The 58,482-nt window shown below is 41.3% G+C and overlaps 3 protein-coding genes and 2 long non-coding RNA genes across 8 annotated transcripts; all 5 read right to left on the bottom strand.

Moving 5' to 3' along the window:
* Positions 1-8,842: 8,842 nt before the first annotated feature.
* LOC309703774 lies at positions 8,843-11,970 on the bottom strand. The gene is made up of 3 exons (XR_014276030.1): positions 9,626-11,970; positions 9,169-9,231; positions 8,843-9,084 (listed from the first exon to the last, which is right to left on the bottom strand). It is a non-coding gene; the product is annotated as an uncharacterized lncRNA (long non-coding RNA).
* A 4,367-nt stretch (positions 11,971-16,337) lies between these two features.
* On the bottom strand, positions 16,338-23,136 carry LOC309703594 (H-2 class II histocompatibility antigen, E-S beta chain-like). The gene is made up of 8 exons (XM_082528511.1): positions 22,991-23,136; positions 21,608-21,880; positions 21,155-21,368; positions 20,173-20,240; positions 19,981-20,091; positions 18,812-18,964; positions 17,430-17,595; positions 16,338-16,815 (listed from the first exon to the last, which is right to left on the bottom strand). Exons 1-8 carry the CDS (start codon positions 23,043-23,045, stop codon positions 16,794-16,796), a joined length of 1,062 nt encoding a protein of 353 aa, XP_082384637.1. The 5' UTR covers positions 23,046-23,136; the 3' UTR covers positions 16,338-16,793.
* A 1,391-nt stretch (positions 23,137-24,527) lies between these two features.
* On the bottom strand, positions 24,528-32,567 carry LOC309703582 (H-2 class II histocompatibility antigen, A-K alpha chain-like). The gene is made up of 5 exons (XM_082528497.1): positions 32,053-32,567; positions 27,640-27,738; positions 26,990-27,238; positions 25,215-25,499; positions 24,528-24,989 (listed from the first exon to the last, which is right to left on the bottom strand). The coding sequence occupies exons 1-5, from the start codon at positions 32,498-32,500 to the stop codon at positions 24,874-24,876; spliced, it is 1,197 nt and encodes a 398-aa protein (XP_082384623.1). The 5' UTR covers positions 32,501-32,567; the 3' UTR covers positions 24,528-24,873.
* Positions 32,568-38,484: 5,917 nt separating this feature from the next.
* On the bottom strand, positions 38,485-57,558 carry LOC309703519 (E3 ubiquitin-protein ligase TRIM21-like). Of its 4 annotated transcripts, none has more exons than XM_082528417.1 (2): positions 57,399-57,537; positions 38,485-44,793 (listed from the first exon to the last, which is right to left on the bottom strand). In XM_082528417.1, the coding sequence occupies exons 1-2, from the start codon at positions 57,519-57,521 to the stop codon at positions 43,096-43,098; spliced, it is 1,821 nt and encodes a 606-aa protein (XP_082384543.1). In that variant the 5' UTR covers positions 57,522-57,537; the 3' UTR covers positions 38,485-43,095. The 4 variants fall into 4 exon arrangements, 2 of the variants coding, with proteins under 2 accessions (XP_082384543.1, XP_082384544.1); XM_082528418.1 differs by lacking the exon at positions 57,399-57,537 and adding an exon at positions 46,370-46,592; XR_014275916.1 differs by lacking the exon at positions 38,485-44,793 and adding an exon at positions 56,576-57,035 and having other exon boundaries at positions 57,399-57,558.
* On the bottom strand, positions 49,009-51,856 carry LOC309703931. The gene is made up of 3 exons (XR_014276087.1): positions 51,295-51,856; positions 49,181-49,312; positions 49,009-49,056 (listed from the first exon to the last, which is right to left on the bottom strand). It is a non-coding gene; the product is annotated as an uncharacterized lncRNA (long non-coding RNA).
* Positions 57,559-58,482: the final 924 nt, after the last annotated feature.

Below are 58,482 nucleotides of genomic sequence, written 5' to 3'. Positions count from 1 at the left end.
AGAACTGCTTTCTCGGCGCCACCGTTGCCTTCCTCATGGCCGGCCCCCTGAACTGTCTCACCCTGGCCTTCGGTGCTCTCGGCCCCCAGGCCGAAACATAGACCTGAACTATGTTTCTGACTCTGCTCCTCTGTGCGCGTTTTGGACATTTGGTTTGCCTTCCTGGGGGGCTCTTGTTTTGCTCTGTTCCGGGCCCTCCTTCCTGGGCCCCCCGCTGCCCACCCGGATCTGGTGGTGTGTTTTGGGGCTGTCGGGAGCCAGCCCTTGGGGGGGGGGGTACTGTCATGGTCCTGGGTCGGTGACCCAGCGCTTTGAGTTTATGATTATTATTTTCTAGTTTATTCTGATTTTGTATTAGTTCTTGGGGTTTGGTTGTCATGTTTATTTTCGCCTGGTCCAGCCTCTGCTTCGTCTGGTCCAGCCTCTGCTTTAGCTTCTGCCTTGTCTGGTCCAGCCTCCGCCTCGCCTGGTGCTGCAGGGATCATGCCACCTTCAGGTTCCAAACTGCCGCCTCAACATCATCGGTCACTTGTCAGGCCGCTTGTTGGGCATCATCACCAGCGTGGCCGGCCTCCGGACTTCTGTTGCCACCCCCGCCTTCCGCGTGGACGACCTCCTAAACGCTGCCACTGCCTTCCGTGTGGCCGGCCTCCGGACTTGCATTCCCGCCGCCGTTGCTGTCCGCACGGTCGGCCCCCTTTGGCCTTGCCCCTTTTCTACAATTCCCCTGTGGGAGAGGTTGGTGTCATTTCTTTCCAGACACTGTAAAACACACATATAATGCATATTTAGTCACCCTGATATTTCTGAATGTGTGTCTTTAGTTCAGTTATTGTCATCATTGTGCCAGTTTTTATTAGATGCTATAAATGTGTAGTATATGTGTGCCACAAATGTGTTTTAGGTGCCATTAATGCTAGCATGAATATATAATTCTGGCTAGCTTGGGAGTTGTGGTGGGTTGAGCTAACCCTCTCCCCCACTGTTTGTATTTGGTTGTAGGAGCTGGAGCGAGCAAGTTATTTACTTGGATGTCATTCATACTTTGACTTTTACTCTTTGTCAGACACAACGCAGAAACACACTGGGTCCATTTTCATAACAAGTGACAGCTCAGACATCTGTTAATGAGAGAACATGTTTTTTATCATAAAGACGGTGATGTGAAGCATCAGCAGGATGTTAAAGTGTTCAACAGTCTGGACCCTGAGACATAATAAAAACAGACTTGCCAAAGTAAAAGCAGAGGCCTCTGTGTGCTCATTTAACAGCTGCTAGTACAAAAAAAAGTGACAACGTGTGTATTAGATACCCTCAGTCCAAAAGCAGAAAACATAAAGAATAGAATCCACAACAATGTCATCCTAAATAAATGGCATCCTGGGGGTTGTTACAAGGAAATATGTAACCCAGTTCCTGAAATCATCTCAAACAAAAAAAGAGAGGAAAAATTAAAACATTTAATGTTCATTGTTCTGTTCTTACTGTCCCTGTTAATGAAAGATCAAAATATTTATTTAAATATAGAAGGGACGCAGATTATATATGATATGCTTTGGTCAAACAAGGGTTAAGTTTTCTCAGAGGGTTGATGAGCTCTGATGAGAGCCTATTGTTTTACTCCACTCCTCGCATGTCAGCCAATCGGTGAAGCTCTAGGCAGCTCTTGTCCCTCCTTAGTACCAGCTCCCAAGTTTTCAGTCTCTTGCTCCTACAGCCGAACAGAGCAGACGGACTAAAACTTTGTTATCGGTAAGCTGGAGAAATTAACCTTTTAATGAGTTAAAAAAATACCATCTAAACTGATATTTTTCACAAATTATGTATTTGCACTTGTTGTTGTCAAAGGCAGAGCGAAACCGGAAGGTTTACAGAGCTGTGGCTCCACATAAACGCTGAGCATCCACTCGACGGCGGTAAGCTAAATGTGGCTAATCAGACACGTGATGGGCGGAGTGTGGGTACAGTTATTGGATGTCTCTGAAACGCACTGTTGCTATGCTAGTTAGATCATTAACTAAGTCATTAACATGTGAAAAGCTGTAAATGGTTAAAGCAGCTAAAAATAACTTTATGAGAGATAATTGTAAGCAGACTTTATCCTGCTTACTGTTTAAATTTTGATGTCAATCAGTTGTTTTACAATACTCAGTATTGAATACTTGGAGGTAATTTTTAGTGTATTTCCACTTGTACTAGTAGGCCTATGGTACAAGCGGGATTTAGCACGTCTATTTTAATACTCCTATTTGTGGACTGAGTCCTTGTGTTTACGTGTTATTGAAATTGATTATTTGCACTTTCTTCAATTTCTGATAAGCATTTGCATATTAATCCATTTCTTAAAAGGGGTAATATACTTATTTATTTGTGATTAGATATATATGTACAGTGAGTTATTTTGATGGATGTAATCAATGTTTACAATGAAAGTGAATTATATGGTGGCTATAATTCGTGAATGTTTGCAACCTTGTAGATAATCTTTAATGTTACTGCAGGTTACAAATAAGTATTGAACCTTGATACTGTGAAATTTTGGATATTGATACTTTGACCTTTGAAACTTGATATTTTAATGTTGTACAACGTGACTGAACTGATAATGATTGAATTGATGATAACTGATCTGAATAGTTGTTACTGCACTGTGACACTACTTTAGTTTAATTTGTGAGAGTTATCCTTAAAGGGCACGTGACATATATTTGGCCATTGTTTATAGGTCAGGTTTTTATATGGGACGAATCCAAAGACCAGGTCAGCGATTCCAGGACCCAGAGTGTTCAGTGTTCACTGGATGGCGAGCCAACTCAAGATCCTAGGAGACGATATACATATACATGCACACTCACGCGCACATTGATGGACTAAAATCCTCTACTGTACAAGTAGTACGGTAGGACAGACAATCACACACACTCCTTGTCGGACGAATTCTATTGGAATACACCTGTTTGTCATGGGCCCCACCGGTACCATTTGGACTTAAAAAAGACTAATTCTTTTACTTGTGCACAATTTTATTTTATTCAATTTTTTTGCTACTTTGGGGGAAATTTTTATACTTGACATTCTGTTAAAACCTGTTGAAATACTGTGTTGTTTACAAATTTATTTTACAAGGCTTAACATCACTGAAGCACTTTTAAAGCCACACAACTGTGTTTGTCTGGTTTCTCTGCCATTCGTGTACCAGAGCTCTAAGAGTCGTTCTCAGTCTTCTGATATTACTTATTACCTTGGTAATTATCCATTGGTGCTTTATGTAACTCCACGAAAGTGCTATAAATACAAAAAGAAAAAGCTGCAAAACCTATATCAGAAAGTGTCGAATTTAGAAAAACAAAGGAGTACAGGGCTCAAGAGTGAGTATTCTTTGAGTATGGATGTTGCTGTTTTGAAAAGAGTCATGAAGAATCTGCTGTTTAGTATACGTAGAGCCCAAGCAACTGCACATGTATGAAAAGAAGTTCTTTGCATGGACTTTGAATACATCAATACCATGACGCTCATATTTTGCAAAAGAACAGCACACAGTGGCAGGTTATGCAACCACTCAAAATACAGACAGTTGAGGCAAAATGATATAATATATAATATATTATATTATATATTATATAATCAATCTTTCATTATGTCCCTAAACTTGAAAGAAGCAATCCTTTTAAAAGATTTATCTGATTAATTCCTTCCTTTTTCTGTGAATTAACAGAAGGACATGCTGACAATATCTACTGTATCCTTTCTAAGTGTGGGATAAATGTTCAAAAAGGTTCGACTATGTGTCTTTGTAAAAGGGTAGGCTAATAAACTGGATTTATCTAATTTATCTCTTTGAGATTATGATTAATAACCAATAAAGTGGGCTTCAAAGAGTACAAGTAGCTCTGGGCTACTAATAAGCAAGCACACATATGTTTGACAGGTTTTAGATCCAAAAGCTTTCAAGCATTTGAGTCTCTACTTTCAGGTTTTTAAATGTTCTTGCTTTCATACTTTTGCTTATTAATTCATTCAGTTATTAGGTTAATAAAGTATCAACAGTGGACATGGTATCTTTTCTTAACTTGGCTTCTATTATATCTGTAACATGTCCCGATTCGTGATTGAGGTGAGAGACAAACGACCGCAGGTCCAAATGCGTCAAAACAATGATTTTATTAAACACGTGTGGAGGAAATACACCATCACAATCCTCAGCATAAAACCCCCGTATTAAACACACGTGTGGGGAGATGAACACTGTCACACAGTCGGCGTCGATCTCCCCCAAACAATACACCAGCAGTTGTTTTTATAATATCAGGGTATCGTTTATGACGCCCCTCGTGCGTCAAAGCAGATAGATAACATGCATCAGTTACAGTAACCACAACCTTTGACACATTCAAAAAGAACAGTTCCTTCCTCTGTTCCTTCGCCAGATGCTTCCTGTTGACCTTCTTACTCTCGCTTACTTCTGGAACTAAACTGTCACTTATGCAGGCCCAAAATAAATGCAGTTACAAGCAACATATGTCTGAACTCTTACCCAGGAACAAGTCTATATACTGTATATGTGTGTACTAAACTGGTTCAAAACATACTTAGAAAACAGGAAATACTTTGTATCAACAGGTAACTTCACATCTGAGCAGACAAGTATCACATGTGGAGTTCCCCAAGGTTCCATCTTGGGACCCCTTCTGTTTAACATTTACATGCTCCTACTGGGACAGGTTATAAAGAACAACAAAATAAACTATCATAGCTATGCAGATGACACACAAATATATATCACAATGTCACCAGGAGACCGAGGCCCTGTACAGGCGCTTGGTAAATGCATTGAGGAAATCAATGACTGGTTGTGCCACAATTTTCTCCAGCTAAACAAAAACAAAACTGAGGTAATAGTCTTTGGCGCCAAAGAAAAACGATTACAGGTCACCAGAGAACTTCAATCTATACATCTAAAAACCACAAACCAGGCGAGAAATTTGGGTGTAGTGATGGATGCAGACCTAAACTTAGAAAAACACATTAAGACAATAACAAAGTCAGCTTACTATCACCTCAAGAATATTTCAAGGATAAAAGATCTGATGTCTCAACAGGACCTGGAAAAACTAGTCCATGCATTCATCTTTAGTAGGCTTGATTACTGTAACAGCATCTTTACAGGTCTACCTAAAAAATCAGTCAGACAACTACAGCTCATTCAGAACTCTGCTGCTCGAGTCCTCACTAAGACCAAAAAAGTGGACCACATCAGTCCAGCTCTGAGGTCTTTACACTGGCTGCCTGTCCGTCAGAGGATAGACTTTAAAGTTCTGATGCTGGTCTATAAAGCTCTGAATGGTTTAGGACCAAAATACATCAGTGACCTCCTGACCCAGTATGAACCTTCCAGATCCCTCAGGTCATCTGGATCCGGTCTTTTATCAGTTCCCAGAGTCAGAACCAGACACGGAGAAGCTGCTTTTATGCTCCTTATATCTGGAACAAACTCCCAGAAAGCCTCAGATCAGCTGAAACACTCAGTTTATTTAAATCCAGGTTGAAGACTCACCTGTTCTCAGCTGCATTTGAATAAAGCACCAAATCCACACTTTTAAGTTTAAATTTCAAAACTTGCATTTTAACTACTGATTTTATCTGTTTTGATTTTATATACTGTTTTGTTTGTTTGTTTGTTAATTAGTTTGTTTGTTTGCTTGTTTTAATCAATTTTAAATCATGCTTTTTATTTGTTTCTGTTTCTAATGTCTCTGTAAAGCACTTTGAATCACCTTGTTGTTGAATTGTGCTATACAAATTGCCTTGCCTTGCCTCGCCTCGCCTCCTGACGTATTCTGAGTCATCTGTTACCAAGCAAACTCCAATGCAGCAGGTTGCTGAATACACACAGGCCTCTATTCAGGCCTGTCTCTAGATTATATGTGGTGTATATGCATTGTAAGCGTGTTCTTTCCATAGCTCTAAGCCACTTTACTCAATAGATCGGCCGGACGTCGCGTCGACCGAAGCTTCTGACCATCAATTATCTGACCGAGCATCAACTCTTTATTAAGCACCAAAATGCAATGTGTATAACATGATTACAGTTGCACCTGCAATGAAAGATTATTATGTGATTATGCTAACCCCTGAAATACAGACTTTAATATAGCATCAACAGCTTCAATAAATGCTTGGATGAAATGATAATTAATGCAATAGTAATGATAATGATTATGAATAGTAACAGTAAAATAATTTCCTAATCTCCACAAACACTACAAACTGAGTCATAGAATTCATTCAAATTCATTGTAACTGAAAGAAAGCAAATATAGGCATATTAAAATGTTTCTTTAATACTCTTACTGTATTTATCCTGATCTATTCTAAACTGTTTAGAAAGTTTGTCCAACGGTATGTGAGGAATAACAAGAATTTTTGTTCCTTTTCATGACGTTCCCCCTAAATCCAGGCAACATTAGAGCAACCAAAAAGCAATAACACAACCTACTGAGAAAATGATGAAATGCACTCTCGATATTTTGCTCTTTATGAACAAACTAGAAAAAAAATCACTGATGGAAAAAGAGGAATTTATTTTTAAAAAGTGAAATATTACCATATTTAAAATACACCCATTTTATCTGAATTATTTGCTTAATTCAGATACTGTAATATAAATTTACTGGCCAGTTCATAAGGTACACCTTGCTAGTGTAGACCTACCTTCATTCTTCATATCTCTTTTGAGATTCAACACGTGGAAATATTCACGCATGCTGATCCAAACTGACATAACTTCATCACACAGTTGCTGTAGATTTGTCAGCTCCACGTCCATAAGGCAAATCTCCCATTCTACCACATTCAAAAGCTACTTTATTGGAGTAACATCTGGTGACTGTGGAGGCCATTTGAGTGCAAAAAACTTCTTTGTCATGATCAAGGAAGCAGTTAGAAATGATCTGAGCTTTGTGGCGCAGCACATTAACCCGTGGTTAAAACTCACAATGAGAACCATATAAAAATAAACTGTCACAGTTTGCCGGGGCGAGCCGTGTGGAGTTGTAGAAAGGACCCGAAAGGCGGCAGCTCTGGTGCAGGTGAATATTTATTTACAAGGTGGGTACAAATAGCACTGGGCCCTATTTCAGGAAGCCGGTTTAGTGGAAAAACTGAGTAAGTATACCCTGAGTTAACGAAAACTCCGGGTTTTCGGTTTCACAAAGCGAGTTTAGATTAATTCTGAGTGAGTTACTATGACGGCACACTCCGTGAAGCTAACCTGCCCCCTAGCAGGTTTACTTCAACTAACCCTGATGTTCTCCGCCTCTTTGTCGGAAACCTGACTGTAGGAAGTGTCAGACATGGCGTGCCCCTTCCTTGAAGAGCCAGTAGATGTTGAAGCCCAAATTCTCCGCAGAGCTCTCCGCCGGGAGAGAGTGATTAGAGCGCGTTCGGACATTTTATCATTTCCTGATGATTTTCTGTGCGAACGTTACCGTTTTTCAGCACAATCAATAAGTTATTTGGATAACATCCTCAGGCCATATATTACGCATGTGACACATCGTGGACATTCTCTCAGTTCTGTACATATTATTTGTATTGCACTTCGGTTTTTTGCAAACGGGAGCTTTCTGTATAATATTGGTGACGCTTAGCACGTTTCCAAGGCTACCGTCTGTCGGGCAGTCAGGAATGTTACAGTTGCACTGAAACGTCTCCTGTACTCGTTTGTGGTGTTCCCCGGTCACAGACCCACAAGATTTATCAAAGAGGGATGCCACAAAATTGCAGGTATCAGGATGAACAAAACTTAATTTATGATGTGGTGATACTTGAACTACTACTTGAACTACTACTTAAATTTTACATTTATTTTCAGTGTATAAAAGTTCCCAGGCGTGATTGGCTGTATAGATGGCACTCACATTCCAGTCATTGCTCCTTCAGTAAATGAAGGAGACTATGTGAACAGGAAGTCTTTCCACAGCATTAATGTACAGGTACATAGTTCCCTGTAGCATGTCAAACTAACAAATTATTTCATTATAGTAATGGATGCTAATTTGTGTTCTCTGCACTGTGAAGATCATATATGATGCTGCCAACATTATCACAAATGTGGAAGCCAAGTGGCCAGGCTCTGTCCATGACTCACAAATATTCCGTGAATGTACACTGAGCACAAAATTTGGACATGGTGAGTTGAGAATACTTTAAAATATATAAAGACCAATTGCTTCAGGGACATTTGAACTGAAGTGTATCCTTCTGTCTTAGGAGAGTTCACTGGCTACTTGCTTGGTGATAGGGGGTATCCATGTTTACCCTATTTGCTTACCCCTTACCCTGACCCTGAACCGGGCCCACAGCAGCGATATAATCTGGCTAATTGCAGGACAAGAGCCAGAGTTGAAATGACTATCGGAATGCTTAAGGCCCGGTTCCAGTGCCTGCAAAGACTCAGGGTCACCCCAGAAAGGGCATGTGACATTATTGTGGCATGTGTGATTCTTCACAACATTGCCACAATTAGAGGAGAACACTGTCCTTCTGAACCAAACATCAGCAGTGATCCAAACCATGAACATCCTGACCCTCCCACGGACATACAAGATGGAAGCGCAGTCAGAGACACCATATGTCACAATCATTTCCTTTGACCCATCACCTCAACATGTTGAAAGAAGAATAAACAACTGGCTGTTCAACTGGCTTTATTGGTCGCCTGTATTTCCTGTACACAAAGTATTAATAAGTATATTATTATGTTGTTCAAACACTGAAATAATTCATCCATCTCTGACCACTTCACCCACCCTTAACTGATGTTCCAGCAGTAAAATCTCAATCTTGGTCTTTTGGACCTGCTGCTTGAAGTGTTCCAAATCCAAGTCGCATTTATTTATTTTCTTGATCAAATAGGTCTTGTACAGCTGCTTTACAGGGAGCTATTGAAACACAGAAAATAGCATTGACATTCATAGTACATGCCTACTTAGGTTGGTTGTAAATCAGTGCTGAACATCTTACTGAGGAAAGGTTTGTTGGAGAAGTGGCTGGACCCTCTTCCTCTTCATTTCCATCATCACTCTGTTAGAGACATAGAAAGTCCATGGTTTTATTAAAGTACCACATTTTATTCAATTGTTATATTTTCCATTGTAAGATGTAAACCTCATAAAGTGTCTCTGTTGCTTCCTCCTCTGTAACAGCTGTCAATGTTTCTTCATTATTTTCCTGTAGTAAAGAAATAAACAACATTGCTGTTCTACTGTAAACTCATATAATCTGTGGAGTATTACTCACAACTGCATGTTGGTCTGGCTCAACAGGAGGCTGCACCAGATGCAGTACACCACCACCATCAACTGATAGAATATGAGGTTTATACAGGTCACTTATAACTTACAAGGGACCAAATGGCAATTAACAAACATACCAAGCACCTTACACTTCATTGTCATTATGCTCTCAAAGACAACCAAGGCTGAGGGAAGGCAAGATCAGTAGGAAAATAACTTCACTACAAAATAATCCATTATGGTAAAGAGTTTATCAGATGAATGAGTAGCACTGCAAAGGTGACTGTGAAGAAAGGATGTACGCACATCATGTATTATTTTGAATTTACCCCCTATGTAGGCACTTGTGTCTTGGGGGGTTATTGACTCAGAGGATGTCCCCGCAGAGATGCCTTCAGCCACAGGGCGCCCACTGTTTTGGCTGAGGGCCAACTGCTCAGCCTCTGTGAGTGGTGGTGGTGGAGGACCCCCACCTGTTTTTCGGGCCTCCGCTTTTTTTCTGTTGGCTATAACGGGCCACATTTGAGCATACAGAGTAAGCAAATATGTACTTGTAATGTGCTCAGATAATTTCAATAAGTGCTTACAGAAAGAAAATTAATGTAGCCTCTAACTGCAATTGATTTACATGGGACAAACAGACCAAGCACTATGGCTCATAATACAATTACACCTTACCTGTTTGGACTATATTTTTATATTTCATTTTTACTTGCTGCCAGGAACGTTTGGGGCCTGTTGGGTTGCACCTGCGCTCACATCACATCACAAAATAAAATGTATAAAATAACAAATAAAATAACATATGATAAAATAACGTGTTAAATGGGTGGAAATCCCTAGATCAATGTTTAAATTAACACTCACGCATTGACTCTGTCGGCTATGTTTTGCCATGCATGCTCCCTTTCTTTTGCAGCTGAGGCTGTGTTACTTTTTTTCCGCAAAATTTGCATGTTATCGGCATATGCTGCCATCAGAATTTCGGCCTCAAGCGCTGTGAAATACATTGACCGCGCCTTCTTTCCCTCCGTCTCCATGGTGACTCGCTTAATCTGTGCTCCGCTTATCAGGGCTTTATGTATCCTCGTGCGCGCGCTTCACTTGGGGTTAAAGCAACTCCGCGTTGACTGAACTAATTGTTATCAGCCTTTCTGAAACCGAATATTCTGAGTTGGACAGTTCGGGGTTACTCAACCCTGAGTATCGTTTTTCACTCTGAGTTTTCTAAACCGGCTTCCTGAAATAGGGCCCAGATCTCTAATCCCTAAACCTAACCAAGGAAAAATGGCAGCTTGGGTAAAAGACTGAAAGTTACGGCACACAATGATGTGTGCTGCTGGTAAAGTTTCTGGGCTGCCCGTCCTCAAAACAGCCATCCTTCAAGATTTCCTCCATTTAATGCAATGCATTATCAGGGATTGTAACGTCTAGTCCTTTTACTGAATGTTTTTCTTGAACTTTAATACTATAATTCAAGTATGTGGGCTAGAAAGTGGGACCAAGGAGGAATCATGTAAAATTCATACAATTCGTGTTTTCTTCAGAGACACTCATAGTACAGTCAGTGTTAGTCATTAATTTCTGACCCTAGCTCGTAGTGTATCACTCAGATCTTATAAGTGAAAGTGTAGCATCATCTCTGAGGAGACAAATAAGAAGAACTTTTATATTAATGTATCTCTGACAAACATAGAGTTTCACCCACTCCTTGATCCTCAACATAAACTCGAAGAAGGAATATGGTTAGTGAGTTGTCCTTTAAGTGCGCTTGTGATTTGATTTGATTATAATAAGATTATAACATTGGACGTAGCCTCCTGTTAAAATTGTTCTGTTGCCAGTAGGCTATCTTTGAGATCTCCAGGTGTAGATGACTCATAAATGTAGGTAAACGAAAATATCCACAGACAGTTTTACAGTATTATGTCCTCAGTATAACTCTGTATTCTATAATATTGTTTTCACTGTAGTTTACAGGCTTTAATGGGACATCTTTTTAAAATTATGACAAGAAGTTATCATGAGCTGTCAGACTGATATTTTATAACTTTCTTTGCATTTCTCTTTTTGTATTGACCAGATAATCATGAATGGGACATGGCTGAGTCGTTTAGGGGCAATGCATGAACACTGCAGATTATTACCAGAGAGCTGCCCCCAGAGCCTGTGGGTGTTTGGGGGTGCACAGCAGACTGGAAATCTCAACCGTATCCAAAATGTACCTTTAAAGTATCCACACATGGTACTGAATTTAAATCAATCACACAGTCATTTATGAGACAACCAAATGAGGCTCTATTAGCACCTCATGCTAAAAATAAGCATAAGAAAATTAGAATGTTGAATACCAGATGCAAGGTTTTAAGCCAATACTGCTGTACTACTGTTAATGAAGCACAAACAAACAGTACATACATATAATAATAACAACAACAACAATAATAATAAATGGTTATACCTGTTTGTTACCGTCTGTTTTCAAGTGCAAAGGGTATCAAACTCTGACTTTACCTTGTGCACAGTTTTGCTGTAAATACATTCCTTCACTCCACTCAAGCTCAAGACAAACGGTCTACCTGCTGATGGCAGCTGATGTGGGCGACCGTGGCTCAGGGGGATGGGAAGCGCATCTGTAATCGGAAGGTCGGGCTGTCTGTCCTGGTCGTTGTGTCCTTCGGCAAGACACTTTACCCTACCACCTACTGTTGGCCAGAGGGGCCGATGGTGCGATATGGCAGTCTCGCTTCTGTCAGTCTGCCCCAGGGCAGCTGTGGCTACAACCGTAGCTGCCTCCACCAGTGTGTGAATGTGGGAGTGAATGAATAGTGGAATTGTAAAGCGCTTTGGGTGCCTTGAAAAGCGCTATATAAATCCAATCCATTATTATTATTATAATCTAATCACATGATTCACATTCGTATATACGCAGCTAATCAACGTGGTTGACAGGCTATGACAGCGTCCTTATGTGCCGACACCGGTGTTTTAGCTAGCAAAGCGGCTGATGTGGAGTGAAGCCACGTTAATGACAACGTGTCCAACCATTGGAGATGTGAGCAGGACAGACGGAACAACTGCCGGAAAAACTGTGGACTTTATACCAGTTTTTAAATTGTGTTGATCGGCCACGTAAAACCAGAGTTATGATAAAAATACGCAATGCGTCACGGTTGTTAAAGAGTGGACTCAGGCACAGAGCTCAGAAATAAAGACAGTGCGTTTATTTACAGTGCAGCAAGGTAACAACAGTTAAAATGTGCAACTATGGTGATAGTGAGTCCTTCCTTCTGTGTAAGCCTGTGCGTGGTAGTGAAACCAAACATTGTGTTAGATCCTGACACAATAGCTGTGCCCCAAAACGCCGGCTGCATCGTCCGGAGGCCGCATGTGAAGGCCGATTAAGTCACAGCCAGGCGTCGAAGGCTGTCCTAATTCGTCGACTCCTTCAAATGCGGCCAATAAATGCGTCCTTCATTTCCATGAATTTGAAGGATGGGTCGGGTGTGTCCTGTCACTACCCGATCCGTACCGGAAACCCGATCGGTACCCTGCATGCGCGAAAGGTGTCTACTTCCGGTCGAAGCATTTTACGATAGTTACGGGTCAGAGTATCTGTTAAGATGTTAAGAATAACAAGTAAAATGTTTCCGATAATGAAACATTTAATATAATGTAGACAAAAACAAAAAAATAAAAAGATAGTTACGGATCAGGACTCACCGATCCTTACTGCGCATGTGCAAAGTCGGACCGTACAAATCGGGTCTACCCGATCCGTACGGCGCAGATGTTTTATTCCTCTTCTGTTCGTTTAATGGCAGTTTACTCCCCAGTGTACGAGGATACTGCCACCTGCTGACCGAGCGAAGGAACCCTATTGTAAACTGAATTAGCGTCATTACAAATGTGTGTTAATTTTGATTTAATGATAGTCGAGTGTATTTATGCTTGTTTGTGTGGAGAGGATTGATTGGAATACTGATGATGATGTCTGCTCTCACTGTCAGTTATCAGTAAACACTTCATCTGGCTGATGAATGTTCACGTTACATATTACAAAGTCTGCATTATTAACTCTGTAATTAGGCGCCATTCTTCTTATTTTACGGCGCTGTTCTTTGGGGAACGCTCTCTGTTGAGGAGAAAAGCGTGAATTTGTTTGTATACGGATTATCCATAGTTTAAATGTCCCGGTAGTCGAAAAGGAGGCAGAGCTGTTGAGAAATGCTAGGAGCTAACTGGGCGCTAACTGTATCATTCAAATATATTGAATGTCGCAATGTTGGCAAAGAGAGGAAGTGACGTAAGATTTGCGCATGCGGGGTACCGATTGGGTTTCCGGTACGGATCGGGTAGCGACATGTCCTTTGTAGCCCACCATATCCCAGAATTCATAGCGCGGCCCAGCCAAATTTCAGCTGCCAACAATGGCGGGTGCTACTAAGTTTTAAAATTACTCTTATTAATCTTTCTGGGCCACAAAATAAACATATTTTATGGCGAGAAAGGGTTCCTTGGGATTTTCACACATAATGAATAAACGATAAACAAAAAACTGATTAAAACAGAAGTGTGAGACGGTCGAGAACTTACGCCAGTGTCCTGTTTTATTTTAGATAGCAAGGAGCAGACGGCCGAGTTTATTCAACTCCGAGACAGCGGTGACGCAAATCAGAAGGCTAGACTGTACCACACTTCCGGCCTTCTCGATCGTAGACCGCGAAGGCTGGGTTCTCTGAAGGATGCAGCCGACATTTTGGGACACAGCTAATGTTTGGTTTTCTTCCTGAATACTATCGTTGTTTATATTTACTGCAGGAAAAAACAGTAAAAGCGGCGTTTTACGAGGAAAACGCTCGAAAGCACTCTCACTCTCAATAGTTTTGTTGTGTGTGTCAGAACAATGAGGCGACTGCTGAGTGTTACAGCAGTGACACATCTGCTGTTGTCAGGCCTGCAGGTATCAGGCTGTTGTTCTCCTTCATCTCATAGTGGACAGAAATTAGTTTTTGGAGTGGCACAAATAATTTGTGTGGCATCAGATTTGATGCAGAACAGCTGATTGTTCTGTAAATAGTTTGAAATGTTTGTTTAAACACATTGGCTGCATATTTTTGTAAACAGCTGCAAAAAACATTGATGTTTGCATAACTCAGTAACTTTTTTGAAGGAGTAAATATATAATTAATTGCCCAACGTTGATCATTATTTACTGTAGCCTATTTTGCAGACAGAGTTACAGACTCTCTTATTTTAACTTCCAATAGTGTGTTACGGATTCAAATATTGGGGATGGACACAAGAGGAAAAGCCACGATAACAACACTGGTCCGGCCGGGTTGAGTCAAACGATGATTTTAATGATCACACGCGTGGGAGATGGACACCGTACGCAGACAGCATCAGATCTCAAAATGGTGGAGCATTGCTCAAACTTTTATAGCCTCTGGTGCCCCCACCTTATCATAAAAGCCTAAACATTCACATGCTTTTCTCTCACACGGCGCCTAAGCTACGACCTTGGCTCCCTGTTTATCTGCTCCTGCTGAGATGGGGCAGAAAACTCCAGCACACTCTGTTCTCTTCTAATCAGACAAATAAGGCGATGACTTTTCTGCGAGCAGTATTTCTTATAACTCAGCAGTATAATGCATCATAAAACAATATCATTCATTCACAATAAATCAGCAGTCTAATGTAATGCAAATCAGTTTAACTAATGCAATAGTTATCAGCTTCTTCTAATTCAGGAGAATAATGCAAACTAAAACTACATAATACTTCACAATCTTTAATTAGGGGTTTAACATGGCATAAAATAATATTATAATCTCACAAGTGTTAACATCCTACACAGCTCATGAACATTGTTAGTGGGCTAAAGCAGTTAATTAAAAGTCGTCTAACATAAATGTAAATGCTGTAATGTGATTATTTTAATAAACATGTAACTTGGATGCTGGCGTGACCACAGTGCACACGTCTGCTGTCGCTCACAGTGGTCCAAGGGGCTGCTCAGGGAGTTTGTGTGTTCAGACACATGAACCATTAGAGGGAATATTGCTTTAGACCAATTGTGAAATTGGAATACAGTTGTTCATTGGAAACCCAAACAACCTCTTCCTCATGCTCTGATATCGCCAGCTCCACCCTTTGAGCCTCCTCCTCTTATTCATCAACATCAGACACTGACTGGTCGGCGGACATCGAGGAAGCCTCCAGAGATAGAAGTTTCAGTACAGAGAGTTACTATGTGCACCTGCTGAAGGCAGGTGAAGCTTCATTATCTTATTCATCATATTCAGCATGCAGATGGTTTACTGCTGAGCTGCAGGATGTCAGCAGGTGAGTAAAGAGCAACACAACAAAAGCTATTTCAAACACATCAGCACGCTAAACATGGATACCACAGCCATCACATACATGATGATCTGTGTCTGAGTGTGTTGCTGTGAATTATGGGACAGCATTATATGCTCCTATTTTATAAAGGGCACCCAGTGTGTCCTCCTAAAGGAGGTAATAAAGGAAGAGCCAGAGCTCCCTTCCTTGGTTTTAGAAGATTCTCCAGCTGTGATTGTGGCCACAGAGACTTTAAGAAGTCACAAACTGAGAAAACGGACCATCAAACTGCAACACAGCAGTCAAAAACACACCACACTGATTTTTTCTGACGCTATAAGCTGAGAAACATCTGTAGAAAGACGGCAGTGAGTGACGGCACCACAGGATCTGAACCTGATGGACACTCAGGAGATTCTCAGCTTCACCTCCGACTCTCTGTTTGACTCCGGCTGCTCTCAGTTCAGGATCCAGAGCTTCATCATGGATCCACTGACAGGGTCAGGATGAGATAAGGTTTTTTTTTTTTTTTGTCCTCGGCCTGCTGTGATTGGCTGCTCACAGAGGTGAGAGGTCAGCGTGTGCTGTCTGTTTGATCTGCTTAACTTTATTAACAGCAAAGTAAACACACGCCCACACTGCAGAGCCTAAACGGCTCTCTGTCATTACAGGGTTTGAAAGAAGAAACCGATCACATGACTGTGGAAACAGATTTATTGAGAAAAGAATGAGGAAGTAAAATCCAGCTGACAGTGTCTGAGTCTGGGTTCATCTCTATGTACGTGTGCGTTTGTTAACACTGGAAGGTCCCACACACACAAACACCCACAGAGCTCCGCCCCCTCCAGCCTGACAGCCAAACAAAGCAATAAAAGATTCAGTTTCCCAGCACACACCTGGCTTTCCTCCAGCTCAGGTCCATCAGGAAGAAGCTCACCTGGTTGGCTCCTGCTGTCAGACAGGTGTAAAGACTCTAAGAATACTCTGCACACACACACATGATGAAATCTCTAAACACATTGAGACTCCAGCAGATCCACCACAGTCCACATTCAGCCTGACTCAAAGAGCCTGGATCAAACACAGAGCTTCCAGCAGCTGCAGCTTTACTTCCAGCTGACAGACAGAAGCAGAATCCACAATCAGGATCACCTACTGGGAACCAGCATCAGTCCTGGGGCACAGAGAGGAAACATTGTTAGACCAGGTCTGACTGCTTTGAACCAGGAGCTGTACAAACCTGTACTGCTTTAACCAACGCTGGTGTGCGCCAGCAGGAGCAGGTGCTGGCTTTATCTGCTGTGTTTGTAGCATCAGATTCAAATCATATATGGTTTGGGGGGGCTGAGGGGCCCCGGCTCTCATCTTGTGTCATTAATTTGTAGATAAATAGGTGTGGTCCTGTTTCTGTCTCTTAGTCCTGTCTGCTCTCTTTCACAGTTATCACAGTTTATAAAAATCTCAGTGCACTTTTATAAACTGTGAATGTGCCCACTGCTAATATGTAGAAGCAGTTGTATTAAAAACAAACTGTTGCAATTAAAAGCCCAGAATGACTCATCCACATCACAATCCTGACACTGAGCCTGATGTAAACTGGTGTTTCCTTTCATTCATACAGGAGCTCACCATGCAGGCACACGTGTGGTTACACACACAGATCCAGCCCTCAATGTTTCTGGCAGTTTCATCTTCTGGTTTAAATAAAGCCACCCTGCAGCCTGAGTGTGTCTTTATAAACCATCTGCTCCTCATCCTTTGTTCCTTCACTCAGAGCTGTGGACTCACCTGGGCTCCAGCTCAACTGGTAAAGTCTTCTCAAGCAAATCGGCTGCTTTTATCGCTTTAGCAGAAGCGACCTTTTTGGGGTAGAAGTCGTAGACTTTGTAGAGCAGCGTGGCAGGATGATGACCACCAGGGGGCGTCATGGCATGAACACCAATCAGCGGCATCACTGAAACATAATAATGACAATTTAAACCATCACAGTTTCCTGCATCCCTCCCTCGCTGCGTGGCTCCCTCACACAGCTTTTCAACGTTTCACTCTTAATCTGGAATTATAATTTATCTTATTTAAGCTTTATTTACACAGGTTGTCCCACTGATACATGATGTCTCATTTATAAAGAGACCTGCTTCAGACAAACATATTAAAGTGACTACAATAAAAAAATAGTCTTATAACTAAAATGGTCTAATGTTTCCACTGATGAGTCATTTATACGTCTTCTAAAGTCTGTAAGTAAAGTTAACTAAGAGACCTGCAAGTCGTGCATTATGCTCTATGCAGTTCTGTATGAACTGAAGCATCCTGCATAAGGCCCATGAGGACCAGTCAACCAGAGAGTATAAAGTACAGTGGTGTGCTAGATCTGTGCTATGTGATAAACAGACTCCAACAGATGGAGAGAATGAGCAGAGACAATAATTATATCACTGAAATCCAGGAGAGCTGGATGGTGTGGTAGCAACAAGAAGAAGCCCAACTACACTACAAGACCTGAACACAGACTTTTACATTAACCCCCACACCACCGCCTTTTCTCGGACAGCAGAGTGATGAACGTTAAATCCACCAACTGCCACGTCTTTAATCACTATAAAATTAGATAACTGACTTTCAGATACGACAGTTATGTCAGCACTACTTGAACAGGCCCAGACTCTAAGTATATCCATCTTAGGCAGCGAGCTATGAGCGTTTATATGAAGGATGTGGAAACCAGGCAGTATATCACACACAGCCAGGGCCTAGCGTTAACACCAGAGAAAAAGAACAAAACATGATTATTAAGCACTTTTAAATGTTCTGGTAAACAAATAACTACAGTAACAAGTATAGCTGACAGCACGGGTCTCAACAGCAATCATAATACAGTAAGAAATGCACCAAATCCAGAGACGCCTGGCACCCTCAACCCACACTGTTGGCTGTACCCAAAGCTGCTGCTAGCTGCTGTCAGCTGTTGCTCCCCGTCTGGTGCTAAATGACGTAATGACTTCTCTAATATTTTCCCATGTGGCAAAGCTAACCAGCAGGCTCTGCTTTACTGCAACACAAAGATGAAACCGTCACAGTGTGCAGGTGTTCATTCAGGAGCTGATTAATCAGTGAGGACCTGAGCTGTCATGTGATGATCTGATGATGTCACAGAAACAGTGAGTCACCTGACTTAGGCAGAACATTTGTGAAGCAGAGCTCAGAGTCGGGTTTGAAGAACATCTCCTTCTGAGGTCTCCACAAGCTCAGAGCTGCAGCATCTTTGTTCCAGTCCTCTGGCTGCTTCTCACTGAACTTGTGAGCCAAAGGTGTATATCCATCTGTAACAGTGAGAGCAAGGGTCAAAGGTCAAAGAGTGACGACTCAGGCTGAACTGATACACGCCACAGTTCTAATGTTTCATGCTGCTCAGACTTTGGCTTTGGTAAAGTAATACTGGCAGGCACCACAGCTACTCCTCACCTTCCTGGTATATGCACCTATGGTACAAATTTGAAGATCCTAAGTGATCAGGGAAACGCTTGGATTCAAACTGGGCCGAGGTTTTTACTATAAACTCGTATTTCGCCTCCTTCTCGAGTTACCACATTTACAAACTTGGATTTGCACCCTGCTAGCCTGGTGGGGAGACGCCATACTTCTTTCATGACCGAGAGGTAGAAACTGTCATTAGAGAAAGAAACTCAACGATCTAACTGATCCAAGCAATCCAACCATCCCTTAGCTCAAGTTATCCTGACTCTGAACAAACCCTTTAGAAGGGCCATCAGCTTCTGGAAGTCATGGATCCTCTTTCCTTTTCTGCAGGCAATATTTTCCACGGGTTTGTGAGATTTCAAACATTGCAAACTTGGAAATTCTTTGCTGACGTGTTTGTGGTGTGACACAGCGGAGAGAACCACAGATTTATCTGTGGTTATATTGAGTTATTAATCAGTGTCTCCTGGCAGAATAAGACATAAATGTAAGTATCTTTAATATTTAACTGACCTTTAGCCTGATTCATGTGGAAATTTCTCACATATCAGATTTAAAAACAAAGGTCCTCTTACAGGGCCCTGTGGGGCCCCACTATTACTACAATCTCAAAGGACATCAGAGAGAGGAGAGATTCTGAACTCTGACCCTTAATAATTCTAATTTTCATGCTTTGTTTGTGATTTAAATCATCCTGCTGATGAACATCCAACTTACACGTGTCCTTTAAAGTGCTGTGAAGAAAAAATGTATGTGACATGTACATGAAACTGTATAGAAGGCCTAGAATCCACACTGGTTTCAAACTCATATGTTGTGGTACGAACTGGCTTCAGTTTGGTGTGAGTGCTGCTCTGACCTCTGCTGCACATCCTTGTGTAGATGACTCCAGCCAGGAAAAAGAGCAGACCCAGGATCAGCCCAAAGGCTCCAACGATCATCAATTTCTTGGATTCAGACATGGACGGGACTGAGGACACACAGGTGAGAGTCACACAGGTGGACAGACACACAGGTGTGTACAGGTGTGTAGATACAGACAGGTATTTACCCCAGTCAGTAACCAGAGGTCTCTCCAGGCTGGCGTGCTCCACCATACAGGAGATCTTCTCTCCAGACCTACAACACAAACCAACATCACTGACTCTCACACTGAACTACAATTCGTGACTTTTCGTTATCCAGCCTAATTCTATTTCCTGCTGTAGCACTCCGAAGTAACAAAAGGAAGGTTTAGTTGGCATGGCTGCACAATTATTTTGAACCTGGAGACTCAATGCTTTTGATGGAATCATAAGATTTGTTCATTTGATCATTTCACATCTTGTAGAAATGTGTTCCAAGCACGCGACTATCTCCGTCATCCAGGTGTAAAGGCTTAGTCTTTAGCACTGGTCCTTTAGAACAGGAGCTTCATGATGTTTTAGCTCAAGTCCATCACAGGCTCAGTTTGAGGAATTCTCTGAAATTTATTACATGACACATCAACACATGCAACGGTAATGTAGGGAAATGTTCATATTCACTAAGTGAAAACAAAGAAATTGTCATGACATGTTTATTGCTTTGTTAAAAACAATCTTGGGTACTTCCTATTTTTTGCTCTGCTGAATTCAGACAGTTCCTGCTGAAACCACTTGGCTCAGAAGAAATGGGAACTTTGGGTGAATTTAGTTGTAGCAGGAATGAGGAAGGAAAAGAGGGAAGAGGTTTCACAGGCTGAGCTGTGAACATCTGCATCTGTGGATCATTTTCATGTTATTCAAACGAAAGTCAGTGAGCTGGAGACACAGACCAGACTGAGCTAAATAAGTCGAGGGCGCCCAAGGATCAGACCAGAGCTGTTTTATTGAAAAAATGAATACGGAAGGTGATCTGTGCTGACGCTGGAACTATCCTGGAGAAAGTAGACATGAGACTGAAGAAGCTCCACAGCATCAGGGAAAAAATAAGCAGGTGACAGAAAACATTAAAAACTTACAAGAATAAATTAGAATCAGCAAGTCCTGTTAGCAGGCCCAAACTAGACTCACCTGGGTGTGTACTCCAAGTAGGAGTGGGTCTGGTAGAACCAATCAGCATCTGGAAGCTCATCAGTTGTTGTGGTGTTAGAGGTTACTTCCTGTCCGTTTCTCAACCAGCTCACTTTGATATATTTGGGGTAGAAGTCGTAGACGCTGCAAGCCAATATGGCAGGATGATGATCAATGGGAGGCTTTGTCCAGTGAAGTCTGACGAATGGTTTCGCTGGAAAATGAAAATGACTTTGGTAAATTTTGCAACAAACTAAAGCAGGACGCCGCAAACCACAGACACTCCGGTGTGAACTGCAGAGATCGTGTAGCTTTATTGAACGTGCCACATTAAACCTTCAGCAGTGTTACTGTAAACTGTGCAGAAGGTCCAGGCAGGAGTTGTGTTGATGATGCATCAGTGTGATGATGTTTATACGATGATCCGATGATGCCACAGAAACACTGACTCACCTGATTTTGTCAGAACACTTCGGTACCAGAGGTCAATGTTTGGTGTGCAGTACGTCTCCTTCTGAGCTCTCATTGAGGCGAGCTGTCCAGGATCATTGTTAAAGTACTCTGCCTCCCTGACACCGTACTCAGTGTATCCAACAAACTTCCCCACACTGCTGTCAAACCTGACATACTCTATCCTGTTGTAATAGTAAGATCTGATGTACTCTATGTCCCGCAGCTCAGTGGAGTTAAACAGGCAGCGGGATGAAGTGTAATACTCGTATCCATCTGAAACACAAAGATCAGAGAGTCACTCAGGCTGAGCTGGTCCCCCCACACACATCTCTACTGTCAGGAGTTACACACAGCTACTGTTGGAGCCCCACAACAGCAACATCATCACTGTCACATCACTTCAAATACAATATGTCACTTTTATTTATATAGTGCCATCTCACAACAGCAGTCTGCTAAGGTGCTTTACATTGTAAACACTCAATGTTAAACAATGTTAAACGTTAGACAGCAAACTCCAACAATCACATGACCCCCTATGGGGACTGCTAATGATTTAGTGCAGTTGTGCTGTATAAACACATGATATGATATAATATTGCTGAGGTTTGCACATTTGTACAGGCTGTGTCTGGTTTGAGACCAGGAGGACACACAGCTCTCTGTCAGGAAGAACATCCAGTGTAAAAGGTTGCAAATCAGTGCATCACAATATTACACATATCACTTCATACATTTCATAATGGACGTCATCCACTAAAAACAAAATAGAAATTATAAGTGATATATTGAAAAACTGTGCAAAACAAATATTATATCATAACAAATGATAAAGTTTATGTCCAGTAAACTGTACGAACACTGAGGCGAACAGTTACTTTCAGTGACTGATGATTGGTGTATTCATTATTAACCTCCTCAGACCCGAACTCTTCCACAACATGCATTTTTAATTTATATTTGGGCTGATTGGGGCCCGATGACTGTAAAAACAAAGAATTACCAGATTTTGATTTTACTTTATTTTTGTTTTTATGAAAAATCAGAGCCAACTATGAGGATATTCATTTAAAATTTTGATAGAACAGGTCCCAGGAGGTTAATGTGAAGAAGTGAAAAAGGTAAACAAAGTAGCCGGTTGATGTTTGTGTTTGATCTCATTTGACTCTGTCAGCTGATGAAAACAAGTGATCTAAACAATCACTGAAGAAATGGAACCAGCTCTGAGAGGAAGAGGAGGATCATCACAGGTTAAGGACAAAAAGCTAATCCCAGCTCATATGTCACGTTCATTTAATCAATAAAACATCTCTGATGCATTTAGACTCTTTGAACATACATGTGAGTGTATTGATTGAATGTTGATGAGTGTATGTATAATACCTGCTCTGCAGAGGATGATGAAGAAGAGGCTGAAGCAGAGAAAATATGAATCCATGTTGAGTTCTCCTGACAAACTCTGACAGTCTGACTGAGCACAGTGCTAAAAACCAGAGGGCACGTCACATGATCTGCAGCATCATCTGTTGCCAGGAAGAAATCTGTGACAGGAAACCAGGAAATTAGCTTTAATTTATTCAGCTGGAAATGCTCTAACTCGAACAGACTTCCTCTGAAATACCAAAAAAGACCAAAATCTGATCATTTATTTAACTTATAAATAATGGAATGACTGACTTCAAACATATTATGAAGTCTAGATAAAAAAAAAAAATTAAAAAAATTAAAAAATTAAAAAAATAAAAACTTTTTTCTTTCCTTTTGTGTGCGTCAGTCAGAGAGCGCCCAAACATCCCGCAGCTCACAGTTTACACCCTCAGCACATTTTTTCACTTCTCATCTCACGTGTTCATGGTTCACATATTAAAGTTGTGGAGACAATACTCAGCATCTAACTTGCTCCAAACAAGTGTAGAGAGGGTAAACATTTTTATGGCATGTAGTTTCAGATGAAACTTTTTAACAGATCAATAAATACACACACAGTGTTTATGCAGTTTCAGTTCGTCCTGTTGGCTAAAGGTACACTTACTTTATTTCCGGGGAGAGAAACTAATAATAATGTGACAAAGATGTAAGAAAGAGAGGACGGAGGAGGAAGAGCAGAGAAGATGATCAGCAAGCAGTTTCTTTTAGAAGGAAGTGACATAAGACTTTGATGGATTTAAAAAAACAATATTAACTGTGTCATGGCCTGAAGGTGACTGAAAGAAGCCAGTAGTTTGGAGTCTGGTAGCTTCATTCTGAGCCCTAAGTGAAGTCAACAATAGGACTGTTCAGTATCTCACTGACCAAATCAGGGAGTCTTTGCAGCCTGACTGGTGGTTGTGGAAGCTGAGAACATCTTACACTAACGCCTGTGCATGTTATCAATATATTAAAATAAATGTTTGAGTTATTAACACCCACACTGGTAGCTACTCAGCTGTCTGTAAGCTAACATCGCCGACTTTGTTCCTTTTTGTTGTTGATCTTTTTAACATTTGCTTTTGTTCTGCATTTTTTCTAAAATACATCTCGGCATTAATGCTAACGCTGAGTACATCACAACATGCTAAGAAGAGACAAAGACGGAATTTATAATACAAAATTAAAGAAAAATGTCCCCACTGTTTATTGTCACGCTGTTTGTTAATCAAAGTGGGATTTAAGGTTAACTTGTGTTGAATTCATCCTTTCTGTGGAAGTTTGCCTCAGAACGCCGTCACCATGTGGTTCAACTCAGTTTGAGTCTTTTCTTAAAATGTAATCAGGTTTAATTTGTTCAGGTTCCCGTGCAAGACCTTTGAAACAATTAATGGAAATAGAAGTCTGATAAGGCCTGAGGTTTTTTAGCCTTTCTTTTAACCAGATTTTTATTTGTTTTTCAGTTTTGCTGCTCCATAAAAAGAATGAATTTAATATCAAAAAGAAACATTCAGTTATTTTAATTATTTAGTTATTTTAAAAGGTCACGAGCTTCATCTTCATTCTGCACACAAGAAAAATCAGCTCACCAAATACAGCATGAGACCGTTCCACAACAGAAACATTCAGAAACACACTGAAATCAACGTTTCCTCAGTAAATCTTTAATGATGTGAAACTCTCTGTTTCACATCAATAATCAGTCCCAGTGAGGATGAGGAGGGTCTGAGATCATTCGGACCAGCTGCCACAGTTTTCCTCCAGATGTTTCATTTGTAATGAATCATATAAAAATCAGTTCATCAGAGGATGGTGTCTACCTCAGAATTTATTAAAACATTAGCATCAACCGATCAGCATCACTTTCTTCCTCGGATGAAGAGATAGATTCCTGCTGCCACACCGAGGACACCGACAGTCAGACCCACTCCACAAAATATTGCAGGTCCCAGAATGGATTCAACGTCCTCCACCTCTGCAGAGACAGAGAGAGACGTGGACCTTCACATCTGTAAACAGTCAGCCTCTGTGCTGGGACCAACACTTTCTGCTTGTTTTTTTATTTCAGATCATATTATTAGAGATCATTGAACACACTTCCATTGCTTTGCACACATGCAGCCTTTGCCTTAGAATATAACTCACCTTGTGATTACTGTTGTTGGTACATTTTATAATAAACTGAACCTGATATACTCACCATAGATTTTGGTAACTGGTTGGGTCAGGGCCACATGTTCCACTGTGCAGGCGTACAAATCTCCTCCCTTTGGAACAAAGTCCAGTTTGGACGTCTGGCTGAAGGAACCATCCTTGTTGGATAAGGGAACAGTGATGCTGGTTCCTTCAACCACTTTCTTCGTGTTCTTGCTCCAGGTGACGTTAACGGGAGCAGGATAGAAACCAGTCACATGACAGATCAGAGTGTTCTGGACTCCAATCTCCACATTTACTATAGTGTAGATTTCCACACTGTCAGGAGCATCTGTGCACAAACACATACAGTTTGCTCACAACACCACGCGACAGGCTGCACTCAATAACACGAGAAAACAAAAAACTGTGAAAGAAACAGAAGCTTCTGCTGCTGAACTCCAGTTTCTAGTGAAAATGGAAAAAACACAAATGTGCAAGAACAGATTTTTTTTGTTGTTTTCATGTCATGTGATGAAGTGGAAATACATACTGTAGGTTCCCTATTTCATTTCATAGGAAGCATAATATTTCCATAGCATAAGATAAGATAATATAAACTAAGATAAGATAGGACAAGAGAAGAAGAACTTTACCGAGGCAGAGAGAAATTCTTTTGTCATAAACATAAGAGTGCTAAAGAGAGCTGCTAGTAAGTAGATCATCTTTGTTCTTAATCAAAGACATGAGTCTGATCAACATCTTAGCAGAATGATGTCGTCTATTTCTGCTCATCATCATCGCTGTGTTGGATTATGATTCTGAGAAGGATTTGGGCGTCCATCATTTACCAGGTGGACTGCAGATTCTTAAGCCTTTAAGGTTCTCCCTGTGAATCGTAGCTTCCTTATTATTTTCAATAACACAGAGCACTGAGGTGGAACAAACCTACACTACTGGAAGGGCCTATCTCACCACCAACCTCTCTCCTCCAAAGCTAGGAACAACATCACCATTAGTTCAGAGTGGGTTAATTAAGTAATTAGAATCGATTATTATTTTTTTAATGTGCTGTTAAAGTCTAAACTGTGTCTAAACTTCCCTTTCTAACTTTTTGTGAAACAATAAAGGTGTGAATCTGAGTATAAATGTATTTAAGTCCAAATAGATCTAACTGGTTGCTCTAGCAAGTAAAATCTTCCCCTGAAACCTGCAGTCTGGGCTTCTAAAACCATCCCTGGTTAACGAGTCCCACGATCTAGACGGGGCTGTCATAACATAAGTGACTGATAGGAACCGACTTGCAAGGCCACTCAGGTTTGTTCATGTCTTTCTCAAAAAAACACATTAATAGTTTGCAGGAACTAATTACTGAAGTTAACTTAGAAAATATTTTCTGTTTCTTCACAATACTTGGAGATTTCTCAACAATCATTTCACACACGTTGCTGTTTTTTTAAGATAACACTAACTCACCAAATTTGGATTATCTTTGTGTGTTTTTGTTCTGGTTTATATCTGTAATCTGGTGAATACAGACACTTTGTGAGCTTGGATTAACCTCAGGATAACACCATTATTCTGTTGTTTGCATCACATGTTATTTAAAACTAGAGTGAGCCAACTACATACTGTACACCTGAGTGTCAGGATAATGACAGCAAAGCTGATCTAACCTGTCAGCCTGTCACAACTGGATCTCTGCGAGTTATCTGCCATAAAGCTCTTGTTGTTGTTTTTTATCACTTTAACAGAGTGAAATATTTACAGGATTTACTCCCAAGCTGGAAACGTACTTCTGTTCTTTACATGTGGACTGTGTGGTTGATGAGTTATGTTTACCAAGTTCTTTGGGGAAGTCCTTCATAGCTGAACGAGCCACCTTCAGGTTTTGTCTGCAGATCTGTTTATTAGCCACAGCTTCTTCATACATTCCTTCCTGCCAGTGTGGATGATCTGCAAAGGCTGGCAGAGAATCAACACCTTTCTGTTTGTTGAAGTCTGCGTACCAGACCACCTCATCATCCAGTATCAGCACATCCTCTCCAACAGTGTCTGAACAGCCGCTGATGGAGTTCATCTCGTGGAGACCTGAGGAGAACAGAGAGCTTATTCAGTGTCTGTTATTCAGTGCTGACTGTCAGCAAATGTGAGTCACACACGAACCATCAGCCTGATGCTTTAATCCTCAAATATAGAGTTCATTACAATCTCTTTTTTTTAAACTATTAGTCAAACAACACGTATGTTGTTAAAAATGTGTGTTTTTCTGATTTTTTTTGTCAGACTGGGGAAGAGTGTCTGTGTTGTGAACAAGCTCATATTTAGACAAACAGTGTCCCAGTAATCAGCTGGTGAAGTTTAACGATCACGTGATAAATGTGTGAGCCTGCTCGTCTCTTCTGTTTCGGACTTCTGACAGAGTTCATTTGCTCACTAGTATTTTTAATAAGTTCATTAAAACAGAGTTAATGAGTGATTTAGAGACTCACCGTAAGCAGAGACACAGAGGACGGAAGAGAGGACGAGGAGCAGCACCCACACCTTCATCTTTATCATCATCAGCAGGAGCTCTGTGACTCTCTGAATGTCTGCGAGCTCGTACACAAACATCAGCCAATCACAGAACAGGGACCACATGATGTCATCGGTGTCCAGGCAGACAGAGGCACCAGGCCCACAAACACACACAGACACATAGAAAACAGAAATTAATAATGACATTATAATAAACTCATTTTGATCAGAGCCCGATGAAGATGGATGGAAAAGAAAGATTTTAAAAAAACAAAACAAACGGAGCAGGCGGTCAGGTGACTCAGATGGTCAGGTGATCTGCAAATGCAGGTGCACTGAGGACACCTGGTGGACAGATGAAGAACTGCAGAGGTGATCTGCTCAAACCTTTAGTCCAGGAGGAGTCGGGGTTCCTCCTGTGAAGGGTGGAGCAGCCGTGATGGCCTCATCCTTCTGCTGTGAGCTTAGATGGACCATAATCAGTCTCTGAGAGGCTGAATCATCTCCAGCCCTGCTCTGTCTCTAAACTACAATCTACTGAACCCTGAGATAACTTTAAAAATCACAGAGACTTTTGGGAAAAGCTGAAATTGAATTCATGTTGATTTTTCATCCAAATCTTCATTAAGGTTCAAGACTGAAATCTAAGTGTTAAATAAATGTTAAATCAATGTTAAAATACTGATGAAGCCTGACAGTTGTTCTCTAATAACTGATGACCTGTTTATGGCAGGCGTATTTATTTATTTTTGGCCACGTTTAAATTGCGTAGTTCATAATATAAATGTATGATGCAATATTATTTTGGTGATTTTATACACAATTATGTTCAATATATATGTAATAACATTATGGTTACTTGCCTCACTTTGTAATTTTATGTCCAACATTTAAATTATTTTTACAGTAACCTTGTTTGCTGTTTACAGAGAGAGTGTTTATGGTACGGTGGTCCTTGTGCATTGAGGAGTCAAAGTAAAAGTTGATTGCACACTGTCCTGTTGGTATTTATTATGGAAAAGCATGTTTGAGATCAACTGTAGATTGAAGTACAGCCACAGCCCAAAGAGATACACAACAAAAAGCAGAAACCAGAAGGTTGCATACTTACAGTTGACCAGGTGACATCAGAGATGTTGAAAAGTCATGGATTTATGAAATTAAACCTATTATCAGTTGGACTGTTTTATATCACCCATCTGAAAGTGGTACATCCCATGAGAAAAAGTCTTTGGCTTATGGCAGGCTGCCAAACTGCAACTAATAGTCACAATCCTCGAGTTCTGTTTAAAATCTTTAACTCAGTTTTTAATCCTTGCTCTGATGTTTCGAGGGAGGCCTCCCCAGCTCTATGCGAAAAATTTCTAAATCATTTTATAGATAAAATCTCAGTGTTAAGAGCCCCACATTCTGCAGCAGTAAATCAAGCCCCATTTTCCGAATAATCAATGGTTTTTTCAACCTTTTGAACCTGTGTCATTCTCGACTTTAAAGGAAATAATTAATAACCTGCGAAGCTCAAATTCTTTGCATGACATTAAGGATGCATTGAATACAATCGGGTACTGTATTTTATTTTCAACGAACTCATCACTGTTATCTGGCTGTGTTAGAATAGAATAGAATAATCCTTTAATTGTCCCACAAGGGGAAATTAGGGTTTAACAGCAGCCAGAAAGACACATATACAAACAAACAGGACACAGGACAGAAACATACACAATTTTTCTTACATATTTACATTAAGGACAATGGTTACTATATACAGAGTACTGTACAGTTATTAAATTAAATAAAAATAACTACAGATAAGAGGCAGAGCAGGTTGTAGTGTGAATCGGTTAATTAAGTTATTGCAGTTACAGTGCAGATGTAAACATCTGTGTTTGTTGGGAGCAGTTCTGGTTGTACAGTCTGACAGCTGCAGGAAGGAAGGACCTGCAGAAACGCTCCTTCATGCATCGAGGATGCAGCAGTCTGTCACTGCAGCAGCTCTGCAGCAACATCTACATGCATGGGGTGGGAGACTCTGTCCATCAGAGATGTTATTTTGGCCAGAGTCCTTCTGTCTCCCACCACCTGCACTGGGTCCAGGGTGCATCCCAGAACAGAGCTGGCCTTCCTAATGAGTTTATCCAACCTCTTCCTCTCAGCTGCTGATAAACTGCTGCTCCAACATACAACACTGTAAAAAATGACAGATGCCACCACAGAGTCATAGAAGGTCTTTAAAAGCGCTCCCTGGACTCCAAATGACCTCAGCCGCCTCAGCAGGTAGAGTCTGCTCTGACCCTTCCTGTGTTGTGGCTCCAGTCCAGTTTATTATTCAGGTGAACACCCAGGTACCTATAAGAGTCCACTATCTCAATGTCCACTCCCTGGATGTTCACCGGTGTCAGTGTGGTGGGTCTGCGTCTCCGGAAGTCCACCACCAACTCCTTGGTTTTCCCGGCTTGGTTAGCAGGTGGTTCTGCTGACACGAGTCCACAAAGTCCAGAGTCCACTGTCTGTACTCTGAGTCGTCCTCACCTGTGATGAGGCGACTATGGCAGAGTCGTCAGAGAACTTCTGTAGGTGGCAGCGTGGGGAGTTGATGGAGAAGTCTGCAGTGTAGAGGGTGCCAGCACAGTGTGGGGCCCCCGTACTGCAGACCAGCGTGTCAGAGACAGCCCTGTGTCCTCACATACTGTGGGCGTCCTGTGAGGTAGTCCAGCATCCACTGGGACATGTGGTGGTCCACTCCCGATATCTCCAGCTTGTCTCTCAGAAGTCGTGGCTGGATGGTTTTGAAAGCACTGGAGAAATCAAAGAACATGATCCTCACAGTGCTTCCAGGCTTCTCCAGGTGAGTCAGAGCTCGGTGCAGGAGATAGATGATGGCGTCCTCCACCCCGATGCCAGGCTGGTAAGCAAACTGCAGCGGATCCAATGAAGACCTCACCAGGGGGCGCAGATGGTTTAGAACCAACCTCTCGAGGGTCTTCATCAGATGCGATGTCAGGGCTACCGGCCTGTAGCTGCTGAGGTCCTTGGGATGGGAGGTCTTTGGTACCGGTACCACACAGGAGGTCTTCCACAGCTGTGGTACTTTCCCCAGTGACAGTCTCAGGTTGAACAGATAACCTAGGATGCCACACAGTTCATCTCTGCAGCACCTCAGGAGCCTGGAGCTGATGTCATCTGGACCTGCAGCCTTCTGCACCTTGATCTTGCGAAGCTCGTTCCTCACTTGAAGTGCTGAGATAGAAAGAGTGGATTTCGGGGGAGGGGTGTGTATGTTGGAATCCACAGAAGCCGGGGGTGGGTGTAATGACTGGGAGCTGTGAACCTGAGAGGTGTGAAGTCCTGAGATGAAGGACAGGCAGGCCCTGAAGATGAAGGAGATTGCAGCAGGGGGGACGATGCTGTGGGAGGGGTGGGTGGTTGATCAAACCTATTAAAATATTTATTTAGGTCATTCACCCACCCCAAGTCTCCTGCAGCCTGGGGGGTTGGTTTTTGTCCTGAGATTGTCTTCAGGCTGTTCCAAACCCCTCTGATGTTGTCCTGTTGCAGCTGCTCTTCCATCTTCCTCCTGTAGTTTTCCTTTCCTTGCCTCATCTTCCATTTCAGCTTCTTCTGAACAACTCTCAGCTCCTGTTTGTCTCCAGATCTAAAGACTGTTCTTCTCCTTGAGGAGAGCCTTTATTTCAGGATTTATTTATGGATTGTTGTTAGAAAAACACCGTACCTTTTTGATGGGTACGGTGTTGTCCACACAGAAGTTCATGTAATCCGTAATGCAGTCTGTGATACTGTTGAGGTCATCCTCCAGGGGGCTGCAGAGGTTTCCCACACAGTAGAATGGAAACAGTCCCTCAGGGCCTCTTCAGTCTCTGCCGACCATTTCCTTACTGTGCGTTTCACAACTGGTTCTCTGTGTACTAGAGGTTTATACACAGGCTGGAGATGAACCAGATTGTGATCTGAGCCCTCCAGTGGAGGGAGAGGTGATGAGCTGTATGCCTCCTTGGTGTTGGCATACAATAAGTCCAATGTTTTATTGTCTCTGGTGTGGCAGGTAACATGGGTGAAGGTGGGGAGAGTGGAGGACAGGGAGATGTGATTAAAGTCCCCAGAGATCAGGAAAAGGGCCTGAGGGTGCTGTGTTTGGAGTCTGCTGGTTACAGTGTGCAGGACCTCACAGGCTGCTGCAGCGCTAGCAGAGGGCGGGACATACACAGCTATCATGATCACGTGTGTAAACTCTCGCGGTAGATAGTACGGTCTCATGCTAACTGCTAGCAGCTCAATGTCCTTACAGCATAGCGTCTCTTTGATAGATAAATGACCAGAGTTACACCATCTATCGTTCACAAACACAGCCAGACCCCCTCCTCTCTTCTGACCACTCTCCGCTGTTCTGTCGGCCTGGATCAGATGAAAATCCTCCATGTTTACGTGTGAGTCCGGAGTTAGCGCAGTTAGCCACGACTCTGTGAAGCACATCAGGCTGCACTCCCTGTAGCTCCTCTGATGTTGGGTAAGAGCCGCCAGTTCGTCTACTTTACTGGGGAGAGATCTCACATTCCCCATAATAATAGATGGAATCGCTGGCCGGTACCTCCTAACTTTACTGCAACGTCCGGTCCCGGCCCGAGTACCGCGTCTCTTCCTCCTCACCTCGCGGGGGATGTTAGCTTGCTCGGCGGTAGGCAGGGCAGCGGAGGCTCTGAGGGCTAACAGCTGATCCCTGCTGTAAACAATGGGAGGTCGGACCTCCACGAGCTCTCCGGACACAGATGCCGTAAAAAATGTAATAAAGAACACGATTGTCCATAGAATTCTGAGCTCCATTGTGGGGACAGCAGTCCACAATAGAAAAACAAAAACGATAAACACAAAACAACAGAGAAAAATATATTAAAGAGAAAAAAGGACTCTGTCAGATCGGAGCGGCGCCGGAAGTATAATAAACTGGATTTAACAATCTCTTTGAGATTTTGAATAATAACCAATAAAGTGGGATTCAAAGAATAAAAGTAGTTCTGTGCTACTAACATGTGGTACTAACAAACCCAGAAGGACATATAATCAATCTTCCATTATGTCCCTAGACCTGAAAGAAGCAGTCCTTTAAAAAGATTTCCCTGCCTAATTCTTCCTTTTTCAGTGAATTAACAAAAGGACATGCTGACAATATCTACTGTCCCTTTCTAAGTGTGGGATAAATGTTCAAAAAGGTTCGACTATGTGTCTTAGTGTATAGGGCACAAATATGTTTGAGAGGCTTTAGATGCCAAAGCTTTCAAGCATTAGAGTCTCTACTTTTAGATTGTTGAATGTTCTTGGTTTCAGTCTTCTGCTCATTCATTCAGTTATTAAGGTAATAAAGTATCAACAGTAGACATATTATCTTATCTAAACTTGGGTTCTATTATAACTGTAACACTACAAACTGAGTCAGACGAACCACATAAAATTCATTCAAATTCATTGTAACTAAAACCAAATATAGGCATATTAAAATGTTTCTTTAATACCAGGGCTCGCAAAATCGCTAGCCCGACGTCCTGGGGCTAGCGATTTTTCCAGTCGGGCTACCAAAATCTATCTCTTCCCTGCCCGTCGGGCTATTGTAGGAAGGAAAAATATATGTCAATGCTTTTGCATTCTTTCAGAAATGTAGCTGGGTAATTATGTCATTGGCATCGGTGAGCCACTGTCAATATGTGACATATTGAAGTCGCGTTTGAATTTGCGCTTGTTTTTTGCTTTCACTTTGCAATCGCTCAGACAGCACTGATCTGTGAGTGATGATAATTTGTGCACCAATTCCTCTGACATCGTCTTATTAATCGTTAGCTTACTATGTAAACATGACAAGTGAAATCTCCCGCAGCTTAAACATGTGAGAGGTTGATCGCGCAGAGAATCGCTGAGCTTATGTGAGTGCCTGTGTAAAAGCAGCAGGATATATATTTGACTACGATGACCTGGATGACTGAGAACCTTCACAGACCGATATATATTTTAGTTCTGCTGAGCCAAATAAGACAGGTCAGGGTGAAGAAGTGACAGCCAAAGAAAAGCTTACCACAAAAACGGAGAAGTTATGACAAATCAGACTATAAGGCAAAAAGAAAGTGCAGCTTTATGGTTTCATGGACAAAAGAATTTCTGTGGCTGCAATATGACGAGCTAAATAACCAGGGCTGCACATAAGTGGTCCGCAGGTGCGCATTCGCTGTCAAAAAAAAAAAAAAAAAAAAACGCGCACAAGATAAGAAGTTGCAACGCGTGTTTGCGTACATAGGATTTTCAGGAGGAGGACAGACATTTGTTTAGAACTCTTAAAGATGTCGAAGAAGCTCCTTTAAGCAATTACTGTGATGTTCCTCCACCTCCAAAGAAATGTCAGAAGGAGTCCGAACTACAAAAGAAGCGCGTATTCTCGGAAAAGTGGTTGCAGGAGGTGAGCTGGCTTCAAACAAATGATGAACGCACAGATGTGGTGTGGAACGTGCCGTGAAAATCCCACTCTAGCGGACAAAAACAGTGCTTTTTATATGGACGCAAACGCGCGCTGCAACTTCTTATCTGGTGCGCGTCTTTTATTTTGACAGCGAATGCGCACATGCGGACCACTTATGTGCACCCGTGTAAATAACAATGTTCTGCCGGGTGTGTTGTTGGTTTTCTCTCGATTTCTGAGTCGACAAGCGCCTTTGTTACTGGGACCAGTCATTTTAAGAAAGGCCCCCATTAGAACCCATGAGAAATGCAAGAAATGCATTATTGCTCATTCTGCAATATCTTTCCCAGAACAAACACCAATTGCAAATAACATACTAAAAATAAACCTGAAAAATCTGTTTAGAACAGCGTACTATGTTGCAAAGAGTGAACTACCACTGGTGCAATTTAGCAGTCTTTGCAAACTTCAAAAAGCAAATGGCCTCGATCTTGGTTCCACTTGTCTCTTACCCGTGACTTCAGTGGAAATTTCAAATTCAGGATCTGACACAGACTGATTCATGTCCTACACAGTTCTTACAAGTTCATAGAAATTTCTGTTCAATTAGAACCAAGTATTTGAGTTGATGATTGTAATTTTTATACAATGTTGTAATTTGTTTTTCAACAATTTTTTGATTAATGTTTTGTTTCCTTTACAATATTATACTTTAATGTATAATATTGTAAAGGAAACAAAACATCAATCAAAAAATTGCTCTCTTTTTTATTCTGGCTACTTAAATTTATTTTGGGCTACCAAAACCTGAAGAGTCCCTGCCCGAAGGGCTACCAGGGATTTTGAAATTTTGAGAGCCCTGAATACTCTTACTGTATTTATCCTAATCTATTCTAAACCGTTTAGAAAGTTGGTCCAACGGTATGTGAGGAATAACAAGAATTTTTTTTTTTTATGACGTTCCCACTGAATCCAGGCAACATTCGAGCAAACAAAATGCAAGAGCACAACCTACCGAGCAAATGATGAAATGCACTCTTGATATTTTGCTCTATATCAGGGGGCGTGTGTGTGTGTGTGGGGGGGGTCAGAGTATGACCCCATAAAGACTTCCCTAAACCTGCTGGTCTGGAAGTCCAACAGTTCATCTAAACCAGGGGTCAGCAACCTTTCTGATGGCGAGTACCATTTAAAATTTCCTCAGAAGTGAGTGTGCCATATGATTGCATTAGCAATAAATTTAATAACGCTCTATATGAACAGTTACACATTATATAGAACAACTTTATAGAATTACATTTGTTTGCAGATGTTGGCAGCTATCAGTGAACAGTTATCAGCTATTTTGAAACAAAAAAAGACTTTTTATCCATAACAAGAACTCCATAACTGTACAACAGAAAATACAAATGCTTTTTATGGTCTCCTCACAACAATGATAACAAAAATAAACTAAGCCAATATGGCATGTTTGTTAATACAGAGACACACATGTTAATGTGATCTCTGGTCTCCCACTCAGAGACACAGGTCTCCCAGTGTCCAGCATTCAGAGGCTACCTGAGGACTCATGTGAGAGAAAACCTGTTCACACAGACATGTAGAGCCAAATACTGTCAATAAGGCCTCTGCAATGTTCTGAAGACAGTTAAACCTGTCAGGTAGTGATGTCCAGCAGGTGAACATGCAGCTCCATGAACACACACAGCTGTGGATTCCAGCTGCTTCGATGTTGCATTAACTGGCATTAACTCAGCCAGTTAATGCGAGACAAATCCAGCTGCTCATTAAAGCTTTCTGCTTTGATAAGAAAATAAAACATTGGTCCAAACACCTGAAAGTCTCTATTTGCGATGTGCACCGCTGGCCCAGCCATTTATTTTTTGATGCACCTTCTCAGATTAATTCACTGCGTGTCGTGCCCAGGGCTGGACTGGGACAAAAAATGGGCCCAGACATTTTGACTAGAGACCGGCCCACCAGGTATAGGAAAAGCCATAAAGCCTTTGAATGAAAACAAATGCTGTTGTGACAGTGATGTACGCTGTCTTGTTGGTAATAACAGGTAATAATCTGTTGGTCATTCTCCCATTTCAAACAGAGTTCACCCCAGGAACTCTACAGTACATGTCAATCTAAGAAGTGACTTTATGTTTAAACAAATAAAATTAAATGCCTCATTCTCCCTCTGACTGACCCACTCGTGCTGCCCTCCTGTGGTCATGGCTGCAGACATGCTACAGTCTTCAGTCTTTCGCCCTGAAGCCCACCTCTCATAGCACACTAGCTCGTCACCGACCCCACAAATCCAGAAAGCAGGAGTACTGCAGTCCCAGCCACACGAAAGGAGTCGAGGCGTTTTTGGCTCTTTCCTGGACCCATCGCTGCTCCTCAGGGTTGCTGATTGAAACCAGGCCATGATGTGTCTGTCTGCAGTAAGTCAAGGCTTCCTCCCAGGTTTTGTTTTCCCTGATCAGAATCAGTTTATCTGCCATAAAAATCAAGGAAACCATTAAAAACATTTCAGTGATTCTTCAGATGAATCAGTCGCTCTACAGAGAAATCTCTGTTCCAACCATCAGCTAAACATCTTCACCTCTGACAGAAGTTCAACATACATGCAGAAATAAGTGGCTGAAGAAACACACTGACCTAAATCCTCTCAGTCCAGCAGTTCATCTGTTGGACAAACAGCTGAGATAAATCTGTGTAAACTCACCATCATAGCAGAAGAAAGGCTTTCTTTGGTCACATCCAGCAGAGCTCCATCTTCCTGATCTCTCTAACAGAGTCGTTGCACATTTCCTGTTGTTTAGTCCATCATTAAATGAGTCCATGTCCCAGTATCTGAAAGAGAAGTTACTCCCATCTGACCACCTCCAGCTGTCTCTGAACAGGCCGATACATGAGGCTGTAGAGTTCTGCAACTTCTTAAACTCTTCACTGTATATCTGATCGAGTCCACTGGCCAGGTCGGTGTGATGCTGTCTGCAGTAGTTCTGAGCCTGAGTCCAGGTCACAGACGTCTCAATCAAATGAAATGTTTTGTTGTTTTTCATTGTTTCTGTCGAGTCAGAAACACAAAAATATCTTTAACTAATTTGTCTCATTCTTCAAACTGTTTCTTTCAGGAACACACGATGTAAAACAGAATATAAATTAGATTATAACATTATTAAATATTGTTTCATCATATTGCTGCCCACATATTCTCACCGTCATAGCAGATGAACTGATGAGTGTTAGTCCATGGAACATCTACCCACTTGTCTACTGTCCTCACCAGGGTTTCAATAGTTTTGCAATTTTCATTAGTTTTTATTTTTATTTAGTTTTGACTTCAGATTTTCAATTTTATATCAGTTTTAATTAGTTTTTACCAGTTGTTTGCTAGTTTAGTTTAGTTTTTATTTTTTTTTAAATCCTTAGTTTCAGTTTAGTTGTGATTAGTTTCAGTTATAGTTTTAGTTGTGTTCGCAATAATTAAGTGTAACAAAATCCCAGTTTCATCATATCAGTCATTCTCTTCTGCTTATCCTTTGGTATGTTGCTATTCCAGCTACCATACCCTGCACCCTGGACAGGTCACCTGTCTGTCGCAGGGCTAACACGCAGAGACAGACAACTCACCTATGGGTTCTTTAAATAAATAAATAAATTAGGGCAGATGAACAACCATTGATACCAGGCAACTATAAAATGTATATCTTGGCCCCAATGAGACTATTAACTCTTGCAGCACCGGGTGTTCGTAATTTTGGTTCAAGTGAATTGATAAACTCTTTGAAGGCAATTGACTCACACAGTTATTTAGATATCCCCGTCCTGTTGTCTCGGGATGCATCACGCTGCCTTGCCTGGGGTTAGCTTCTGTTTCTGGGGATGAGGGTTGAGTGTGCTCCCTTACCTTCTCAAGGTAAGCTAGGTTAGCCTTCTTGTGTGAGCTTTTCAAGTGCACTTTAAGGTTTGTGAGATTTTTTCCCCTTTAGAAATGTCCCTCATAATTTGTCTCTTTCCACTACAAGACACTTGCTTTATCCAAAACACAGTCATATTCAAAGTAATCCCAAATTGGACTCTGGCGCTTTCTCCCGACTTTTCCTGACAGGATTCTGCGCGTGGACGGAGCAGCGACACAGACGACTCGACTAACGTGCTGCCACCTGCTGGCATAATGAGACACAGCAAGAAAAAACCTGGAAACTAAACTTCATTTTCACCCTCGTCTATTGTATGACACGTACACATCAATGAAAACTAAACACATTTTTGCTATAAATTCAGTTAATTTTAGTTAGTTTTTTTTTTAGTTCATTTTTTTTATACAAAGCATAAAAACTTATTTTATGCTTTGTATGTTGTTCAGTATATTTCTATGCAAAACAAGAGGGATTTCAGTACACAGCAGGATATTCACATTTGTAACCAGATATTTACATACACTTTAGGCAAGGCAAGGCAAGTTTATTTGTATAGCACAATTCAACAACAAGGTGATTCAAAGTGCTTTACAGAGACATTAGAAACAAAAACAAATAAAAAGCATGATTTAAAATTGATTAAAACAAGCAAACAAACAAACTAACTAATTAACAAACAAACAAACAAAACAGTATATAAAATCAAAACAGATAAAATCAGAACAGTAGATAAAATCAGTAGTTAAATGTAAGTTTTGAAATTTAAGCTTAAAGTGTGGATTTGGTGCTTTATTCAAATGCAGCTGAGAACAGGTGAGTCTTCAACCTGGATTTAAATAAACTGAGTGTTTCAGCTGATCTGAGGCTTTCTGGGAGTTTGTTCCAGATATAAGGAGCATAAAAGCTGAATGCAGCTTCTCCGTGTCTGGTTCTGACTCTGGGAACTGATAAAAGACCGGATCCAGATGACCTGAGGGATCTGGAAGGTTCATACTGGGTCAGGAGGTCATTGATGTATTTTGGTCCTAAACCATTCAGAGCTTTATAGGCCAGCATCAGAACTTTAAAGTCTATCCTCTGACGGACAGGCAGCCAGTGTAAAGACCTCAGAGCTGGACTGATGTGGTCCACTTTTTTGGTCTTAGTGAGGACTCGAGCAACACAGTTCTGAATGAGCTGTAGTTGTCTGACTGATTTTTTAGGTAGACCTGTAAAGATGCTGTTACAGTAATCAAGCCTACTAAAGATGAATGCATGGATTAGTTTTTCCAGGTCCTGTTGAGACATCAGATCTTTTATCCTTGAAATATTCTTGAGGTGATAGTAAGCTGACTTTGTTATTGTCTTAATGTGTTTTTCTAAGTTTAGGTCTGCATCCATCACTACACCCAAATTTCTCGCCTGGTTTGTGGTTTTTAGGTGTATAGATTGAAGTTCTCTGGTGACCTGTAATCGTTTTTCTTTGGCGCCAAAGACTATTACTTCAGTTTTGTTTTTGTTTAGCTGGAGAAAATTGTGGCACAACCAGTCATTGATTTCCTCAATGCATTTACCAAGAGCCTGTACAGGGCCTCGGTCTCCTGGTGACATTGTGATATATATTTGTGTGTCATCTGCATAGCTGTGATAGTTTATTTTGTTGTTGTTTATAATCTGTGCCAGTGGGAGCATGTAGATGTTAAACAGAAGGGGTCCCAAGATGGAACCTTGGGGAACTCCACACGTGATACTTGTCTGCTCAGATGTGAAGTTACCTATTGATACAAAGTATTTCCTGTTTTCTAAGTATGTCTTGAACCAGTTTAGTACAGTTCCTGAAAGACCTGTCCAGTTCTCCAGTCGTTTGAGTAATATGTTGTGGTCAACTGTATCAAATGCTGCACTGACATCCAGTAAAACTAGGACTGACATTTTTCCACTGTCTGTATTCAGACATATGTCATTAAACACTTTGGTCAGAGCGGTTTCAGTGCTGTGGTTCTGTCTAAAACCTGACTGGAAGGCATCGTAGCAGTTATTCTGTTTTAAGAAGTAACTGAGCTGTTGAGAAACTGCTTTTTCAATGATCTTACTTAAAAATGGGAGATTTGAGATCGGCCTGTAGTTGTTCATTTGTGTCTTGTCAAGATTGTCCTTTTTCAGTATAGGTTTGATTACAGCAGTTTTTAGTGATTCTGGAAACACACCTGATAATAAAGAAAAGTTGACGATCTGTAACAGGTCTGACTCTAAAGTCTTTGAGACCTTTTTGAAAAAACTTGTTGGCAGGACATCTAAACAGCAGGAGGAGGAGTTCAGCTGACCTAAGATGTCCTCCAGGTCTTTGCTGTTAATAGGTTGAAACTGTTTCATGGTGTTTAAACAGTTTTTTGGTGGACACAGTACATATCCTGGATCTGCTGTTGATGTACCAATTGCTTGTCTAATCTTTTGGATTTTGTCTGTGAAGAATTTGGCAAAGTCATTGCAGGCCATGGTCGAATGAAGTTCAGCTGCCACTGACACAGGAGGGTTTGTTAGCCTGTCAACTGTAGAAAATAAGACCCGAGCATTATGGCTGTTTTTAGTGATGATGTCAGAGAAGTAGGACCTCCTTGCACTCCTCAGTTGTAAATTATAATTGTGAAGTTTCTCTTTATAGATGTCATAATGAACCTGGAGGTTTGTTTTTCTCCATCTGCGCTCAGCTTTCCTACACTCTTTTTTCATTTTTCACCAGTGTGGAGTTTCTCCATGGAGACTTTTTCCTTCCAGAGATAACCTTCACCTTAATGGGAGCAATAGTGTCCATTACATTTAACATGTTAGCATTGAAGCTATTGACGAGCTCATTGACTGACCCTCTGGACAGGTCAGGTGTTAATGGGAAGACCTGGTTAAAAATTGCACTACTGTCTTCAGTTATACACCGTTTTGTGATCACTGCTGTTGATATATTTGTGTGGGCTGAGATTTTACTTTCAAAGAAAACACAGTAATGATCAGACACGCCCACATCAGACACAGTAACCTTTGAAATGCTCAGGCCTTTGGAGATCAGTAGGTCAAGAGTGTGTCCTCTATTATGTGTGGCCTCTGTTACATGCTGAGTCAGCCCAAAGTTGCCCAGAGTGTTACTCAGGTCTTTAGTCCCTTTGTCCTGAGGGTTGTCCACATGGATGTTAAAATCCCCAGCAATAATTACACAGTCAAAATCAACACAGATCACAGACAGCAGTTCACTGAGGTCATTAAAAAAGTCTGTGCAGTATTTGGGAGGCCTGTAAACATTAAGAAACACAACTTTGGATGGGGCCTTCAGCTGTAAAGCCACATATTCAAAAGACTGACAACTTCCAGGAGATGGCTGCTTACATTGAAATGATTCATTAAATAAGACAGCAACCCCTCCTCCTCTCCTGCTCGCCCTGACCTCACTGATAAAAGTGTAGTTAGGAGGGGTCGTCTCGATGAGAACAGCTCCACTGTTACTTTGGTCCAACCAAGTTTCAGTTAAAAACATAAAATCAAGGCTGTGCTCAGTGATTAAATCATTAATTAAAAATGTTTTCCCAGCTAGAGATCTAATGTTTAATAAAGCCAACTTAAGTGTTTTAGAGGCATTACTTGGGAGAAAACATAAAACATTTTTACTGTACAACATCAATCTAGAGTAAACTTTTGTTTTAGATAAATATTGAAATATCTTTTGAATTAGTTAAATGTCAGAATAAAGAGAGACAGAGCTTCTATTTTTTTATCACTTTCATCAAATGTAGGAGCACATATACACTAAGTTTATTGTTAATTAATAAGAAACTCCAGACGATTCCATTCTGAGCTGAAGAAGCTTCTGATAGGTTAGTAGAGTCCATGTGAGTAAACTGGTGGCACAGCTGTGGATGCATATAAGGCAAAACACAGAGCCTGTTTCTGTGACATGGGAACATCAAGAGATATCAACCAAAACACCAGGAACAGAACTGTGGAGCTCCATAAGTGTGGCTCAGTTTGAATACAATTTGGTGCCATTTGCAATTAAGAAATACAGATAGTTTCTCTCTTTACTCTTAAAGTTAACAAATATGTTATTGATAAATAATATATTTATCAATCCAAAAAAAAATATTTAGTCTGATTTGATGTTACAATTAAAAAAGTGTTTGTGTTTTGATCTGAAGAGTACATAAATATGTGGTTTCAACTGTATATTTGATGATTGTCAGCACAAAGAGGGAGAGAGAGGAGCAGAGAGGGAGAGAGAGGGAGATGGAGAATGAGGACAGAACAGAGATGAACAAGAGCAGGTGAGACACACATGTTAGTCAAATGGTTGCTTACTAAAAGTATCACCGTATCATAGGTCCTCATGTATCTCGTACCTAGTGTTTCTTTTTAGGTTTGTTATTTTTCAAATTCTATATTTATTAAGTTCTGCAGGCTTGTTTGCACAACAAGGCTAAATAATTATATAAACTTTTCTCAATCTAAATATTGGACTTTGGTAGAATTAAAAAATAAGTGTAGTGCAGCTCTATGATGATTTTTAGTGCTACTATCATCTAGTTCTGATTCTGGTTCTGTTTTGGTTAAGTCCTCAGTAGTCCTGATTTTGAACTCTTGTAGTCCTGTTTTAATTCTGGATCAGTTCTGGGTCTGGTTGAATTGGGGTTTAGTCCCTGTGTCTTGATACAGCCCTGACTTTGTTCTGCCTCGCTGCTTAATTAAAAAACTAGTTTAAGGTGTCCTGCACATGTGATATATATTTTTCCCTATATGAAGTCATTCTTTTTTGAACAAAACTCAAAACAGAGCCAATTAATCTTTCAGTCATTTCTACCCCCCCCCCCAAAAAAAAGAAAAAAAAATCCCACATGCATACTACCCTTTAGGGCTAAGCCCCGGGTGTTTCAAATGTCTGGCTCCACCTCTGGTGGGAACATTTCCTGATTCAACTTTTCTTCTGTTCAAATCAAACTCCATGAGAATCAAAGTGTGAATCAGAGTCCTGATGATCAGATTCTATAGAAACATGGAGACTGTAGAGGATTTACACTCAATATGTTCATTTGTTCCCTTTAATCAGAATCAAAACAGAAATCAAGTGCGAATGAAATCGGGGATAGATTAATGTTATTGACAGGACAGATGATCAGAGGTGCAGAGTTTTTACCTCCATCATTGGTACAGGGACAGAAGAATGGGTGGAGTTTGTGAGTGAAGGAGCAGCCAGTAAAGGAGTAGATCAGAGCTGCAGCACCTACATCATAAAAGGAGACCAGACCCTCCTCATAATCCACAAACACCCCCACCTTCTCAGGACCAGGATGAAGACAGAGACGAACTGGAGGACCAGCATTAGCTTCGTACTCATTTCCATTTCTCAGCCACACAGTCCAGAAACCATCCTGAGGTCTCACTGTGATTTGTCCCTTCCTGTTGATCGACTCTGTGGCCACTCCTAAAATCCACTCAGTCTTTCCTTTAACCTGAATCTCAAAGTAAAATCTGCCTGAAGAGAAACTCTGCTCTCCTAAAACACAAGGACATGGAGAAAATCTCTCTGGGTTGTCTGGAAGATTCTTCCTCACATCACTATGATAAACTTGTTTTCCATCATCAGACAGGATGAGAGCAGGATGAGCTGTATCAGGATCCAGAGTCACATCCACCTCATGCTGCTGCACCCTCTGCAGCTCAGCCTCTAACAGCTTCTTCTTCATGAGTTTCCTGATTGTCTCCTCCAGCTGAGCCACAGCTCTCCCCACAGTCCCCTCATATGATGGTGGATGAACTCTGACCTCTGTCCAGTCCTTGCTGGGTGGAGCTTTCAGGGAGGAGAAGCTTTGGAGGAGGTGGAGGTGGTCTTCAGAGCGTGAGAGCTGCTCCACCTCAGAGCTTCTCTCCATCAGCTCAGAGATTTCCTGTTCCAGATCTTTGATGAGACCTTCAGCCTGTTTCTCTGTAGCTTCCTGTTTGTCTTCGATCTCCTTCATGAGCTCCTTCAGGCGTCTCTCAACAGACTCCATCAGAGCCGTGAGGACCTGAACACCTTCTGCTTTCTGTCTGTCTGCAGCATCTTTACTCATCTTCACCGACTCTGTGATCTCCTGAATCTTCAGTCGTCTCTTCTGGATCATCTGCTGAATCTCAGCCTCTGTCTTCTCCAGCTCTGCCTTCTTTCCTTCATATTCTTCTCTCAGAGGAACAAACTCGTGGTTCTTGTGGTCTAAAACAGGGCAGAGCATGCAGACACATGTCTGGTCAGTCTTACAGAACAGCTGCAGAAGGTTATCATGCTTCGTGCACATCCTGCCTTCCAGGTTCTCCACAGCATCAACCAGCTGATGTCTTTTCAGGCCTTTCACTGTCAGATGAGGCTCCAGGTGAGTCTGACAGTAGGAGGTCTGACACACCAGGCAGGACTTCAGGGCCTTCAGTCTGGTTCCAGTGCAGAAGTCACAGGGAACTTCTCCTGGTTTGGCAGCTTGTTGCTCTGAGCTGCTGCTGCTGGCTTTCTGCTGAGCTTCACGTCTGAACTGAGCAACCATCTCAGAGATGAAGGTGTTGACCCTCAGCTGAGGTCGAGTGTAGAACGTCTCTTTACACATGGGACACTGACAGCTCTGATTCATGTCCCAGTGCTGACTGATGCAGGTTTTGCAGAAGTTGTGTCCACATGGTGTAGAGACTGGATCAGTGAACACATCCAGACAGATGGAGCACAGAAACTGATCTTCAGATCGCAGATTGCTGGCAGCAGACATGTCTGCACTCTGAGGGAGAAAGAAGAGAAACATTTGATTCAAAATTCACTTTAAATTTCATTTTACAAAGAGAGAAACAAGCGTCAGTAGTCTGAGGAGCTTGGAGAGAAAAGCGTCTGGACTTCTTTGAGTTTCTTGAAGACGTTTCATCAGAGAAGCTTCTTCAGTTCTCAGAGTAACTGGTGGAGACCCAGCAACACACTCAGACACAAACTGGTTCATCCAAACACAAACCTAACATCGTAGTGTCTGCTGTACAGTGCAGCGTCCAGATGGACAGGATCAACGTTTGGGGATGAAGATAAATACAGTCGTTACAAAGATGTGAAATTGTTTCTCTGTTTTACAGAAGGTCCAAGATTCATCCAGATCATTTGTATACTTGAATAAATCAGTTTGTTGGATATTTTCCATCAATCACTGTGAAGTAAACTTCGACCTTGTTGGTGACTGAATACTTCTTATTGTACGTCCAGATCAACGAGCCATTAATATTAAACAGTGACTGTTCCAGTAGAGCTGACAGTGAGGAGGACGATGAATCACAAACCTCAGAAATGTGTTATTAACTGTTGATCCAGTATTTTAATGGCATTGATGAGAACATGTTTATTCAGAGGTGTCTGTATATTTGGTCCATTTGTGCGTCAGTAAAAACTGTCCTGTTTTCTCTCACAGATACTGGAACATCACAGCTCCTCACAAACTCAGGATGTGGAAGAAGATGAACTTTTCCAGTCACTCGCTGGGATACATCATTCATGTTATTCTGGATCCTCAGAAAACATTGATTTATTTTTGTGTTTCACATATTTGTTTGTCCAAATCAAAGGTTGATGTTAGTAGAGAAGAAGCCACCATGATAAAGCCTGTGTGTGAAAACGAGATCAGTGGATTTGATCAAAATCCCATTTAAGGAGGAATTCTGTCCTCCAGTTTGTTTAAATAAGCTTTGGGATTAAACAGCATCATCTATGTTTGTGTCTGATGACATGTTTGATCCAGGTCAGCTTGAATATCACAGCTGATGTGTGGAACTCTGACATGTTTAAAGCCTGATTATCAGGATGATTCAAACACATCTGTTTAAATAATGAGATTCATGTTTCCACACAAAGTTATAAAGTGCAGCATCGACTGTTTTCTGAATGATTGAGGATCATCTGTGACTCTTACAGGATACACTAAGTCAGATAATCTTTGTAAAATGTGTGAATGACTTTTTGAAGTACTGACCAAAATCTGCTGGTTTACAGTGTCAAAGGCTTTATATCAATAAAGAATAAATAGGTGTTTTCACGTCTGTAATCCTTATGATCAATCAGATCCAGAATCAATCTAAGAGGAACAGGAAGTGATGAATAACCAGGAAGTGTGGAGTCAGTCTGAAGTCCAGAGCACAGCCTGAGTCCACAGTCCTGAGCAGAGCCACAGTGAGACTGAAGCAGCAGCTCGATGCTCCTACAGTGGATCTGTGGTTACATGAGCAGATTTCTATGGATCCAGTGTGACTGTGATGAGTCCTGATGAAGTGAACAGAGTGAAGATTTGTGTAGAAGCAGGAAGTGTGATCAGCTGCACTCACCACTGTTGCTGAGAGGAACCTGATGGACTCCAGTGAATCTTCTTTTAGAGACAAACAGGACTCGACTGCAGCTCTGCTGCTGCTCTCTCACACTGTCACTTCTGCAAAATGACGTTGGGCTTCTTGTTTTTCAGGTGTTGCTCCGCCTCTTCCTGCCTCTCCCTTTACAGGAATCAGCCGGTCTGTACTCAGTGACTGTGTGCAGCGGGTGGGAGGAGTGAGGAGTGGTGTGTGGGTTCACACAGTAATGACAGCCTCAGGTGATCAGGAGAAACTCACCTGGATTTCCTTTTTCGCCTCGTGCACGAGAACATCACCAAATAAACTCCAGACAGTTTTTAATATTTCACTGTTCAAGAGCAAAAAGACTGACGGACTGTGTTTAAGGCCACCTCACAAATGTCACACATGAAATATTCAGTGTTTATTTGCTGGTTTGTTGGCAGCAGCTCCTTAAAGTCTGTCACACATCTGTTTGACCGTCTCCAGTTAATCTGAGACACCAGTTAATCTGCAACAGCAGCATCAGGCGGCTCAGCTGATCTCTGGTGTTAGCTGCTGTGCTGCGCTCCCATTCCTCAGTGAAAGCAACAGCAGAACAAAAACTCTCTCGATCCACATGTTTGAAAAGAAAGCTTTTAAACAGATGAACACACTCAGTAAAGGACAAAGAAATAAGTAAGAAAAAATTAGAGTAAAGAGTAAAAGCAGGAGCAACTGAAACAGGCTGCATGCTAGCTGACGCATGCTAGCTAACACATGAGCACTAGAACTGTTCAACTTCATTGTTATGATTTTAGCACCGAGTTACATGAAATCCTGCATCAAAAAGAACAACACAGCGATCACAGACATGTTTCTGCCAACAAACCAACATTAACCCAGAAAAGCCTCTAAAACAACCTGCTGTGGTTTGGAGTAGAGATTCCTGAATTTACCAGGTGCACCTGAAGGCAGCACAACTTAAACCGTAAATAATGATGTAGGTGCGCAAATCCTTTTCAAGCGTCACTGCGTCAAATGAGCCGGCTTACGTTTGTTGCACTTCTACACTAAGTTTTACGCTCGCGTTTCTTTGTTGCTGATTTTTGTTCCACAAACCAAAAGAAAAAAAGATTCAACCTTTAATATATTTTCATGTGTGTTTCAAGCACTGTGACATATCACACACACACATGCTGAGTGTGTCACTGATAAAGCTGTGACACAGCAGCTCACTCAGTCCAGTCCAGGTAACAGACTCACCTGTTAGCAGCACGTCTGAGAAAGCCATCCTCAAAGACCCCACATCCCCCCAACACGGCTGTTCACAGTTCTACCCTCAGCACGAAGGTTCAGAAGTTCAAAATCCAGAACATCCAGACTCAACAACTCCTTCTTCCCACTGCTATCAGACTCTTGAACAGCTGACCTGTTTTAACAGTAATGTTTGCACATCAGGTCATCTTTCATATCAAGCTCATAGCTCCTTTGCACATACATCTACCTCACACTTACATTTAGTCTCCATTCATTTATTCATAGTATTTGTATTTTATCTTGTTCTATTTGTATTTATTAGCCTGCATCTGTGTGTGGACAGCAAAGAAAGAGTTTCATTGCACAGAGAAATGCTTTTCTTTGTAAATATGACAATAAACGCTTTGAAATCTTGAAATGTTGATCTGATTATTCCTGACACTGATTACATCTGAAACCAGCAACAGTCACATGTAGATCTGCTTCATCTTCAGCTCTGTGTTTCGTTTTTGTCTGATCTTCTCTGAAGCTTCCTGACAGTCAGCAGCTTTGACCTTTGACCCACATGAAGCTAACATGTGATACAGAGTCAGGACGCTCCGTGGAGATCCATCAGAACAGCTCGGGGTCATCTTTATAAACTTCCTGTGGATCCTACAGTCTAAGATCCAGAGCTGTCACTAGGATGGTTCAGTCATTTCTCATCAGCTACAATTAGAACTCAGAGCTGAGCAAATATAATCAATCACATGCTGTAGAAACATAGAAGTTTCTATCCTTCAGAAAACATCTGACAAAAAGATCTAAAACTGTGTGAAAAGCAACACTTGTTCTCTAAATGTTTGGCCACAGCTGTAGAAAACACTGTGAGTGTTGGTCAGTAATTACATTTAATTTAATTCCTCTTTGTGCAGTTACAGGTGAACACTGTCCAATCTTCTATCTAAATGACTGCTTTGTCTTTAAAAAGGTGAAGAGCCTGAGGCCGGTGACCTTTCCCCGAGTACATCCTCACAGCGGCTCACAGGACCAGGCCTCACTCCTGTCCTCACTCCTGTCCTGCCAGAGGAGAAGCTTCAGAGTGTCCGTGCAGTTCAACCACACCTGTCATATTCAGTACGGTGTTCATGCAGTTTGCTACCCAACAGTTACAGCATGTAGTAATACAGTCCCACTGCCTGTTCAGCATATGCAAACATATGAGTTCAAGCATGTGATGACAAAGGCCTCCCACTGTGGGCATTTCATCATGTTTAGGAGCCTCATCCAGCCACACATCTGATCAGTGGAGTATTAGTAACACAGAAAACTAAAGAGGACGTGTTACTTTCATCTTTATTTATTTTATACATCTGTCATTGTTAGACATGAGGTTCACTGAAATCATTACAAACAGTTTTGTCAGATTTCTCTCCCTCTTCCATGTGACTGTGTCAGCTCGTCAGCATCTGTTTGGGACGAGAATGCAACAGGAAGTAATGAAAAGTACCATTAAAAGCAGGAGAGGTTCTTATATTACAGAAGAAGAGATTATTTAAAAAACTATCTCAGTGCCATCAATGATTTAGGAACCTGAGAGAGGACTTGGTAAAATAAGACGTTCTTATAACTTCACCCTGTGACGGGCCAAGCTGCGACTCTCAGAGATGGTGATGTAGGTACAGAGCATGTGAGAGTGCGGTCCAGGAAATGTCTCTTCCAAAACTAGATGAAGGCACAAGGGGATCAATGTCAAGGTGTAGAGATTCGACATCTTCATCCTTCAGTGGAGACTCCAAAACACCTGGGTGGGTATGATGGCTCTGAGCTCTCCCAATCAATGCTCTCAGTTTGGATTTGCTGACATCAAGAAGCATGTGTAAATGATTTTCAAATCACAGAAGAGTCAAGAAAAGAAAATCATTGCCTTATTACTAGAGATGGACTGATCCGATATTACGTATCGGTCCGACACTAACGTAAATTACTGGATCGGATATCGGAGGGAAATAAAAAATGTAATCTGATCCATTAAATATCAAAAAAGCACCTCACAAAACTTGCGACACGGCGTAACTCGGCTCATAACCGTAGCACGTGGGAGCAGTGTGGTCACGTGATAGAGCGGCTGTGTGTATTTGGAGCCTCGCTAGCAATCCGGCATTTCATCTCCAAGGAAGTGATCCCAGAGAAAAGTAAAGCAAGTGTGTAAGTTCATCTCTGAATGTTTGTAAAGCGTTCCCATGTTAAGCTTAACGACCGATATATGGAGCGACTGCCCCCTCTCTCTCTCCTGCTGCCACTTCAATCATGAAACTGATCAATGATCAGCTGATCGGCTTTTCTGTCGCGAGTCCGTCTCTTCGCACCAGAAAGAGGAAACCAGCGGCTGAACAACAGCAGCACGTTTAAGCTTGATCAGCTGTTGTTAGAATGTATTTAATATTACTTTCTACACCAGGATCTTTTTCTACAGCTGACGGCTGGTAACTGTGCAGGGGCGGATCTAGCAAAGTTTAGCCAGGGGGGCCGATAGGGCAGGAACAGGGAAAAGGGGGCACAAAGACATACTTTTCTTTCTTATTCTCATTTAAAATGTCTAGTTTTTAATAAATAATTATCTGAATATTACACCCAAAGTTTTAATCTGATGTAAAATGTATAGAAGTCCATTACTGTATATATTAACTATTAAGTCTACACTGTAAACCCCAACAGTCTACCTGACTTATAAAGTTTGTGGCTATAACAATTGAAATTCCTCACAAAGTTGAAACAACTTAAAACTTTTCTGTTCGGTTAACGATTCAAACAGTTATAATTGTACATGGCTTAGAAGTTAAGAGTAAATACTGCTTTCTTAATTATGATTTTTGAGTAAATGTTTTTTTTCCGAGCTCCGCATGTGGACGTCATGACGTCTTCTCTCTAACCTGAACGACGTTGACAGAAGATTCTGTTCAATATGGCTGCCCTTCTCGAGCTACTGGAGAGAACATTTGGAGAAACTTGTAAGTAAAACGGAACCTTCGTTATGTTTATTTTTTCTGTAAAAAAGCAAGTATATTAGTATGTGTTAAAAAGCACAGACCCAGGTGGTGAATAGTTGTTCACGCTCTTTTTCAAACATAGATTATGTCGTCAGTTTTAACCGATTAAAACACAGTTTTACTAAGAATCACACATAAAGAAAGGGTCTTAGTGATATTTTAACGACCCCTTGCCAACGCAAGAAAGTTGGCGTTTTTACAACAGCAGCCTCATTGTTCGGCAGGTTTTTTTTTTCTTCTCATTAGCATCATTCAAAAGTGACTTAGCTAGCAGTGGCAACTTCTATCTAAAACAATTGAAATATAGCAAGGTGTTGTATATTTAGTGCGCTGATAAGGTTTTCAATTTTATTTTTTCTTCCAGGGCTGAAGACCAAAGACAAAAAGACAGAAGAAAAAAAAAATTCAGACTGCAATTAATTTCAGGTGGAGACAGTAAACACAGGTGAGTTGAAAGAGCTATTGAAGAGACCTTTCTTCATGGCCATTAAAACATTTTTAGGTTAAAAGACCTGTGTCATGAATCGCTGTGCGGCAGACAGGAGTTGGACCCAAAATGCAGGACTCAGACTCAGGGGATGAACTCAAAATCACAGCTTTAATTGCTGCTCACAGAAAACGAGCATACAAAACTAAACTGGGAAAATATAAACTCACAGCTTGCAGCGAGGCACACGAGGAAACACACAGCTTGAGGGACGACGCAGCACTGACTCAGAGAAACACAGGGTTTAAATACACTGGGAAGTAACGAGGGGAATGAGACACAGAAGGAGAGCACAGCTGGGAGAAATCAGAACTGACGAGACAAGGGAGCAAAGTAGGATACACTCACATGAGACACAGACCTTCAAAGTAAAACAGGAATTAGCACAGATGCAAACTAGACTAGGGGAGACAGAGCAACTAAGAAACACAGAGGGCAGCTACCAAATACTCAGAACTAAACAGAATACAAGAACACCAAACTAAGACACTACACTAAAGAATACGCTGGGACAACAAAGAGAACTAAGAACATAATACAAAAAACTCAGAGGCACAAGAAACTCAAAACACTGGGTCACTGACCCAGGACCGTGACAACCTGTTTTTTTTTTTAATCATGCCCTGGCTTTGTCACACTGAATCATGTTGAAAAGATCTATTTTCATGGCTCCCCCCATTACCATTTCCTTGTACTTCTTTCTACCAGTCTATTTTATTTTGTGACATTAACATCTTAAATGTACCCCACCAGTTTCATTATTAATAGCTGTGTTAGTATTTATAATGCTTTTTTTTTTATCATGTGCAGATCTACCAAGGGTCAGTGGCACAGTTCACCTTTTGTGGTAAGTTATAACACTTCATATGTGGTCACATAAGTAAGTTGTTTCATCAGTTGTTCAGTTCTTATAAAATGTTGTATAATTGTACCAAATCACTGAGGATACATCCAATGTGTGAATCACAATCAACAATTTTACTGTGATATTCGCTCGTGTTTAGAGAATCTCCATTATCTTTGTTACTGAGTTTCCATTTTTGTAGGGCCAAATTTGTATTAAAAATTAATATTTTCATATGATGTGAAATGACTCAATCATTTCTAATTTTTAGAAGAAACCATTCATTAAGTCCCTTAAGGTGAAGATTTCATATATTGATAATGATAAAATTAACACAAATTAAAAGTTTCACTGATAAACACACAATTTTTCCTTGCTTTGAACCCCATGTTCTATATAGATTACAGCTCTGATCTGGAGAACACTATTTTAAAATACTGTGTAGGGTTTTTGTCAAATGATTAAGAAACAGACTCTCTGTCACAAGAGACAGAAAGGTTGTATCTTAAAAGAAAAGTCTCCAAAATTTAGTAGAGTCTGATGTCATGCAGTTTCATAAACATGTATTCTCCCCAAAGAATGACACCTGAAAACTTTGCGTTAAATGAACTTTTCTTTTCCCTTTTTAGGAGGCGCCTGATATCAACGTGAAACGCACTGCAGTACTTCGTGCCCTTCCTGTATACCTGCGGGAGGAGGACCCAGAATTCTTTTAGACATGTAATGTAAGTGTATTTTTGCATTACTTAAATTCTGCCAGTAAGATAAAATGCTATGGATTTTTTTTAAATACAATTTAATACCCTAGCAGCTACCAAATTGTACAAACAAAATACCCTCTCTGTAGAAAACCCACACACACACAGGTCAGGAGCAGGGCACAGGCGTATCACAGCACTATGGCTATGCTGCAGGTGGCCCAAAAACCAGGCTGAAGTCAAGATTTAGTTTCTTTTTGAGATAAAGTCATGAAATAAAAAATTATTTTTTAGAAAAATAACAAAAATACAAATTATGTAATGCAAGAAGCTAACACGTTAATGTACATTTTTCAAAAAAAGTAGAGTACCCTAACTCGTTACAAAGTAACCCACTACACTGCTGAATGTTTTGCTAGATTACAGGTCATGCTTGTCACATTCTCTCAAACCAACCTTACTTATTTAATTGGGGCAATCGTGGCTCAAGAGCTGGCAGTTTGTCTTGTAATCAGAAGGTTGGCGGTTCGAGCCCTGGCTCCGACAGTCTCGGTCGTTGTGTCCTTGGGCAAGACACTTCACCCGTTGCCTACTGGTGGTGGTCAGAGGGCCCGGTGGCACCAGTGTCCGGCAGCCTCGCCTCTGTCAGTGCTCCCCAGGGTGGCTGTGGCTACAATGTAGCTGCCATCACCAGTGTGTGAATGGGTGGATGACTGAATGTGTAAAGCGCTATACAAATACAGGCCATTTACCATTGATACTGTGTCTATTCCAGGCAGACGCATTGGATGAATCGACCCTCATTGACACTCCAGTTGTCCTTCTCACTTTGGTTACCGACAGCGCTTCCCAGTCCAGTCCATTTTACTTCCTCAGCAACAGTACATTCACGTAGTTGTAAAAAGCATGATAATATATTAAGTATTCAGACACCCAGAGCAGATGCAAGAGAGTGTTTTAACACAATTTATTGCTGAATGAACAATATATGTGACAAAGGTGAATACACCGGGATGTGGCAAACTGTGGCGTGGAAACGGGGCCGTGAAACTATCAGAGTGGCACAAACGTAACCCAACTGGATCTTGGGCAGGTAAGTAATGGTCACACTGGGGAGAGAGGAGAGCACAGTTAGAGCTGTGTTCAAGTGGATTGCCAGAGAGGGTGAGTATAACAGTCTTTCCAGCTTACTTGCAGGAGGTGGAGGTGCAGTATTGAGGAGGAGATGATGTAATTCTTTAGGGTTTGAAAAAGGTGAAACGGCTGACCTGGGGTCCGTTGGATCCAAAGTGGTGAGCGAGCAGGAGGGTAGGCAGGTGAGGTTTGGAGATATTTTCCAGTGAGTGGATATGAACCGAGATCCAAGTGGTGGAGTGGCAGTCGGCACTGGAAAAAAAGTCCTGAAGCTAGTGATGGTGAGATGAAGCCTCATGATGAACTGAAGCTTTCCATCCAACTGGTCGACTCATGGTTCGAAGCATTGTGATGATTCATTTGCTCTACTGCGCCATCAAGTGGACAATTCAAGTGAAACGGGCTCAATGATTATAATGATGTGTAAACCTCTAAACTGAATAAATAAATTGTTTTTCATGGTTATTTATCCCGAATATTGTCTCAGTATATCTGATACAAAAGAGAAAGTGGAAACTATCAGTACACAGTTTTTGGGATGATTGTGTAACTGCGTAATCATGCTTATGTACATCTCAATAATGACACAAACTAGTGTGTGGCACTTCAAGTTGAATGAATAAAGGAATTACTATTGTTCATGACACCAATAACTGAACTCTAAATATTAGTTATATTTAATATTATACTAATTTTATATTATATTAATTTAATTAATATTTGTGTATAATAAATTGGCAGCTTAACACAGGAATGTACATGGAAACAAAAAGGGAGGGAGTTGTGATGTGAATGTGCTTGTATAACAGTGCTCATGACACTAGGGAAAAGTTTTCATTTGTTTTTATTCAAAAATAGCAGCTTTTCCACAGTGCTGGGCTTAAGACGGTTCCTCTTTTTTGAGAGGATTTCTCCTGCTTTTGAAAATATCCTCTCACAGGGCACAGATGAAGCAGGGGTTGCAAGAAAAACCACAGCAAGTTTATACAAGTTTGGATAAAGAAATTTGTGTCCAGTACTCCAGTAGCTATGTAACACGTACGTAATCCAATTCCACAACACGATGTGATGAGGGAATCAGCTGTGTTTTGCTGCCCATTTTATTTCGAATCTGGCGCGAACCGGTGAACCAGTTCCCGAATCAGTCACGTGGTACGGACTGCCCGCGAGGCCTCGAACGTCACTGCATACATAATCAACGCAAGCCTCGATACGCGCTTCAGAAAAACGCCCCTGCGATTACCCGACGCACGATTCGAAGCTTCGACACACAGGACACATCACTACCTGAAGCACAAGAAACAAGGTAAGTAAATCTAATTGAAAGCAGAACCATGAACATGAGTGCTGGTTACCAACATCAGGTAGCTAACAAACTGGCAGGAAGGAGATGACAGCGCAGAGCTTAAATCCCCTTTGGCCTGATCAGTGGCGTGTCTAGAAAATTTTTGTTGGGGGGGCCAGGTAGGGGCACAGATTTGGAGAAGGGTGGCAGATGTAATTGGCAGATAATGTTAAAAACAATTCTACCAACGATTAACCATAATTCAATAATCCTATAAACCTAATAACCAAATGCACTTTTAACTCTTATTAGAATGAGATTTTAACCACTACGGTGCAAAGTTTTTAGATACTGCGTTGATAAAGTACAAGAGATACAATCAGTGCTTTGTCAGTGCTTACTCAGCATTCAAGGACAGCAATATTTGCATAGTGTTTTTACTGATATATAGTGCACATATGTTTTGGGCAAAAACATTTTTGAATATTAAAATACGAACATTTGTAACAAACAATTGACAAATTAGCCAATGCAAAACTTTATCTGCCTGTTAAAAAAAGAAGATAATCTTCTCACAAACTGGTGTTTGATTTTGAAACAGAAAAAAAGTGGGGAAACAACTGAAAAGACTAACATTTGAATAAAACCTGAAAGCAAGTAAATACTTTCTATGCTGCCTTATGGTAAACTTTGGTAATATTGATAAAGAACAACACTGGCTGATGATGAAATACAGTCAGCTGGCATGGTGACACTGCCAGTATTAACCTGCAGGGCTGGACTGGGACAGAAAATCGGGCATTTTGACTACAGACCGGCCCACCAGGTATTAAAGCCATAAAGACTTTGAATGAAAACAAACCCTGTTGTGACAGTGATGTACAGTCTTGTTGGTATATGTATGATTTCTATACATTTTACGTCAGATAAAAACTTTGGTTGTAAGATTTAGATAATTATTTAATAAAAGCTAGATATTTTAAATGAGAATAAGAAAGAAAAGTATTTCTTTGTGCCCCCCTCTCCCTGTTAATGCCCTACCTGGCCCCCTGGCATAACTTTGCTAGACCCGCCCCTGCACAGTTACCAGCTGTCAGCTACATAGAAAAGGATCCTGGTGTTATTTGTCTCTCAGAAACAGTTCATAACTTCAACTCATCCATGTCACCTAAAAGGTAAACCTGTTTCTCCATCACCTGTTCAGCTCTGATGATTCAGTAAGGACATCTCCTGGTTTCATCTTCATGTTTCCCTCTCACCACATATACAAACCGACATCATGACCAGCAGCTTTACAGCTGTGGCTCCAGCAAACATCAGCTGATACTAGAAATTAATATTAAATAAATTCTAACAACAGCTGATCAAGCTTAAACGTGCTGCTGTTGTTAAGCGCAATATCTGCTGGTTTCCTCTTTCTGGCGCAAAGTGGGCGATAAACAAACAAGATTGAAGTAGAAACGGGAGAGGGAGGGGGAGATGAGAGAAGAGGCAGCTGTGCAGCGTAACGACAGAATAAATCCAGCTTTGTGTCTTTTTTCCATTCTAGCTGAAGTTCGGGACAAACTGCGTCTCTTCTCAGCTCAATACGAAACGTGTAATATTTTCTCTGATTGAGGGACCATTCCATATTTTTAAGGAGCCGTTGGCAACTCTACTAACCTTATGAATAAAATAAAGTTCACTATCAGTAACATCATAGCAACTGAACAGCTGTACAGAAACTCCGTCATGCTAGCTCGGGCAGTATGAGTTATTGCAACTGACAGTAAAAAGTCAGCAACATGAAAATAAACTCCACCTAAACTTGATTTATATCTGACCCAGATAGACTGCAGCTCATAACTTCTTACCTGAAGTTCAGTTCACCTGACACTCTCGGACTGGTGGCTGCTTCGGGTCTCTCCTCCTGCCTCCCCTTCCCTCATCCACCTGCTGCCTCTGTGGAAGCTCCGCCATAGCCACCACCAAACAACTGAGTTATTGTTACACATCGGCCTGCATCTGGCCAATCCACCACCTCTCATTGTTCATGCCATTACAAAAATAAATAAAAAATAAGTCACCGGGCATATGCCCGGTATGCCCGATGGCCAGTCCAGCTATGTTAACCTGCAACCAAATCTGCAGCTCCATACAGCAATGTTACGACTTAGATTATATCTTATAACTCATAACTCTTATGTTAGCTGCCCTCAGTAGCATACTGTCTGAAATATTCCACGGCTGCAATAATTCTTTAAGTGTTATTTTTTCTTTGGTATTCTAATTTCACCGAAGTTTACTAAACTCAACAAACTTAATATTACTTACCGGGACATTTATTCTGTCCTCATTTTCTTTCACCGAAAAATTGTTTCCTGCAGTGACGTCTTTCGTGCTTGGCTCTCCTACCTTTGCTAACGTGATGCACATAGCGCAGAAGCGATGCTGCATTCACTTACACTCGGATATCTGAGCTTCACCGTGAAAACATAATCGGACATTTGATATTTGATTGAATTGTATTGTTTTGCCTTTGGGGTGGCACCTGGGCTGGCCAGTCTGGTTGGGGGGGTGGCCTGTGCCCCCCCCAGGCCACCCCGCTGGACACGCCATTGGGCCTGATTGCCCCAATTAGCTCCAGATGCGTGAAGCTGAGGTAGTCCTGCCCATGGGCAGATCCAAGGATGCTCAGGCACTGATGGAAATTTCCAGCTCTTCACTCAGACCATGACACGCATGTCAGCACTTTATATTAAACATGATATCTAGCTTATCATACACTGCTATAATAAATTTATGATTACTATTAATTAATGATCATCTATTTAAAATTGTCCATGAAGAAAAAGCAATGTTTCAAATGTGGTCCACACAGCACCTCTGTACACAGACATGAAATGAGCCTGCAGGTTTGAAACTTACATCTGGTTCTTCTCTGGTGTTCATGCAGACAGCTGTGCAGTAAATAACCATCTGTACTAACACACTCTCTCTTTGTACTCAGTATTTGAATTTTAAGATACAGACTTCCCCACTGACACAAAGACACAGTGTAGATATGAGTTATGAAAGGACTTGTTTACATTAAGCTCTGGAAAAAGGACAGAAACTTCAAACAGTGGACTGTCCAACAAGCAGAACGAGGAAGTTACCTTCTAATATCTAAATATGACTTCCTTGTTTGTTTGTTGGTGTGAGAGCAGGGGAGGGCTCTGACAGCAGAGGTACACATGGACAGGTCACCACTCTGTGACACAAACATGAATATGAGTCTGTTGATTTTTGAGGATATAAACATAACGCTGTCTGTACTGATAACTATCACTGGATCACTCTGATGCCGACGTAATCCTTTTTCCCCCCTTTTAACAGTTTTTATTCATCATCAGGAAAAGCATAAAAACATAACAAA

Source organism: Aulonocara stuartgranti (genome assembly GCF_965226115.1).
Source record: "Aulonocara stuartgranti genome assembly, chromosome: 3".
Taxonomy (NCBI): Eukaryota; Metazoa; Chordata; class Actinopteri; order Cichliformes; family Cichlidae; genus Aulonocara; species Aulonocara stuartgranti.
The sequence above is the reverse complement of the archived record's forward strand: the minus strand, read 5'-3'. Positions and strand labels throughout refer to the sequence as shown.

What these genes read in the sequence shown, in the direction of transcription:
- LOC309703594 (XM_082528511.1), bottom strand. Translation starts at nt 23,045, where the DNA reads ATGGATTCATATTTTCTCTGCTTCAGCCTCTTCTTCATCATCCTCTGC. An exon ending in ACCTCTGGTTACTGACTGGG is followed by an intron (nt 20,092 to 20,172) that starts GTAAATACCTGT and finishes GTGTGTCCTCAG; the next exon opens with TCCCGTCCATGTCTGAATCC. An exon ending in CACAAGGATGTGCAGCAGAG is followed by an intron (nt 18,965 to 19,980) that starts GTCAGAGCAGCA and finishes TCACTGTTACAG; the next exon opens with ATGGATATACACCTTTGGCT.
- LOC309703582 (XM_082528497.1), bottom strand. Translation starts at nt 32,500, where the DNA reads ATGGAGCTCAGAATTCTATGGACAATCGTGTTCTTTATTACATTTTTT. An exon ending in CGACAGAACAGCGGAGAGTG is followed by an intron (nt 27,739 to 32,052) that starts GTCAGAAGAGAG and finishes ACGAGCTCGCAG; the next exon opens with ACATTCAGAGAGTCACAGAG. An exon ending in GGACTTCCCCAAAGAACTTG is followed by an intron (nt 25,500 to 26,989) that starts GTAAACATAACT and finishes GTTTGTGCACAG; the next exon opens with ATGCTCCTGACAGTGTGGAA.
- LOC309703519 (XM_082528417.1), bottom strand. Translation starts at nt 57,521, where the DNA reads ATGCAGCATCGCTTCTGCGCTATGTGCATCACGTTAGCAAAGGTAGGA. An exon ending in AGGACAGAATAAATGTCCCG is followed by an intron (nt 44,794 to 57,398) that starts GTAAGTAATATT and finishes TTTCTCCCTCAG; the next exon opens with AGTGCAGACATGTCTGCTGC.